We start from the raw sequence: 72089 nt of genomic DNA on the forward strand, positions 1-72089 counted from the left end.
GGACAAGGAAACATATTCTCCCTAGATCCTCCAGGAAACATGCAGCCTGCTGACATTAAAAAAAAAATTATTGGAGTATAGGTGACTTAAAATGTTATGCTTGTTTCAAGTGTACAGCAAAGTGAAGCAGTTGTATGTATATATACATATATTCTTTTCCAGATTTCTTCCCCATATAGGTTATTACAGAATATTGAGTAGATTTCCCTGTGCTATGAGTAGATCCTTGTACTTACCTATTTTATATTTAGGAGTGTGCATATGTTAGAACCAACCTCCTAATTTATCTCCCTTCCCGACATTTTCTCTTTGGTGACCATAATTTTGGTTTTAAAATCTTTGAGTCTGTTTCTGTTTTGTAAATAAGTTCTTTTGTATCAACTTTAGTAGATTCCGCATATAAGTGATATCATATGATGCTTGCCTTTCTCTGTGTTACTTCACATAGTATGATAATCTCCATGTCATGCATGTTGGTGTAAATGGCATTATTTCGTTCTTTGTGTGGTTGAGTAGTATTCCATTGTATTTATGTACCATATCTTCTTTATCCATTTCTCTGTTGGTGGACATTTAGGTTGCTTCCATGTATTGGCTGTTGTACATAATACTGCAAGAAACATCAGGGTGCACGTATCTTTTTAAATTGTGCTTTTCCTGACATCTTGATTTTAGCCCCTTTAAAACCAGTGTGTTTTCTGACCTACAGAACTGTAGAAAAATAAATTGTGTTGTTTTAGTTTGTGGTAATTTGTTACACAGCGACAGGAAACCAATATAAAATGTAACAGAGGAAAATGTTCTCTCACTGTGGGTGCCATTCAAATTTCTTGCAAATTTCAGAAAAGCAAGCTTGTCATGATGATAATCTTACTCAATTAGTAGACTATCAATACCTACTGTGCCTCATTTATTTTATTTTGTTTTCAGTTTAAGTCAGGAAGAGTATTTTTTTTCCATTTAATTATTCATAAAATTTACATGTTAGGAATGAATAATCATGAACATTCTATTTTGATTAAAATTTTCACGTAGTGATTTTTCCTAAATAAATACATCCACTCCATAATCTTCATTTTTTAATATTTTCAGTTGAACCACTAAAATCTCCTTAACCAATTGTTACCTTCCATTAAAAATCTTATCACATTTCATGAATAACCACATACAAGATGGCATATGGAGAATGCCATTTTTTTTTTAATGCTTCTTTAGAAGCTCAAGCAGCAAAAACTTGAATCCACATGGAAAATATCCTCTAGACTTAAATACGAAGGTCAGAATGATCTTTCTCACCCCATCACCACCAAATGCCCCCCACCTTTATCCCTCCTCACACCATCAAACATCCCATACCATTGTTTTTTAAGTAAATTTCTATTCATCCTTACTGATATTCTCAGTAATGGCTAATGATATTTCCTTTGTTACTTTGTAAAAATAATTTTGAGAAATGAGAGACAAATATTGATCATGATGAGAAAGATGAAGGAGGTGGACAAATTCATGTGGTTAGTTAGAACTGGATCTGGGATTCAAACCTAGATAGCCAGCTCCAGTGCCTATGTCTGACTGACCACTGCATGGTGCTACCTTGGGGCTGTGCACTCCAGAAGGTGAAACAAGTGCCTGTTCCAATGCCTTCCTGAGATCGGAGGTCATTGTTCTTAGTCAATGCATTTTTCAGCCAAGGATGCTGGGGCCCAAATGGGCAAAATCACTTACCTAAGGCCATGTGACTATAGCCTAAGGGCATAGAATCTAAATCTTCCTATTGCATTAAACTCAGCTGACAGGAATTTTGTTAAGAAAGCATCAAGTCAAACAACAGTTACTCCACAGTTGAATTCATCTTTTGATGCAAAACCAAGATGAGACCAGGAGATCCCAAGGAGCTTTCTCAACCCTATACCTAACTACTTCCTAATAGGGCATACTTTTATGGTTCTCCCCTTTAGCCGCAATCCTGGAAAGGTAAGCTTGAATGCTGCTTGGGAACATTGTAAATGCTTTAGAATCTTAGGGAAATCCATGGTTGATTGTTCATTTATTCATTCTTTAATGAAAATACATTTAAGCACCCAGACTCTGAGGCCATAATAGCAAATAAGGCAGAGTCCTCCCCAAAGCAGCCTGTAAATAAAATATTTTTTCAGTCCATCATAGAGGGCACAAGTGAAAATCTATAGACTTTCCTAGATTTGCATTCTGGATCTGTTGCCCATTAGCTATGTGAACTTACGCATGTTATTAAAAAAATCTCCCTGAGAACTCTCAAAACCTCTGACTCCTTTCAAAATGAGAATAAAGATATCTAATTGAATTGTTGTGAGATTTAAATGGAAAGTGACATCTAGAGAATGTAGATCCAAATTGGATTTCAATAAGTGGTAAACAGATGTACTGAAAGCTGGATATATACTCTGTACTAGGGAATGTGCAAAGTTCTGGAGAGACCAGGAGGCAGGGGATATTCTGCCTGGCCCAAGTGTTAGAGAAAAAAAAAACTTCACAATCAAAAAGCATTAACATTTTTCTATGACTCTTTCTTAAAGTATGGTTGATTTACAGTATTTCTTCAATCTCTGTTGTATAGCAAAGCGACCCAATCACATACAGTTTCCTGTGCTGTACAGTAGGAGCCCATTGCCCATCCATTCCAAATGTTACAGTTTGCATCCACCAACCTCAAACTCCCTGTCCATCCCACCCCTTCACCCTCCCTACCGGCAACCACAAGTCTGCTCTCCATGTCCATGATCTGTTTCTGTTTTGTGGATCGGATTATCTGTGCCATATTTTATGACTCTTTTAAATAAGATGATCCTAAACCCATTTTGCCAAATCTCAGAGATGTAGACCTTGTACTTGAGTTACATTTGGTGGTGACTATGGAGGGTGATATGAGAGGGAGTCTCAAAAATCCCAGCCTCTGTGTTTCTGTGTCCACAACCCAACCCCCTGGTGCTCTGCAGTAGAGAGGAAACGTCTTTATTTTCCAAGTACCAGCCTCTTATTTATACGTGGACTCCATTATTTCCATGTTTGTTTCATTTTTTTTTGGCACATCTCATTTAATCCTCACAACAGCCCTAAAGAGTAGAGATTATACTGACTTTTAGAAATGGTGAAGGATATATGACTCACTTGTTTGAACTCAGGGCTATGGGCTATCCATGAAAAAACAAAAGTAAATGCATCTCCATTTCTTCAGCTGAATTTTCCTGTCGTGGGGGCAGTTTGGGTTTGTATCTGACCTTGGACTTCAAGCCCTTTGACAAGACTCCCTCTTCTTGGCAAGAGCAGCAGGGATGGCTGAGACAGCACTTGGATCTATGTAGTGTCACTGATAGTGGTCTTTTATCTTTTCCTCTATGGTCCCTGCTTGATACAGCCCATACCTGAGTGCTGAGTTCCCTGAGGTTATGTGAGCCATGGTGTGTTCTTGAACTTGGGTATGAGGGTCTCTGAGGTCTGTGCAGGGACCATCACCCTCAGGCATCCCTCAATCTCTTCAACTGAGCATGAAATAGCCTACTGACAAAATATACTTTCATGTTCATGGGTCATCTTACAACTGACATACACAACTTTTTCTCCTGCCTATAGGACTTACCAAAAAAAAAAAAAAAGTCTGAAGGCCTGTGATGAGGGGGTACTATCATTAATTTGGGGTCCAATGAAAGGGATACATAATGCACAGTTACATTATGTATATTACATCATGTAGATTTTACAGTCCTTCTTTGAGTGCTCACAGTGAGGCAGGTTCTCAGAATGTGTAAATGTGAAGGAGGTATAATTGCTCCCTTGAAGGCTCAGTCTGTTTCTCAGTAGGCAGGAAAGAAATTACAATGCACCCTATAGAATTGACGATACTTACCTGTTTTTGATTTCCAGAAACAGATAGACATTTCATGTGATTCAGTGTGCTCAATGGAGGAAGCAAGGTAGGGAAGTAATTACAGCTCTGTGGCTCACGGGATCAACATGTGCAAAGCCCTTCCCATCCTCCAGGAACCTTATATGAATCATTGCTCATCATCTGTACAGTCACCAGCAGACATAGAAGTTAGAGTTATTCTCATTCTAAACTGAGCAAACTGAGATTTAGAAAGAGCAAGTATGCTAAAGTCGTCAGGGCCAGAGTTACACACAGTAAAACTTTTGATGTCTCTGTTTTATTTGAGTCTCAATCTAATTACCCATAAAATGAAAGGAAAGCTATGCTCCCTCCTTTGATCATTTTGCAGTCACATTGAACTGACCCTCATTTAAAGAGCACATCTCAATCCTCAAAAATCTGTAATTAAATCATAAGAAAGATAGGGCAGAGGAACAAATGAGGACCTTGGGATAAACAGATATATGCTACTATATGTAAAATAGATAATCAACAAAAACCTACTGTATACCACAGGGAAATGTGCTCAATATTTTGTAATAACCTCTAAAAGAAAAGAATCTGAAAAAATAATTGATGCATATATAATTGAATATATATATGTCTGTCTGAATGTATTTATGTGTGTGTGTATCTGAATCACTTTGCTCTATACCTGAAACTAACACAACATTGGAAATCAACTACACTTCAAAAAAAGAGCATAAAATCATAAGAAAAATATACTTTTAGGGAAAAATTAGTATTTCCCTTGTGGAAAGAATCCTACTTATATCTCTACAGATGCTAATTTTATTTTTGGTTAGAGGAGGAATGATTCACAGTACCAACCAAGGGGTAAAAAAAAATTCAGAGGCCTCCTGATATAGAGCAAGATTTCTAACAATAGCAAATGGACGGATCAATAGCAAATCCATTTCAGAGAGCTCACTCGTGGCGAATATTGATATCCAACTAGGTCATTCCTCCTGTGAAATAAACAGGCACCTCATCCTCCTGCAAGAAAACCACATGCACGAGCTGGGGTAATGTTTCTAAACAATTAATTGGATGATTATCAAAGCTTAATGGATTGGTCCAATGTATTCACACAAAATCAGGAGACCTGGGCTAGCAGTTTCCTCATAGCTGTCATCAGAATATATGACAAGATGAAAGAGTTCTAAATTATTATTACTTTTTACAGCATTCTGTGTGCATCATTTACATTATAAATAGGGCCTATTTGAAAGCCATTGACTGAGTCTTTGGCTTTGTTTCAAACAGCAGTTAGGGTAAACCTTGGGGTATGCTCATTTTCCTAAGGAAAATGATGTAGCTATTTATGTTGCACATGAAAACATTAAATGTGCTTGATTATTATATGCATACAAAATGTTGATAATGCAAAGGTTTATGCCAGAGGTGTGAGAAAGACCCTATAAAACAGGACTTAATTCAACTCAGCCACTGGGAAGATACAGATATTTTCTTCATGGGGAATGGATGAAGGAAGAGAAGTAGCATAATGTTTGACTTGCCCTCAGGAATAATCTGTCCTAGATATGGACCCAAAAAGAAGTTTCCAAGTGAAATATTTCTTTCTTTAGGAAGGTACAAGAAGCTGTAGAGCAAAGACTATGATTCAGCAAAAATTTGATTACTCAGTATGTATCGGTATTTCACGTACATTGCCTCATTAATCCTTAAGGTTACTCCTTAAACTGGGATTTCCCTTCTGAAGATAGAAGCAGTGGTGTTTCAAGTTCATGTGGCACACATGAGGTCATATGACGTCAGATGGTCAGTGGCGTCATCAGCACTGGAGCCTTTCTATTTCAATCTTTCATGCGGATTGTGTCTGTTAGTGCTAAGCTAACTCACTGTTTGCAAAGGTGATGCAAACTGATGGAAAGAAGATACCAGGCTGCTCATGTGAAAATAAGAAAATAGGAAACTCATTTTCTTGTAAGGTCAGAGTTTGGGCTGTAGGCACTTTACACTGTAGTCCCCAAATACAGGGTTCAACTATCTAAATGCTCAGGTTAGAAGCAAATTCTACATATCCCCTTCCAAAAGCTTTGTCATCCTTTACGTAGCTACCTGCTCTTACTAGTGCCTTGGGATTGTGCAGCACTGGCTCACCCTACTGGTCTGGCACTAGACATGGACTACTTGGCTAGTGCTAGGATTATGCACTGGTTCAAGGAAGTCCACAGCAGCAGCACTCTTGCATGTAGAACAAAACTCTGCTTTCAGGTAGGGCTTTGTCCAGAGAGAATCACACCCAAGATTTACATAAACTTCCAAGGGCATAGGCCTTTTAATCATCTTTCCTGGGTTTTCAGGTCTGTGATCCAAATGGGATAGCTTGTTTTCAAACAGGAGGCTAACATAGTTTCCAGCTTCCAGTGCAGTTCCCTACTTCTGTGGAGGGGTCTTTTGATAGAGATTGGTCGTACTTCTTTTATGTTACACAGTGATTTGAAGGTTACAGCTCACTTAAATCATACTCTAGGCATATTCCCAAGAAATTTAAGTCAGAACAGGTTGCCCTGTCTCATACATCATAGGACTGGAACAACAATATCCTGATTGATTTCGTGAAGGGTCCAGCCCAAAATCTTCTTGCTCTCATGATAGTAAGTAATTATGTGATCTTTTAGGGAATCAAGAGGTTTTCAAAACTGCATAACTCATTTTGGGAATTGAGCCTATGTGCTGGGACTCAAACACAGTCAAAACCGAGATTGGGACTTTAACCAACTGTCCTTTTTGAATAAATAAATTAATTAATTGATTTTGCTTTTTAGGTACACACCTGTGGCATATGGATGTTCCCAGGCTAGGGGTTGAATTGGAACTATAGCTGCCAGCCTACACCACAGCCATAAACACGAAGGAACTAAGCTGTGTACGTGACCTACACCACAGCTCAAGGAGATGCCAGATCCTTCACCCATGGAGCAAGGCCAGGAATTGAACCCACATTCTCATGGATACTAGTCAGGTTCATTACTGCTGAGCCACAGTGGGAATTCCTTAATTTTTATTTTTATTAAAATGTAGTTGATTTACAATGTTGTGTCTATTTCCACTGTACAGCACAGGGACCCACTCATACATATATATACATTCTTTTCCTCATTCTATCCTCCATAATATTCTATCCCAAGAGACTGGATATAGTTTCCTGTACTATACAGTAGGACCTCATTTATTATCCATTCTAAATGTAATAGTTTGCACCTACCAACCAAAGCTCTCCATCCATCCCACTTCTTCCCACTTCCCTCTTGGTCATCGCAAATCTGTTCTCTATATCTGTGATTCTCTTTCTGTTTTGTAGATAGGTTCACTTGTGTCTGTTTTAGATTCCACATATAAGTGATATCATATGGTATTTTTCTTTTTCTTTCCGACTTACTTTACTTAGTATGAGAATCTCTAGTTGCATCCATGTTGCTGCAAATGCCATTATTTCATTCTTTTTTATGGATGAATAGTATTCCATTGTGTATATGTACCACATCTTCTTAATCCATTCTTCTGTCAGTGGACATTTAGGTTGTTTCCATGCCTTGGCTATTGTATATAATGTTGCAATGAACATAGGGGCCCACTGTCATTTAATTAAATCACACACTTGGTCTTAGGACTTACTGAAATTCAGGTTCTTTATGTCTTAAATGAAGAAGGAATTCAGCAAGGGGCAAACAAAGTGATAGGTAAGAGGTAGATTTATTGAGAGAGGTAGAGTGTGGATTGTCTCAACAGGTGAGAGACCTTGAAATACGGGGTGGTGAGTTTTTATGGGCTGGATAATTTCATAGACTAATGAGTGGGCGGATTATTCCAACTAGTTGTAGGAAGGGGTAGGGATTTCCAGGAATTCAGCCACTATCCACTTTTTGTCATGACTTCTATGGGCATGTAATTTAGATGCTAATGTATTACAGTCAGCATATTTTAAGACTCAGAATCTGCTGAAGTCAAATCATCCACTATATTGGATCTAGTTGGTTCTAGACAGTTTTTGTCATATCCTCAATAGCTATATCATTCTTTTAAAGTTTGTGCCCTGCCCCATTTCCTCCTGTTTCATGTAGGCATAAGAGAAAAGATACAGCTAAAACATCAATGAAATTAAAATTGCAGGATATAAACTTTGAAATGTAACACATCATTTCTCCTGATTGTTTTGTCTTTATAATACCAATTTCTTACTCTGTCTAGTACTTTAACTAGCATTATAAAGTTCTAGAATCAATGACAGCAAAATAGTAATGAACAGCCATAAGGTGCAGATTATGTTGTCTAAGCGTCATTCATCCCTAAATGGAAACAGAATTCCCCAGACATGGTTGATTCCAAATTGGGAAAGAAAATACACAAAGTGAAGCTTAGCATTTGTTGTCATAGAAAGCTAGAAAGTATCAAAGACTAATGAAATTATGTAAAACAAGCCAAGTGCTACCCTCAAGGGAACTCCTACCTGTCTAAAAATGATGGAACAATCTGATCATTGGAATGAACAATGGTTGCAATGGACTGAAGCATATGAAATATATAAGAATCCATGAGTTTCCTTGAGGATAAAAGACTCTGTAGAGAGAGAGGGAAACGCAGCTGCTGGCCAGCACCAATCACATGGCATGGCGTGACTTGATGGGGTCACCATGGACCGTTAGTCTTCACTAAAGCCACCATATAACTACTGCCATATAAGGAGAAACTACAACTGAGCTCAGATCACATGATTAATTTGTAGAATGTAGAGGTAATAAACTTATTTTTTTAAGCGACTACATTTTATTGTGGAAGTTATGCAGTAACAGATCACTGAAGCAGAGTCATGGTAACCAAATGTGATGTATGGACACGTTCTTGAAAGTATTGTCTTAAGGCTAGTTTCCTTAAAAACAAAGATCTTCCAAGATTAAAGCTAGGTTAGAGGTCCAGTTCAAGTGTCATTTTCCTTTACACTGAAGACATTTGTTCACATGTTTCCTTCCTTCTTTCTTTCTTTCCTCTCTCCCTTCCTTCCTTCCTTTTTTCTTTCATTTACTAGCTTTTCCCAGTAAGCTCACAGTACTCACTCTGCAATTCTTCTTGGGTTTTGGTGTTTGTTATTTTTTTATGTCAGAACCCTTAAATCCATAGGTTAACAACAACAACAACAAATTCAGCTTACTTATACTTTTTACCAAAACAAGCCTTGTAAGCATTAGGAAAAAGCAAATAAACAAAAAGATCATTTATGACCAATACAGTAGGAAGATTTTTTTTTGCTATTTTTTTCTGCAGTGTGTCCCACATAGTCACTATCTAACAGATGGCATTGTGATTGTGTAATTGCTATAATGAATATTACTAATAATGCAACTGACTATAATCTTAGCCTTCTTTCCTTTACTAACATTGAAAGGGTTCTGAAATGTTTCCAATTGAGTTCACAGACTTCTTTTTAAATGAGTTTATTCACCACACGACTAAACACCCTGGGGATGAACAGCAGCCAAATCTCTGAGTGGTATAAAACCAGTAGCTGTCCTATATAAACAGAAGTCTTTATGTACTTTGCCAGTGTGCCCACAGTTCACAGGTCATCTAAAATAATTATTCTCTCTATAGCTCAAAGAAGTTCTGTCTAATAGAAATATAATGTGAACCATGTACATAATTAAGCTTTTTCTAGTAGCCATATTAAATGGTGAAAAGAAAAAGCCAAAATTAATTTTAATGGTATATTTTATTTAACCCAAAAAAAACAGATTTTCTCAATACATCTCTAGCCATCTATAACTACCCTAAGTTTCTTCATGAACAAAATGAAAATTGCATGCTGAATGGATTGAAGTCAGGCTCCATTGCAGTGAACAACATTTGATAGACAACTTCTCTAACTCTGAACACAAGATGGTCAAAATAAGATTTGGCCTATGCTAATTAAGGTAGTCAGATTCAGATAAATCTAACATCTGGAGTTTTTGTAGGAGGCAGAAGTCATGCTTGGACAAGGAAAGAGCTAGTTAATGATTATATTTAAAGGTCATTCATTTACTTTTCCAATAGCCAAGTGACATTTATCCTAAGTCGCTTAAGAAATATTATAAAATGTCACGTATTTATGTAGCATTGCCATATGGAGGTCTTAGATCCTAAGATTGGTTTGTACAGATCTGTGACTCTATATTGTTATTGATAATATAATTTGAGAAAAATACTTTGGCTATAACACCAAGTTGGTATCAACATTTTGACAGCTTAGCTTTATTCAATACTCTAATCTTTTGGAGAACCTATAGATCCCCACACTGATTCACCGGTAGTACTGGAAAATACTATTGTGACCCATTAATATAGGGGTATAGGATAGGACAGCACAGAATGACCCTCTAAGATCCTATACCAGTGAATGACACAGATACAAGGCAAGGGCTGAATTTAGGGAGACAAATTATTTGTGTATTCATACTTTTTTTTTTGTCTTTTTGCCTTTTCTAGGGCTGCTCCCATGGCATATGGTAGTTCTCAGGCTAGGGGTCTAATCGGAGCTGTAGCTGCCAGCCTGTGCCAGAGCCACAGCAATACAGGATCCGAGCTGCATCTGCGACCTACACCAGTGTTCACAGCAATGCCAGATTCTTAACCCACTGAGCGAGGCCAGGGATCAAACCTGCAACCTCATGGTTCCTAGTCGGACTCGTTATTCACTGAGCCATCACGGGAACTCTGTGTATTTTATACTTTTAATAATTGCCATCACTATAAAATAAAAAGGTGTCTTCCTGTGTAGTAAATTAGTTATATAATTTAATAGATATACTCCATTAAGTACTAGTAATTCTGGAAAATGCTAAGGAAATTCAAGATGGAAATCAAACTTGAGAAGGAAAAAATAATGACCATATGGCCAGTTGGAAAACACATTAAGGCAAAATCAAAAAAATGTGGAAGATGAACAAAATGGCAGTAAATGTGGTGGATATTTTTTGGTGGCCATTCATTATCTAATTCATCTTCTTTGGCAGTATCACTTGATTTCCATAGGGGAAATATTTCTTTACTCATTACATGTGAAGGGTTGTTGTACTGTACTCCTCTAGGTAGGAAGCAGGCCCATGACCCAAGCTATGTTGATTGGTCTCTTCATCCAGGCTCTCTGAATCCTGACTAGACAGACTCAATGGTAGCAAAATCATTTGGAACAGATTCGTTCTAGGGGCATGCTCTGAAAAGATGATCCATCAGTTTCTGCTTCCTAGAGCTTCAGGTCTTATACTTTTCAAATCCATTTTCTAGGTTACCCATTGATTGAGTTATCCAATGTATTTACAATTATTACTTTTGTGTAACTTAACTAGTGTTATTAGCTTATCACAAGAATAGGCTACTAAGGTCCATGCGCCAAATATGACCCGCTACTTTGTTTTTGTAAATAAACTTTTGTTAGAACACATTCATTTAAGTATTTCCATGAATGGTTTAATGCTACAACAGTAGAAGTGAGTAGTTGTGATAGAAACAAAATGAGTGTTAAGCCTAAAATATTTCTTTTCTGGCCTTTAAAGATAAAGTTTCTTGACTTCTGACTTATCAAATATCTTAGATTGAGTCCTTTTGGGAGCATCTCTAAGATAAGATTTTATTGCAAGTAGTTTATTTGTGAGGTGATTTTGAAAAGAGGAGCAAATAGTGAGATGGGAGAGGAAAGAAAGAAAGTAAGGCTATCCTGCTAAACCAGTTCCTCTTGTGATGAGCTCAACTCCAGTGGAGTATCTAGGAGACAGTGTAGAACATGCTTCAGTTTCTCCATCTGTAGGTTGAGGCAGCCAGAGTATTTACATACCTGACACCTGCTTGCAGGGTTGTTGACTCTCCTGTGCTTTTGGCCTACCTATGCCTAGCAGAATGGACTCCAACAGATAGGGAAAAATCTGTGTGGATTGTCTTTTAATTGTGTTGGTTGTCTTTTGCTAGTCAGGAGCATTTTGGTTTGATGTGATCCTGCTTATTAATTTTTGCTTTTGTTGCTTATACTTTGGATGTCATATCAAATAAATTGTTGCCATGACCAATGTTAAGGAGGTTTCCTCTGGGAATGTTTTCTTCTGGGAGCTTTATATTCTCAGGTCTTATGTCTAATTTTTTAATCCATTGTCAGTTAATTTGTGTGAGTGCTAAGAGATAGGGTTCCAGTTTCATTCTTGTGCATGTGGCTATCCTCTTTTCTGAGCACCATTTATTGGAGAGATTATTCTTTCTCCACTGAGTACCCTTGGCAGAGGTACTCAAATATTAATTGAACTGTGTACTTGAGGAGTTTATTTCTGGCTTTCTATTCTGTTCTATTGGTCTGTTCTATTAGTTGCTGTTCCATGTGTCTGTCTTATCTTTGTCTGTCCTTCCTTCCTTCTCTTTCTCTCTTTCTTTCTTTCTGTCTTTCTTTCTTTCTTTGCTTTTGAGGGTGGCACCCATGGCATATAGACATTCCCAGGCTAGGGTCAAATCAGAGCTAAAGTTGCTGACCTATGCCACAGCAACACAGGATCCAAGCTGAATCTGTGACATATACTACAGCTCATGGCACCTCTGGATCCCTGGCCCATTGAGTGAGGCCAAGAATTGAACCTGCATCCTCATGGATACTAGTCAGATTCGTTTCTGCTGCACCACCACAGGAACTCCTCATGTGTTTGTTTTCACGTTCATACCATACTGTTCTATTACTATAGCTGTGTAATATAGTTTGAAGTCAGCACTGTGATGCCTCCAAGTTTGTTCTTTCTCAGGAATACTTTGGTTATTTGAATCTTCACTTTGTACTATGTGACGACTATGGTATAGTTGGAGATAAGACTACTCTAAGCAGAAGACAAGTTCAGAAGTTCCTGAAATGTTCCAAGTAGGGCATGGATGACACAAGGGCTTTTTTGAAATGGGTGGAGAAGAGACGGATTCAATGGATGTCCCATAGGAAGAATTAACAGGATGTATGCATGTAGTGGGCAGAGCTGGGGAGGGACAGCCATCTCAGGACTCCTGGCTCAGAGGTTGTTCACCAGGAGGGAGTATAGGAATGCGCTCTATTTTGATCACCCTCAATGTGGCAAGGGATCCTATGTATTCCTCTTTCTTTCTCCATCTGCGTATGGCAAGACCACTTCTCCCTCTCTCCTGCATTGGGAAGGACCATAGTACTGAATTTGGGTCAGTGTAATTCCTAGCAGAGAAACATGCCACTTCCAGACCTCATTCCCCAGATACCATCTTTGATATACTTTCTCTTCTTCATCAGCTAGATGCAATGGGTTCAGCAGAAGAGCTTGAGCTCAAGGGATAGTAAAGCCACTCAATGGAAGGAATCTTTGTCTTAGGATGACTGTGTAGAGCTGAGACGCCCCACCCCACCAGCCCTGCCTTGGACTGTGACATGAGCGAGGGAAAAAAAAAATTCATGATCTTAAGATATTAAGATTTGGAGGTTATTCGCTTTACCAGTTAGCAGACCATGGGTAATAAACTTGGACAGAGGGGGTTCATGGGAGAACCAGGCAGCTGGAAAGTGTGGTTCTGGAGCTAAGACTTGAAGGTCATGCAATAAGAATGGTGATCGACAGCTGTCTTTCCACCCCCTACCTGCAGGTCACCTCTGCACCCCTGCTTGGACTACTTTTCTTGGTGAATTATATAACTTCCTTCTTTGTCATTCAAGTCAGAGGGCTGACTTTAGTTCAACTACAGTCATCCACATTCATGAAGATCAACTCTGCTAGTTTTGTCTCTCTCACACCTCATGGGATCTACTTGCCTATGTCTTTTTATTCTTATGTTCCTTTTCTCATCAGTTCTTGCTTTGGGGGGTGATGCTTGTTCTATGTGTTTAGCAACATCCCTTGCCTTGCTAGATGCCTGTCATACTTCCTCATGAGTTGCAATAACCAGAAATGTCTCCAGGAAATGCCAGATGTATTATGGGGGACAAGATTGCTCCTCTAGTTAAGACTTCAAGGACTTAGAACACTTAAGACTTAATTAGAGGCTAGGAATGGGAGATTTTTCATTTCTGGTGGCATTCAATAGAATTCTCAGGCTCTAGAAGCAAATAAATTTCAACAGCAGAATAAAAGAAAAAGTTAGCACATTTGACAATGCAAACATCAATGAATGGGTGTAATTTTTTTTTTACTAAACTCTCGTGGCAATAATTTTCTTGGCAATCACACTCATTAGGATCCATGGGTTCAGATATATGTGTCAAAAACAATTTGACATATTCACACTCTTCATATACACACTCTAAATACCCACCTGGATGTGCTGGCAGTCTCAGCTATAGGAAGCACAGACTGACTCCAATCCTAGAGTAATTTTCGTGTTTAGCCTAGGACAGTGGTGGCTGAGGCCTGAAATAGTCATTGTAGTCTCACAAAGTTTGCCCACATGCCTAATGCTAGATGTCCTATATATTTTATGCCTCTGAAAAAAATCTGATTTTCCATATTTGTGATGACTAGTGGGTAGGTGATTACATTTGGATGAAGAAAGAAGCTAAAACTCCATGGAGTTAATTAACTAACCCTGAATTCAAAGCCCAGTCTAGAGAAGTAATCCTACTTACCTTATTTCACCTGGGCTGCCCTCTAATTGCCTTGCCTGTGCTTATAATATCCTCATTCAATCGAAACTTGAGTCAATTCTTTGAGGTGCTTCAGTAAGGAAATATTGCCAGGTGGAGCAGAAGGGGATCATTGGTTGAACCAAACAAAATAACTTTGGGAATAAAATCCCAGCAAGTTCGGGGCCCTAACTTTCTCAAATTCAAAAAAATTCTGTATTATAGTTGATTTACAATGTTATGTCAATGTCTTCTATACAGAAAATTGACCCAGTTATGCGCGCACACACACACACACACACACACACACACACACGTTCTTTTTCTCATATTATCTTCCACTATGTTCCATCACAAGTGATTGGATATAGTTCCCTGGGGTATACAGCAGGACCTCATTGCTTATCCATGCCAAATGTAATAGTTTTCATCTACTAACCCCAAACTCCCAGTCCACCCCCCACTCCCTCCCCCTCCCCCTTGGCAACCACAAATCTGTTCTCCATGTCCGTGAGTTTGTTTCTTTTATATTGATGAGTTCATTCATGCTGTATTTTAGATTCCATGTGTAAGTGATATCATATGGTATTTGTCTTTCTCCTTCTAACTTACTTCACTTAGTGTGAGAGTCTCTAATTCCATCCATGCTGCTGCAAAAAAAGCTCCATGTGCTTTTTATGGCTGAGTAGTATTCCATTGTGTATATGCACTACATCTTCTTAATTCATTCATCTGTTGATGGACATTTACGTTGTTTTCCATGTCTTGGCTATCGTGAATAGTGCTGCAATAAACAAGTGCATGTATCCTTTTTTTTTTTTTTCTTTTTAGGGCTGCACCTATGGCATATGGAAATTCCCAGGCGAGGGGTTGAGTCGGAACTACACCTGCCAGCCTACACCACAGCCACAGCAATACAGGATCCGAGCTGCATCTGCAACCTACATCACAGCTCACAGCAATGCTGGGATCCTTAACCTACTGAGCAAGACCAGGGATCATACCCATATCCTCATGGATCCTAGTTGTATTTGTTTCTGCTGTGCCACAATGGGAACTCCCAGGGTGCATGTATCTTTAAATGAGTAACACAGGAACTGTTGGTTGTCGAACTCATGAATTGAGCACATGGGGGATGTCTTTAAGAATGCCCTTACTTGGTTTTAGGAGGTAGTGTCAGCCTAGTTCCTCAGCAGCATCTCCTGGCATTGCCCTATATCTTAGCCATGCCAGATTCCTTACATACCTTGGAATGCAATGAACCTTTTTTTCTATGCCTTTTTACCCCTTGTGATTGTCTTTTCCCAGAAAACCCTTCTGCCTTCTTTGCATGGACATTTTCACTCACCCTTAAGCAGACTTCCTGTGCTTCCTTCTCACTGAAGCACTACTGATGACCCTATGTAGTTACTTCCTTCTCTAGTTTCCTATATAACACAGTTTGGAAATTCCCTGTCTTGTAATTACTAATGATCTGTATTTTTTCCAACATGGATTGTAACCACTGAAGATGGGCACAGTGTTTTGTTTTCCTTTATACTTCTTTTTTTGGGGCGGGGGTGTGCCCACTGGATGCAGAAGTCCTTAGGCCAGGGATTGAATCCTTGCTGTAGCAGGGATAACACTGGACCCTTACCCATGGGATCCTCACCAGGGAACTCCATTTCCTTTTATACTTCTGCTTTGCATTGTATCCTCATGTGGTATACTCATCAGTGGTAAACTATATTTCTCCGCAGAGGTCAGGTTTAAGTGACCTAGCAGAAAAGAGCAGGCAAGAGGCTCTATACCTTTCTTAAATGATCTAGGGAAGGATGCTGTTGCCATATGCCTCTAACAACTCAACCTTCATGTGATGCAATTGTAAGCTGACTTAACTAGCAGCTTCCAGAAATGGAACATCAAAACCAAAAGAATTCTCTGCTATAAGTAAAATAGATAAGTAAAAGAACCTACTGTAGAGTACAGGGAAATATATTTAATACTGTGTAATAACCTATGTGTGAAAAGAAGCTGAAAAGGAATTGATACATTTATAACGGATTCACTTTGCTGTATACCTGAAATTAACACATTATAAGTCAATTATAGTCCAATAAAAATTTTAAAAGATATATTTTCGGAAGTAATTAAAAGAAAAAATAATAGCTCTACCACTGGGGCTTGGTTAGAAATTTCAACTGTGCATATTGCTAGGGAACACAGCAGCACATAGGAAAAACTAGACACAGGCACATACCTACTTGAGAATAATGTTTAGGAGATATTTTATTTTTTTACTATTTCCTTTGATAAGAGAATTTTATAAGATTCTGGCTGATGAAAACAGCATGCTGCACTTATGGCCGTGCTTACACATGCGTGAATATGACTTTGTACATACCTAAAGTTCCTTGACTCATTTTGGCAGCTGTTTTCCTTCCCTGGGTTCAGGAGTGCTTCTGGCAGCTATGAAAGAAAACTGCTGCTAATAAATGCTGCCCTGGGCCAGTGACCTTTACCAGGAATCATCTGTTACTAGGACGTGAACCAGCAGGTGTAGAAAAGCCTGCACAGAAATGTGTTGGGGAGGATGGAACAGAACAGAGAGAGGAGAGCCGACCAATCAGGAAGGCAGTTGCAGTGGGATGATTGCTCCAAGGATCTAGAGTGTTTTCAGGCACTGATTTCCTAGAGCAGGTGGATAGCAGAGAAAAGGATCAGAAGGACCGCATATCCCCTCCCCACTGCCTACTTCGTCATTGGCCAGCCCCAGTGTTCTCAGTGTACTCCTTGGCTGCTTGCTGTGAACAAGCTCTGAATCATCTGCTACTCACGGCACAAGGAAAAACAAAAACAAACAAACAAAAAAAAAAACAAAAAAAACAAAACTAAGAATTCAGCTTGTGCTGTTGATAAAAATCTCACCACTCTGGATGCTTATATAATTAGTTTGGGTATATATGTTTGAACATATATGTAGATCCCTCAAAACAAATAACATTTACAAATACAAAATTAAGTATAAAAATAAATGTTTGGGGTTTCTGTCGTTGCTCAGCGGTTAGTGAACCTGACTAGCAACGATGAGGATGGGGGTTCAATCCCTGGTCTCAGCCAGTGGGTTAAGGATCCATTGTTGCTGTGAGCTGTGGTGTAGGTCACAGATGCGGCTTGGATCTGGCATTGCTGTGGCTGTGGTATAGGCCGGCAGCTGTGGCTCCTAATAGACCCCTGGCCTGGGAACCTCCATATGCCACAGGTGCAGCCCCAAAACAACCAAAAACAATGTTTATTTTTAATGCAAAATTAATCATACAAATTATAACATTAAAGTGCTGAAAAATATCATAAAACACATAAATCCCAGAAAATATGTTATTGATTACTGCCAATTTTATTAGTTGATAATTTTAACTGCTATGCTGTATTTATGTATGCATATCTTTAAGATATACACATTTAAATATGCATGTAAATAATTCTATAAGATATACAAAATTAGTCTGAAATTAAGGCATAAGTAATTCCAAACATATATTAAAATTGTTGCCATATTGTATTGAGAACAATAATTATGTAATGAAATAACTCATGTCTGTTGATATATGGATAAACATGTGTAGGTGGTTTTTTGTTGGAACACTTGTTTCTTGAGGTGGATTTGTGAGGTCTTCTTGTGTGCCTTTTGGTCTGGGATCATCAGACGTTGTCCAGCGTATTGGATATGCTAAGATCCAATTTGATTCATCGAGACACATACAACCTGCAACTTGACACTGTACTGCTACAGATTTGTACTTAACAAACCCAGGGATTTGGTTTGATATATTCCATTTTGCATTGTTCCTGTCAATAAATAATGCATTTATAATTGTTTAAGTTGCATTATCAAGTGTATTCCTGACAGGTGAACATTGTCATTTTATTTTGACTTGGGAATGATTAGAACAAAATCTTCTGTTGATAAATTTACATGTTTGTTAATTGGAAGAAGTTTCCACAGACTAATTTCTGACTCTACACATTTTAAACACATTTTTTTCCCTCCATTGCCCATAGCTTGGGATGTGTTTACATTAAACACTCACTTTGAGTCCTGTGTCATGATGTCAGGTGGGTCAGCACAGTAAGAGTATTCCCACCTTTTTACACCTTTTTACGGCAGTAACTTAACTACATGGAAGGAGCTGTGAGCCACATAAACATGTCCCACTGAACCAAAATGAAATATATGCCCTTCCTTACCAGAATTAAAAATAAAGATGGCCACCCTAATCTCAATCCCCATGAGAGAGCAGATACAGAAATTTTAAGCAATGGTGATATTAGCTTTTTGCTTTTACAAATTTTTCAAAAGCTTAAGATTTTGAAATACATTATTTTAGCTCCTCCTAGGACCTTGGAAGAGCCCCGTGAAGGTTTCAAAAGTTTAAGTTTGATTACTTGTCATTATAGAACCTCCCTGTTTTGAGCCAGAAGTCTATGGATTATCTGACTTGCTGGTTATAACTTTGGGAGATTTTCATTCATTCATTCACTCATTCATTCATACATGCATGCATTAATTTTTCATCCCTTATTTCATTCATTTGAATATCCAGTGTTCATATACTGTTATAGTATACAACCAATTGTGTGATGGGACAGACAGACAAAACCAAAACTGAAGTACAGAGACTCAGACCCCTTCTAGATTTCTTATCCTGTGGTTACCTGTAAGAAAGGAAGGAAATTACTTGTTGTTTTTTCTGTGGTTGGCAGTTGCTTTCAAAGGGGCCACAAGGTGCAGGATCCCTTCCAACTGTCCTTGCTGTGGGGTTCAGAGAGACTTCAGTTTATCTTTTTCCCTGCTGGTAACTCCCCTTGGACCAGCCCATCTCACCCCTCCAACCACCAAGAGAATCAGAAGTTCTGCTATATTGGGAAGACACAGATATTTTGTCGAAAGAGCAGTGGAATCTCATGCTCATGTGGGGATCTCCCCATGCTCATGTGGGGATTTCTTAATCCCCAAATGGCACTCTATCTCACCATTTCACATCATGGGTGCCTGAATTTTCCCATGAGGGATTCCTGCTATTCTTGAAAACCTATCATCTCACAAATGGAAGTTTTTCCTTTTCTCCTTGGCCTGCTATTTATCTCAGTGAACCTCAGGCATCTATAAACCTCGGTATAATGAGGGGAAAATGATAGAGCATTTGTGGGATGCTTGAAGAACAGGAAGCTATGAACAAAGGTAATTTCCTTTCCATGAGGAACTGAGTGTTCAGGACAGGTGCATTTTGAAAGAAGATGCAGAATGAGCCTCCTCCTTATAGTGCTGTGTTCTCATGTGAGGGCATAGAACCTGCATGTAGAAAGCCCGTTCTGGTTGGTTACTGAGCATGTGACAAATCTTTCAGTGAATCTGTTTATTTAAAATGTATTTCTGCATTGTCCAAGGATGTGTTATACTATATATAAGTATTTTTTTCTGGAAATTACAAATTATTGAAGAAAATAAAAATTTAGACAAATTAATAAAATTATTATCATTTTTAAATTGTAATAAATAGTTATTTCCCCAATACATTTTTTCTACTGTACAGCATGGTGACCCAGTGACACATACATGTTTACATTCTTTTTTCTCCCATTATCATGCTCCATTGTAAGTGGCTAGACATAGTTCCCAGTGCTACACAGCAGGATCTCATTGCTAATCCATTCCAAAGGCAATAGATTACATCTACTAACCCCAAACTCCCAATCCATCCCACTCCCTCCCCTTAATTATTTAGTCAATGTTCTTGCTCTCATTACCAATCCAAGCACATGTGATTGACCATGTATTAGAGGTATAGAGAGGGCACACACTTGTGTCCCATTTTATGGTTTTTATTGCATAGCAACTCACATCATGTTGCTAGCAGAGCAGATAATATTTGGTCCATACTGCACCAAAGGGAAGGATATTAATTTTCATTTGGGTTGAATCTGAAAACTGCTATGCACACACTGAGTGACATCTCATTTTTCCTAATAATGATGTTGATATGTCTCTGGAATACCCATATGCTCAGCATTTGCTGCAGCAAACTTGTTCTTCATTAATTATGGCTATACAGAAGCTGCCAAAAATTAAGTTCTATGGAGGATTTAAATTTGAGCTCAGAAATGGGGGGACATTTTTATGTACATGGAGACACAGACTCAGAGAGGTGAGGTTTTCACAACCAAGAGCTAGGAAATTAACCCCATTGGTGTTGGTCTGAACCTCATATTTGTTTGTAGTTCCTATGACACCACAGGGCTTCTCATCCCAGAGGAAATGATGAGTAAAGACAGGTTTCCTGGGCTCTGCATGGAAAGAAACACAGATAAGAATTTTGCAAGTTGCTGCTTCACAAGCAAAAGTGTTGTTTCAGCTGTTCCAGAGTTTCATATGGGAGCATAGAAAGAATTTGTTTTTAGGTGTCATAAATACCCCATATCTGCATTTCTGTCTGGAATTATGCAATTTTACCTTAGCTTGCCTAACACATTGGGGAGTGGAAATAGGAAGGATTTAGATGAGGGCTATGCAACAAAGATCATACTACCTTTCCTTTTAAGGTCCTACACTTATAGGTATTTTTCTCATAAATGCCAATTTTTTTGTGGATGGCAACCATTTTTCACAAAGAGTTTCTAGTTAATATTTTGTAACAGTTATTTTTACAGTGCTCTGTTGTAGGTGAAAATCTCTTGAAATGTATTAAACCTTTGAAATGTGTCAGTTTGCCTCCTTATCCATCTCTTCCTCTTTTTCCCTATTTTTCTTTTCCTGTAGTGGTTAAGTGCATTAGCTTTAGGGTTCAAAGGATGAGCCCAGTTGGATGGCAATGGGTCAGTTACTTAATCTCTCTCAGTCTCAGTGTTTTTTATTTGAAAAATAAAAATTATCATCATAGCTTACTCAGAGGGTTATTATGAGAGTAAAATAAGTCAGTGAGGAAAAACGATTTACAGGCATGTTTGGTCCTTAGCAGATGCTCAACATATAGGTCCCTACTCCTCCTCTTTTCTTTCTTCCCTCCCCACTCTCCTTCTTTACGTATGTATGTATGTATGTCTTTTTTTTAGGGCACCACTAACAGCATATGGAAATTCCCAGCCTAGAGGTCAAATTGGTGCTGTAGCTGCTTGCCTACAGCACAGCCAGAACAACACAGGATCTGAGCCTTGTCTGCAACCTACACCACAGCTCATGGCAACACCATATCCTTAATCTGCTGAGCGAGGCAAGGGATTGAGCCTTCATCCTCATGGATACTAGTCAGTTTAATTATGGCTGGGAACTCCCTTCTTTTTAAAATTTCATGAACAGTTCTTCAGGTCCAGCTTCTAGTTTTATTTTCTCCTTAAACCACAGGCCTTTGAATCCCCAGGAGATTAGATTGTACCTCAGTAATTCTTTCCCAAGGGGTACATTTTCCTGATACCCTCTCTGACATAAGTGCTTATGGCCCACATGTGCATAATGTCATATGACTGAGCACCTATTCAAAGGTATAAACCCCTTAAGACCATATCTTTGAGGGCCATAAAATGATCTGGGACAGAGGACCTCTTGGATGTTGTCACCCAAACATCTTTTGACGCATGAACCAGTCCTTCTGATGATTTTCTGCTGGACTTAGAGCATGCCTCCTGTCACCCTGATTGAGTAAGGTTACACAAATAAACACACGTAAGATTACTCTATTCTTATAAGACTGGGGCCAGAATTCCTTAGTTTTGCTTTTCTCTTAGACAGCATTGGTGGTGGTGGGGTTAGTGATATGCAATGCATAAAATGACAACACGGACAACCTTGAGTTGAGGGGACTCCAGTTCTTGGTACTCAGGGCTGTTTTGTGAAAGCTTCACTCTGAGCTTCCAGGGGAAGACTTAAAGCTACTGGCCAACTGTGATACTCTCAGGACCCACCATGCCTCATCAGTAACACATGCAGACAGAAGGGCAAGCAGACGGGAATGTTCACACACAAATAAGGGCACTGGGGAAGCTGGCAAGCTCTTCCTTTCCCTCCTGCAGCTCCTGCTTCTGTCTTTACACATTGAGTGGATCAAGTGCAAGTCTTTCTTTGATTCTCCTGACACCCTGCTTATTATTGTTTAGCTTATGATTCTTTTGCCCCCAAGGCAAATCTTCATACTGCATGGATCAATAGGCTACAGGGGCCTTAATTAAAGCTGCAGGATAAAATTGATACTGGAAACTACATTCCTCCAGTGTCTGGAAGAAAAGGAGATGCTATTTCTCATAAAGACCTTTTCATTGTCTCACATTGTCACTTCTGAAATTTGTTGAAACATTGGGTATCCTGTGGTAGATTTCTGAGACACAGATTAGACACAAGGATAGACATGCAAAGAAAGAGGAAACTCTTTTAGAAAGAAGGCTTTAAATACATAACATTCTCTCCATAGAATCAATATCCAGTGTATTGGTGGGTATTAATAAAAAGTCAGTGCTTATTTGGACTGCAAAAGAAACCACACGTCTAAATTTTACGTCCTGTGTCAGGTACATAAAGAGAGAATTACAGAGACATTTGGAACATAGTATAAAAAGGTTTTGACTTTGCTAATTTAACTATCTCTAGTAGTTTTAAAATAAGTCCCTTGAATGAACACTTTATCCACATAATGGGAGCTGTCCTCAGCCATGGTACTGAAATAGCTACAAAGTAGCTACCATGAAAAGCATTGAGCCATCAAGCTCTGGAGGCTCCTAGGTATGATCAAAGTTATGAGGGCAGCTAGGAAAGCCATAAGAGTAACTTGCAGGAATTACAGTTAGCAGTTGTCATTATTGAGCATAGTGGACTTAAATTCTGATTCTACCATTCAATAGCTCTATAACTAGCAAATCATTCAGTTTTCATGAACCATTATTTGCCCATTGTTAAATTTGGTTATATGGGTATCAAATGAGATTCATTTGTGAGAATTTATAGCACAGTATTTGTAATGTTTTGCATTTTTATCAGATGCTGGTGTCCTCCCCAGAGCTTTGGCTATCTGAACCTGATATCCCCAGGAGCTGTTGATCTTGCTGATGCTGACTGGGTATCAGCCTGATAAGGGTGTCTTTTTCACTACAGGAGAATATCCAAATCATTATGCCATTTTCACACACCCATGGTATACTTCATCTTCTAGGTGGAAGATGCTATTGATAGATGACCTTGCAACATAATACTCAGATGAGGGAGTATTATTCCCATGAACCTGATCCAATTAGTAATCTAGTATCCAAAGGAAGGACGATAGGAATATCAGAAGAGAAACGATGAAAACAGGAGACCAACAAACAGGAGAATAGGCATTTATTTATCAAAGATTGAGGTTTTATGCACATTGAAATCTTTTTTTTTTTCTTAAGGTTTAGTTTAATATTTAAGCTTAGAGAAAAGAGATTATTGGGGAAAAGAGAATGTAAAAGTTAGATTAGATTATGGGAGAAAATAAAATGTAAAAATATGAAGTATATTTTAAATCCAGCTGTTCACCCAAGTCCTTGGGGGGGTCAAGTAAGCAATGCTTTGACCACTGTTATCTGCTGTATAAGATGGTTGATATTCCATTCTGAAAAGGTAAAAATAAAAACATTTGTGAAAGAATACATAGTCTCTTAGCATGAGTTTCAAATTTGGAAACAGAGAAGTGTCAAGTCCTGGTAAAAATGGGGTGTAAACATTTATTGTAGAGTTTAAAGGCACATATACAGATTTAAATCCAGCATAATTCTACTGTACTGTCTTGCCCTCTGAAGGTACAGGAGGATAAATTCTTCATAAAATAAGCCTCTCTACGGCTGAAATAAAGCTGCCGTTTGAGCTGACATCCAACTTGTAATTTCCACTTCACCTTTGGCAAAAATAGTACTTACTTTTTTTTTTTTGACATTCAAACATAATGAATGTGCAAAGGTTCATAATAATTTGATGTATATGTTATGGACATATGCTTCATGTTTCTCATGTGTGCGTGTTTGTGTGTGTGAAAGAGAGAGAGAAAATGTAACATCATGAAATGAGTATTAAACAAAAAAGCAGAATCCTGGGACTTTTAATTGTAGCTTTTACCTATTGGCTACATGACATTGGTTAAGTCCCTTAATCTTTTTGCCTTTTAGGTTTTTTACCTTTAAATTTGTTATTAACCCATATGTAAATTGATGTATAAACTCTGTTTATCTTGGATAGTTAATGTAAAGATGAAAAAAAAAAGAATGGGTACATAAGAAAGTTCTTTATAAGACTATTAAATACCATATAAAATTAAAGCATTTTAGGTAATGGATACATTTGTGCACATTAAAAATGTAAAACCACATTAATCTTTGAACACAGTACCTGACATATTCCTTAAACTTTGCAGCTCAGGGATAGAATTTCACTGACAGTTTCCAATCCCTGTAGTCTGGCCATGATTCTCAGATAAATGTATACCTCTAGCCATAGAAACTCAGCGTAAATTTGAGAATAACCAAGACTAATGTAATTCAGAACATACCCTTACATTCAGGTTGCTTTCATTCTCATGCATCTACACAACCTTCCCCTAAATGGGAGACCTGGCATCATCCCATTTTGTATTAGGGATATCCAATGATGAGTAAAACCCACAGATATACTCAGAGTCAAGACCACCAACCACACTGAAGAACAGATGAGTGGTCACACAGGCAATGACTGTATCTTACTCCCTCTTCTGTATTTGTTCATTTGTTTGGTCCATCTGGTCTTGGTCCATTGGGTTTGTTCCCAGGTAATGAAGCTTTAAATAAACATAAACTAGGGGGAAATGAATGAATCACGCACCAGAAGAAAGCATTGAGGTATGACCTTATTTACCAACTTCCAAATTAAAATGAGAAAATGGTGCTTCTTTCTGTGAAGGACAAATATGATTACCAGTTAATTAGAATAGAAGAGAATATAATAAACATAGATCAAATAGAAAAACTTAAACCTAACCCTGAGCCTTTTGGGCCATGAAAAAGTCATTTGTGTTTTATTTATATCCCTTACCTATAAACAGGGATATAAATTCTTGACACATAGTTGATATTTTTTGATGCTTAGGTAGTAGGCTTCTTGGCTAAGGACAAACCAGAACTATCTTTTGGCCCTTCTTTCATGTCCCTAAAAAGAGAGCATTAGGCATTGTAATTTCTAAGCTTCCTCAAAGCTTTAGCTTTATGTAAGTTTATGAGCAGTACAGAATTATACCACCCAGAGGTTGCCAGATCCAACATCTTCACTTGCCAGTTGAGAGACACGTTGGGAATGTATCCTCTAACGACTTTTTCCATTGTTGTCACTTTAATATGGTTTCTGCAGTAGGGAGGATAGTGTGGTCAATAAGAAGTAAAAGACTTTACTGGGATCCAAGGAATAGAGCCTTGCTCTTTGGGGAAACAATGATTAGAAGCTGCTCTTGGACCATGTGAATTGTTTGAATAGTCGGCATGTGCATTTTGTGCAAGAGGAAGCTCACAGGGTTCCAGCCCCAACGACTGAGAGGAACATAACCAGATTGGGAATTGATTTGAAAGTAATGAACTTTTTGTCTCATCAGGCATTATCATGAGTTTGTAGAGTCAATAGGTGTTGGGGACTTTAATTAAAAATAAAAGGAGAAATTGAAGCTTGACTATAGCATCCAAAAGATAAGATGACCTTAGGGATCAGAAGAAATATTGTCAGAATCCCAGGGCAGAAAGAGCTATTTCTATTTAATTCAAGTAATGTAAACATATAATGCACAACACCACCTGGGAGAAAAGCTCACATACTCCCATCCAACATTCTCTTTCTTCCACCTAGATGAGATGGCCTTGTATGTAAAGACACAGTGTGTGCAGATAAAGGTGAGGTTCCACAGACTTTTTTTTTTCCTTTTTAGGCCATCCCACAGCATATAGAGTTCCCAAGTCAGGGATCAGATCTAAGCCACTGTTTCGACCTATGCCAAAGCTGCAGCAACCCTGGATCCTTTAACCCACTGCGCCAGGCCTGGGATCGAATCTGTACTGCAGAGACACTGCTGATCCCATTGTACCACAGTGGGAACTCCTCCACAGACTCTTAACACTGATAGTTTGATAATGGTGTGGTGTGTGCCTGCTATTGTAGGTTCTGAGATTGCTGCTGCTTGAGATGACTTAATTCAAGTCTGGTGTGAGCCCTTCTAGTGAACCAGAGTAAACTTAGGATGAAATGCCCGGATCTGTTCTGAAGAATAAAGAGCATGACCTCTTCTCTGTTTACATTCTTTTCAGCTATTGATTCATTTTGTAAATATTAAGTTGGGGCCAGTAATGGCAAACTTCCTGCTCTGGAAATACTGGGGAGACATATACATGAACAAAGCAGGGTCTCTTCCCTCTAGGAGTTTACACTACAGTGGGAGAGAATGACAGTAAATGACTAATTATGATGCAAAGTGGAAGGAAAATGCAGAGACATACACATTATGCTCTGGAAAGAGAGGGAAGGGTTGTAGAGAAATAAATGATATCCTTTGAGCATTTTCTCTGTGCCTTGAACCATGTCAGATGCTTTATTTAAAGCTTTTACAATCATGAACAATTCTGAAAGGAAGATAAAATGGTTAATCAAGGCTCAAGAGTTTAAGGAAGTTGCTCAAGGTCACACAGTGAAATTTAAAGCTGGGGTTGTAAGCTTTAAAGCTTATATAGCCATGTATTCCCTACAGCAGCCATTCTCCAGGGACCAAGCTGAAGCAATAGTTGATCTGATAGTTGATTTCAGTGAAGGGTGTTATGAAAAGGGTTATTGATTTCAGTTACAGTAAGATAGTAGCCTTAAGTGCCTTGATCTCGAACCCAGACTCTTTGAGATCTTGACTCTATAGATCACCCAAACTTTTGCTATGATCCTAGAGTTGCTGTGAAGCAGCAAGGAGGTGTGGCTGGTGAAGGAGAATTTATTTTCTGGCTTTAGATTCCTGGTCCTTCAAAAGTAGCCTATCATTTCCTCTTGTCAGTCAGATTGTCTGAAAAGTCTGAGAGGACAGGTGCTGGAAACCAAGTAACACTCCCCCGCCCCCCAGGACAATCTGGACTCAGTGATCTAGACAGCGGTCCTCTTCTCAATCAGCTTCCAGGCTCTCCAGTTACATTCTTTCCTTATTCTCTGCTTGGTGCAAACACTGAATATGCATCAAGGAGAATCTTTCCCTTCTGTTTTCACAGCAATTTAGAAATACATTTCTTTGGCTGCTTCTTTGTTCATATTATATTCTTTCTTCCCAGCACCTCTCTCTGGTTAAAACACAGATTTATTTTCAACCTTGAGCTTTCATTTTTTTTCATTCTCTTGACAATAAGAATTAAATATAATTTCAAAATTGAAATGATCTGTTTAAGATATTCATGGAAAGTTTTATTTCCCAGAATGTGTTTTTAAAATAGTAAGGAGGGATGGAGAGTGAGGGTTAGAAAAGGGGATGATAATGACCTCTTTTTTCACTTTCTACAGTGGGATCTAGAGTTTGTTCCTGCCTGAAGCTGACAGATAGACATATTCAAGTCCTATGTTATATTTCTCTTATACTCAGAAGTTACTCATTCATCATCTATTACTAAATATTTACTAGGTGTATCTAGTTCTGACTTCTTCCATGCTCTGAACTCTGGACTTGTATATCTATTTCTTTAATGTCTCCACTTGGATGTCTAAGAACTCCCTGAAGTTAACACATAAGCCAGAACTCTGGATTCCCCTCTCTACTCCATCCTCAATATGAATTTCACTATGACCCTTCACTTCAGCAAAAGATGTCTTCTGTTACCTCCTTACTCAGGCAAAAAATAAATAAAACCAAAAACAAAAACCTAGGGGTCATCCTAGACCTCTTTTTTTCCTTGACACCCCACATTATCAATCAGAAAATTATTTCTATCTTCAAAATGTATCCCTGGTTCTACCCTTCTCACTGTGTTCCGCATATTCTATCTTATTTTTAAATGTTATTGAAGTGGAGTTGATTTACAATATTGGGCTAATTTCTGCTGTACAGCCAAGTGATTCAGTTACACATTCTTTTTCATATATTTTTGGTTGTGGTTTATCACAAGATACTGAAATAGTTCCCTGTGCTATAGAGTAGGACCTTATTGTTTATCTTTTCTACATATAATACTTTACCCCTGTTAATCCCATACTCCTAGTCCATCCCTCCTAACCCTTCCCTTCCCCTTGGCAACCACAAGTCTGTTCTTGTGAGTCTGTTTGTGTGAGTCTGTTTTGTTTTTCATATATATGTTGATTTGTGTTGTATTTTTAATTCCATGCATAAGTGATAATCATAGGGTATTTTTCTCTCTTTTTAAAAAATTTTATCAGAGTATTGTTGAATTAGAATGTAATATTAGCTTCAGATGTACAGCAAAGTGAATCAGTTATACATATAAATACATTCATTCTGTTTTCTCATGTAGGTTATTACAGAACATTGAGTACACCTCCCTGTGCTATGCAGTAGGTCCTTGTTATCTATTTTATATGTAGTAGCATGTTTCCCATCCTCACAGTTTATCTCTCCCCACCATGATTTCCCCTTTGGTAAGCATAAGTTTGATTTCAAAATCTGTGAGTTTGGTTCGGTTTTATAAATAATTTCTTTTGTATCATTGTATTAGATTCCACATATAAGTTATATCATATATTTGTCTTTGTCTGACTTACTTCACTTAATATGATAATCTCCAAGTCTGTCCATGATATTGCAAATGACAGTATTTCATTCTTTTTTATGGCTGAGTAATATTCCATTACAAATATGTATGTGTGTGTGTGTATCCACTCCTCTGTTGATAAACACTTAGGTTGCTTCCATGTCTTAGCTATTGTGAGTAGTGCTGCAGTGAACACTGGGGTGTATGTATCTTTTCAGATTAGTTTTTTTCCTAGATATATGCCCAGGAGTAGTATTGCTGGGTCATATGGTAGTAGTTACTTATTTAGTTTTTTAAGGAAACTCAATACTACTTTCCATAGTGATTGCACCAAGTTACATTCCCACTAACATTGTAGGAGGCTTCCCTTTTCTCCATACCCTCTCCAGCATTTATTGTTTGTAGATTTTTGGATGATGACCATTCTGACTGGTGTGAGGTGATGGTGATACCTCATTGTAGTTTTGATTTGCATTTCCATAACAGTTATGTTGAGCATCTTTTCATGTGCTTTTTGGCCATATGTCTTCTCTGGAGAAATGTCTAGATCTTCTGACCATTTTTTGACTGGGTTTTTTAATGTATATAAAGCTACATGAGATGTTTGTATATTTTGGAGATTAATACCTTGTAGGTTGCTTCGTTTGCAAATATTTTCTCCCATTCATTGGGTTGTCTTTTCATTTTTCAAAGTTTCCTTTGCTGTACAGAAGATTTTAACTCCAACTTGTTTACTTTTGCTTTTATTTTCTTATTCTAGGAGGTGGATCTGAGAAGATATTTCTGTAGTTTATATAAGAGGGTATTCTGGCTATGTTCTCCTCTAGGAGATTTATAGTATTCACTCTTACATTTAGGTCTTGAATACATTTTGAGTTTATTTTTGTGTGTGGTGTTAGAGAATATTCTAATTTAATTTCTTAAATGCAGCTATCAAGTTTTCCCAGTACCACTTATTGAAGAGACTGTCTTTTTTTCTCACTATATATTATTGACTGTTTTCATAGATAAATTGACCATAGGTGCATGGGTTTAACTCTGGCCTTTCTATACTGTTCCCTTGGTCTATATTTCTGTTTTCATGCCAGTAACATACTGTTTTGATGACTGTATTTTTTCAGTATAGTCTGAGGTTGGGGAGACTGATTCTTCCCCAGTTCTGTTTTTTTGTTTTTTTTTTTTCCAAGATTGCTTTGGCTCTTCATGTCTTTTGTGTTTCTATTACAATTTTTTAAAAAAATTATTGAAATATCATTGATTTACAATGTTGTGTTAGTTTTAGGTGGACAGCAAAGTGATTCAGTTTATATATATAATTAAAAATTATTTTCTTCTATTATGGGTTATTTCAAAATATTGAGTATCTTTCCTTGTGCTATGCAGTAGGTCTGTGCTGGTTATCAATTTTATATATAGTAGTGTGCATATTTTAATCCGAAACTCCTAATTTATCACTTCACTTGCTTGGATAATGGTAAGTTTGTTTTCATGTCTATGAGTCTGTTTCTCTTTTGTAAATAAGTTAATTTGTATCATTTTTAGATTCCACATATAAGCAATATCATTTAATATTTGTCTTTCTCTTTCTGACTTACTTCACTTAGTTTGAGAATCTCTAGGCCCATGCATTCTTCTTTTTATGGCTGAGTAGTATTCCATTGTATATATGGACCTACTTGATAATTTTAAGATCAATTGATTTGGGGACTTTAATTGCACCTGCATAATCCCTTCACTGCTGCATATACCTGAATGTTTGATAGAATAACCAAGGAATGGAAATCTTACATGGGGGTGTTCTTTAGATTTCTGTTTACCATAGAGTATTTCTCACAGCAGTCATGTCCATCAGAAGACAATGGACAACACATAGCAGCTCTGTTTATATGAACTACAAATTAGAAACAACTCAACAGGAGAAGAAACAAATATGATGTATCTATCACTATGATTTGTTTCAACAACTGAAATAATCTAAATATTGAGAGAGTCTAGATGACCAGAGGAGTAAGTGCAGAAGGAGGATGAAGAGTACGTTCATTGGGAGAAAGGAGGTCAAGGAACTGAGTTTATCTCTAAGGAATACATGGTTCACCAATAATCATGACATGAGCAGTAGTGGAGCTAAGAGCTAAAATGATCAAGGAATGAAGTTTTTGGCACTAGAGTCTGTAGGTGACTGTAACAAAGAAGAGTCAGTTATAGGATGGTGATATGAGCATCTTTTTTCACGGCTGAATGTAGACTTAAATCCTGTCTCTGGACTTCGTTGTCTCATAGACAACTCTGTTTGGAATGCTTTATGGTCTGGCAATTGACAATAAATTTTATGTTACTTTGTCTTCCTGGAGAAAAAGTAGTGGTTACCATAACATCTTGCATTTTGAAAAGGGGAGGATGCAGAACAAGATCAGTGGGAAGTGGTACTCAGCAAATATGTCATGCTGGCTGGAATAGCAAGGACTCATTGCCAAGGTTACAGAATGAGATCCCTGGTCTTCCTTTCTTTACTTCCACTTCGGTTCTCTTGGAGGAACTTCCTCATCTTTTGTTTTCTATCTGGGCCACATCTGGGAGGGGAATTAGAAGGATTCTCCTTCTGCAGATGGTCTGTCTTTAAAATTTAGGTGTCTAGGTATGCCTTCCCAATTCGAACAATACAAACTATAAATATTCTTGGAGATGAAAAATTCTTAAAATCTTGCTTGAATTTTCATTTAATTCTATTATCTTAGCCTTAATAGCTGACAACCAGAGGTGGCAATCCCATTGAACTACCATCTTCGAGGCCAGAATGGGTCTATGCTCTGCCTACTCTTCTCATCTTTAGCTCCACGTTCTGCATTTTGTCCACTGTTTTGGCAAAATTCCAAATAAAAAAGATGGGTTAGGAAGGTACTACTAAGCTTCTTCTGTTCCCAGACTGTAGTATTTACCTGTTTTGTACAGTGGGGACATAGTTTCCTTTTCTTGGACTATGTCTGTATACAGGATGTACATGGAGGGCTCTGGATGTCTGGCCTCTCTGAGGCTCCATGCTATTTTCTTGTTTTCATCTCCTGTAAGAAACCCTAGTCTTAGACAGATAATTCATCTTTTCCAATTTTACTAAACTTTGATTTGTTAGAATCATAACTATTTTGAATTGCAGTCACCTAGCCTAATAATTCTTTGTATAGAAGCTATATTTGGAGTTCCCATCGTGGCTCAGCAGTTAACGAATCCGACTAGGAACCATGAGGTTGTGGGTTCGATCCCTGGCCTTGCTCAGTGGGTTAAGGATCTGGCATTGCCGTGAGCTGTGGTGTAGGTTGCAGATGTGGCTTGGATCCCCCGTTGCTGTGACCCTGGTGTAGGCCGGTGGCTATAGCTCCAATTAGACCCCTAGCCTGGGAACCTCCATATGCCATGGGAGCGGCCCTAGAAATGGCAAAAAGACAAAAAAAAATCTATATTCATCCTACCCTCTTCCCCTGGCACCCCTTTGACCCTTATTCTTTCACATAGGTCAGTTTCAACTCAAAACGTCATCATGTAGAATCCTATAAGCCTTCTAGAAGTAAGCACTGAATTTCAACATTCCAGACTTTTCCTCCCCAGTCCCCTAAGGTCTTGGGAGGCACTGGGGTCTGAGCCCTGATATTTGCCAGCTGTTTATTAAGTTGTCTCAAGTGTGCCAACTTCTCAGGCTCAGTTGTGTCATCTACCTGCCCTCATCCCCTCTGAGATTTCACTTCTCATCCACTGTCCCTCTCATGTTAGTGAGTCTGAACCCCAATTTAAAAGCTCAAGACTGACCATCCCATAATAGGCTTCTCAGCAGCAGAAAGCCCACCAGGATCTCACCAGTTTTGAGGGTCTTTTTTGCTCTTTTCCTCTTCCCTGTCAACACCATCATTGGACAGAGACAAACTTTCATCCTCCACAGGCACAGGTCTTGACCTAATCTCCAGATGCTGTTTCTTCTTGCTACAGGTCACAGTCTGCCTCCAGTGGAGCTTTCCTTCTCCTCAAGTTATGTGCAATCCTGCCCCTTATCTTACTGTGACTCAGATCTGATTCCTGGCCCAAGCCTCTTGTCAGAGCATGACAGAGGTTTCTTCAAGTAACTCTCCCTCTGACCCTCCACTTTTGTCTATCCTGAACCTGCCCTCCAAAGTCATGCTCATTTTTTAAAGGCAAAGTTTATTTCCTGAATCCTCTCTGTTCAAGGGCTGACACTTGTTTCTCAGCATCCAATTTGGTCTGGCTCCACCTGTGTTTATAAATGAGGTACAGATAGGTTAGGTCCAATCTCATTCACTACAATTCCATTTTTCATAGGATATTTCCTCTTTCCCTCTGTAACCATGGAAGTTTCTGGGGTGTGTGTATGTTTTCCTATACTGCTCCATCCAATGACCCCATTCTCTGCCAGCCAAAATTTCACTTATCCAGAACTTCCCCAAATTTACTATCTTTCAGGATCTATTAAAACCCTTTCTCCTCTAGGGTTGTCCCTATATACACAAGTTCCTTTCTCCTTTCACTTTGGGTTACCTCCTCCTTTCACATCTGGGCTCAATAATAAAGCAGTTTGTTTCAAGTAGAATTGGATGAAAAAGTCTATATTTTTAAAAAAGTCTTCCTGGACCCATGACTTACAGTTCTATTTATACATGTCTTCTTGCCAGAAAAAAAGGAGTTTAATCTTTTTACCATTCCCTTAAATAGTATTCAGAACTAGTTACATCTGATCTTCAGTTTCTATGCATGTTATAAAATATGCATTAATCTTGTGCCCTGGTATCTAAGTGTTTCCTTCCCTAGGTAGCTCCCCAATAAGAAAATCCTAACCACACATTTAGCTGGAAAAATGAAATTATGGAATATGGTTAGACTAGGAAATTTGGCTGCAACATTACTTAAAATATCTTGTAAGATCAAGCTTACTCACAGATAGAACTGAGCCCTTTCTTTGCCTCAGATGCTGAGAATACACACTGACAGTGCTTCAATTACTCCCCCCCGCTTTCTGTTTTAGAAATTTCAGCAGAATTACAAAAGTTACACATGGGAAGCAACCTTCAGAGTGGATTTTTATTTTAGCAGACTCTCATGAAGACTTTAGTAGTTCCAAATCAATACAGTAGTAAAATACCAGCAGGAAGTATATTAGTGGTATATTTAGAAGCCTGATTCAGAGTTGGATAATGAGATCCTGAGCTTAACACCTGCCCCCTTAGTTTCACTAGGAAAACAACACCTCAGCCTGGCTTCTAATTAGGTGTAATTGTTTCCTTGTAAAAAAAAATAATCAGAGTAATTTAACCAGTGATCTGTTTTTGGTTTTGGTAATTCATTCAGCTGCCATGCTTATAGAGTAAGTCTGGCCAGGGTAGGAATGAAGTTAGAAGCTGGAGACTGCATTCTTTGTTGCTATCTTTGAGTTACATAAAAGACCTGCACTGCAATTACTGGCAATGCAAGCACAAAGATATAGCAAGGAAGTTTTCTTCTTCAGGAAAAAAAAAAACTATCTGGCTTGTGGCTTAGTGGTTCAGCAAAGATGAGTTAATCTAATGGAGTTCAACCAACCTTTACTTGACTGGGTGAACTCAACCTAGCAAGGCAGTAAAAGATGCTAATGATGAGGATGTGGCAGAACATTCTAGGAAGGGACTACATGAAAAACTAAGCTAATTAATACTTTTGAAATTGCCATATATTTACACAGAAATTAATCATGAACCCTGCAGCAGGTTATGGGCACATGGACACATGGGCACATAGGCACAAAAGGACTAGGAGCCAAGAGATCTTGGCTTCTATGTAAGCTCTTACCCTTTCTAGTTGTGTGATCCTAAATAAATCTCTTAACCTCTGTGAGCCTCAGATTTCTCACATTTGATAAAGGGGTATATAATTCTTAATGGAATTAAATAATTTGCTGATTGTGCAGTTAGATCTGCAAATACAAGGCAGCATTATTCATCAATGAACTCGTCAACCCAGTGGTCTTATACCAAGGCAGACAGCATGAAGGACAGATTTCTCTTGGGGTGACTCAGTTCATACTGTGTCAACTCAGGAATGTCTATCAAAGACTGCCTCCTAAAACCTAGGTCCAAAAGGACATTCCAAAAGTTTTATAAAATAGATCCCATAGAAGCTCTGTCATTAATCAAGACCTTGAGATATGCTGAAGAGGAATGCAAGTGTAAAAAGGAAAAATAAGCTCATATTTACTGATAAAAATTCTAGCCACTGGAATAGGTGTTTTACATATATTATCTTACATAATCCTTATAACTACCCAGAGAGTTATATTAAAAATCTTTTAATCTCTTTGTGGATCAGAGAGATAAATCACGCTGCCCAAAGCCACACAGCTAAAATAGGACAGAGGCCTAAATTTATCCAGTTCCCTTTGCCGTAAAACATTTTCTTTTCTTTCACTAAACTACACTGCAATTACCTTCAAGAAACTTAGTATCTTACAAGGGTTCCCATTGTGGTGCATCATGAGTCACACCATCTCTGCAGCACCAGGACAAAGGTTTGATCCCTGGCCTGGTACAGTGGATAAAAAGATTTGGTGTTGCTGCATTCATTTACAGCATAGGTCACAACTGTGGCTCAGATCTGATCCCTAGCCCAGGAACTCCATATGCCATAGGCAGCCAAACAAACAAACAAACAAACAAAAAACTTGGTACCTACACAATGGAATACTACTCAGCCATAAAAAAGAATGAAATAATGCCACTTGCAGCAAAGTGGATAGAACTAGAGACTCATACTGAGTGAAGTAAGTCAGAAAGAGAAAGACAAACACCATATTATATCACTCATATCTGGTATTTATATATTCAGCACAAATGAACCTTTCCACAGAAAGGAAAATCATGGACTTGGAGAATAGACTTGTGGTTTCCCAGGGGGAAGGGGAGAGAGTGGGATGGATTGGGAGCTTTGGGTTAATGGATGCAAACTATTGCTTTTGGAATAGATTAACAATGAGATCCTGCTGTGTAGCACTGAGAACTATGTCTAGATACTTACAACGGAGCATGAGAATGGGAGAAAAAATTATGTATACATGTATGTGTAACAGGGTACCTATGCTGTATAATGGGGAAAAGAAGTGTGTTGGGGAAATAAAAATAAATTAAAAAAAAACTTTGTATCTTACAAACAGTCAAGTACCTATCATAAATATTTAGTCAACAATAATGGGCAAGGATAATTAGATCTTAAATGACAAACTCTCTGTAATACATACTATCCATACCAGAGATAAGAGAAAAAGACAAAACCAAAGCTTGTATCAACAAGGTGAAGGGGAATTTGACTTAAAAATGGGATGATTATAGCTCTGACTGATTGTTCTAGAAACATGTAGGTGTAGAAATCATCTTTTTAAAGCAGGATGTTGGCAGACACGACCAAGTTACAAGACTACATCATGGAAGCCAAAAGTATTCAGTCTACATTTTACCTGTTTCCAATATGAAATTTTGATTTAACACATTAAATAACTCAGCAATTACACACACCAAATTGATTGCTTTGAAACAAAATATCAATCTAAGAACAAGTTGTATCTTGATTGCTGCCAAAGATGATAGTCCTCTACCAATGGCCAGGTATGTTTCTATTCTGCTAATGTGTCCTGGTGTGTGTTTGTTTTAACTAAACAATGGGAGAAATGATTGGGCTGTGAACTGACATAGTAATGCAACAGTGGCCTGTTGCTCATATTTCTATCACCATAGGACAGAGTCACAAGAAAGAGAAATATCATTCCCAACATCATACAGCAGCTGGATGAAAATTAAGGGGAGAGTGAGTATGTATGAATGATCTTCTGCCTCCTCTATGGCAAAACTAATTCAAATCAGTCAAGCACAGAGTTAAGTCTAAAAATAATGGTTTCAAACAGAGTATTCAATCTGTATGCCAGTGTCAAAAATAATAATACTTAGAAGAGATAATGCATAATGTAAATATAATTGCATAATAATAATCTATATTCCCAAATTAAATAATAAAACTCCAGAAGCTAGGAGAAGCAGTTAGGAAAGAAATTGTGTGTTAAATTCTTCTTTTGCATGAGTGAACTCAATAGATACCAGTTGAGTCTTCATACAATTATTAGAGGATTGTAGGTTCAATTACATTTTATAAACCTTTAAAGTAGTGAGGTATTGAAGCTTGCACTGGCTTTTGGGGGCCAATCGTGTGTCTCTTTGCACTCTGAATGACATGTTGGTAGCTTAAAATTGGCCACCATATTAATATTTTTACCATTAAATTGGCAAATGCTACAAATAAGAGAGCCTGTTTTAATTTGTGAGACCCTATTGTTAACATACTGCTACTTAAAGTTTACTGTTAGGAGACACATACCTTCTTAATCACTACAAAAAATAACTAAAATAGCCCAAGCCTATGGCAATAGGTACAAAACAAAGAAAAAGTGAGGACCCATGAGAATGGTGAATAACAGGATGATAGTAGCAAAACAAATTGTATTAATATAGTGTGAGTAGAAAAGAAGAGAGGGTCAAGTGTTCTAGGCAGAAGAGACAGCATCCCAAAAGATCTGGAAGCAGAGACTGAAAGCACTGCTGTTGAATGGACAAAAGTTTAGAGAAAGACTGATTGGGAAAGCAGCCAGATTAAAGAGGTCTTTTATGCACGTGATCACTGCACACAGCATCACCAAGGGTGGGCAGACCTCCTAAGCTACACTTGTGCTCAATGCACGTACCCACCCTCATTTTACCCCTTTTAAGGATCTAACGAGCTGCTCTTGGGAAGCAAGCAAGAGCTCCCATTTTCTTGTTTTTGCTCCCTTATGCTGCAGCACAAGCCCTAGTAAAGCCTTGCCTAACATTCTCATCTAGCCTCTTATCACTTTCTATTGATTGATGAATCTCAGAACCCAGGTCAGTCACCATGGTGGTCAACAGAATAGGATGGCACATTTTTCCTGAAAAACTAAAGATTAAGACTAGAAGCAAGTGTAGGACAGAATTCAGAAGAACACCGAAGTTTAAAGGCTGGGTAGAGGAGGGGACTTCTGCAAAAAGTTTCAGTATGCTCAATACCTAGCACAGCAGTCTTCTCAGAGTAGGTGCTCAATTATAAATGAATGGATAAAGAAGGAAGAATGAAGGAAAGAAATTCAAAGACAAAAAAATGGGATTCAGAATATACACACAAGTGTAGTTCCGTGGTAGCTCAATGTGTTAAGGATCCAGTATTGTCTCTACTGTGGCTCTGGTTACTCTTGTGGCACAGGTTTGATTCCTGGTACCTTCTGTGTCCTGCAGGTGTGGCCAAATTTTTTTTTAAATAATATACACATAAGCATAAGCTTAAGTTTCAGGGCCCCTCACTTCACAGGCCTCTTCCAAGATTCTGTAACTAAACTTGCATTCAAATTTGAGTAGTTTTACACTTTTTGTAAAAGCTTCAACTCCTTCCAGACCTGGTTCTAACTCTGAAGAATTCACGAAAAAGAAAAAGAAAACATATCAAATGAGGTAAGGGTAGTCATTTTCAGAGTATAACCTCATGAATCTTCATGCACTGAGTTACCGAGCTTTGAAAACCCAAAGTGAAACCTCTGGGAAACAGAGAAGGAACTAAGAGAAACAGTATGGTGGTAGGAGAAACCAAAGTAGGAAAGCTATAGAGGGTCTGAATCATGTAATTAATAAGGTTCACCTAACAAAGATCCAGTTAACTGACACCCAATATGTGCCAGAATTAGGAATAGTCTAAACTGTTTTACCACGAGGCAATAGAACTTGAAATTAAATATCAAAAATAAATGAAATGCTTACTTCAAAAAATTTTAAATTCCTTTAAAGAATTTTCATGCCAAAGGTAATAAAATGCATGTTTTAGCACTATTAACCATAATTTAAAAAATAACAATGGTTATAATAGTCATGATACTAAAAGACGTAAAACAGCTAGGTGCTTCCGTTAGGAAACAAGAATAAATGAAAATAAATGCATAAGCATCTATATCAAATTAGCAAAAAGAAGATCAGGTTACTATGAGAAAAGCAGGAGTAAGGAAATCATCAAATTAACTTAGAAATGGCTGTAAGGTGGGAAAATAAAAAAAAAAGAAATGGGTTTCTTAGAAAATGGGAAAACAACAGAATTAGTAAGTAAACCCTAGAGCTTATCTGGAAAACCAAGTGAAACAAGGTAGGTAACTCCGAGCTTGCTAATCAAGTAAATGAAGAAGTATACATACGCAGACTTAAAAATGAGAAACTACCATCAATATAGAGGTGATCAAGAGAACTCCATAAGAATATTTTATAAAACTCTCTTCAAATAAATTTGAGTAGCTAGATGAAATGAATAATTTTCTAGGAAAATATGAATTACTAAAATTAAACCTGGTAGATGCAGAAGACTTCTGCATGGGCAAACATGCAAGATATTGAGAAAGTTTTAAAGACTTCTCCTTCAGAACAGTGCCAGGCACAGATGGCTTCCTGGGTGAATTCTTTCAACCTTCAAGGAACAGAAACTTCAATACTATTTAAATTGTTCCCAAGCAGAGAGAAAAAAGGAAAGCTTCCAAATTATTTTTCTAAAGCCAACATAACATGGATTCCAAAACCTTAGAATGGGAGCACGGAAAATAAAACTTGAGACAAATTTCCGTTATGAACCGAAGAGCTGAAATTCCAGTCACAGAAGGGTCCTGAGTCATTTTAGTTGGATTTCTTAAAAAGGCTGGACAAATTGGGCATAGACAGTCACCATTTGCCTGAGAGATTACTGTCTATACTATATACTGTATAGTATATATATAGTGTTCTTTTATCCAATTGTAGGTATACATATTTATTTTAATTATTTTATGGCTAAATATAATTTATTTTTAAAAGAATTTCCATTATACAATAGCAACAATAATAAAATACTAAAGTTATTTTAGTATTCATTTGTTACTGGACCCTATGTTAAGCTCTTTTTCAGGAGTCATTTCATTTAAATAACGCTATTTGTGGGAACATGGATAGACCTAGAGATGATTATACTAAGTGAAGTAAGCCAAAGAAAGATAAATATAATTTAATATCGCTTATATGTGGAATCCAAAATAAGATACAAATGAACTTATTTACAAAAACAGGAATAGAACCACAGACATAGAAAACAAAATTATGGTTACCAAAGGGGAAAGGAGTGGGGGAGGAGAGTTCCTGCTGTAGTACAGTGGCTAAGAATCTGACTGCAGTGGCTCAGGTCACTGAGGAGGCATAGGTTGGATCCCTGGTCTGGCATGGTGGGTTAAAGGATCTGGCATTGCTGCAGTGTGGGTTGTAGCTGCAGCTTGGATCCAGTCCCTGGCCCAAGAACTTCCATATGCTGTGGGTGCAGCTATTTTTTATTTTATTTTTTTTTACAAAACAAAAAAAAAAAAAAAGAAAGAAAGAAAGAAAGGAAAAGAAAAGAGAGGGGAAGGGATAAATTAGGAATTGGAGATTAACAGATACACTCTACTTATATATAAAGTAGATCAAACAAGAACCTACTGTATAGCACAGGGAGGTATACTCAATATTTTTGTAAAAAAAAACTATAGGGGAAAAGAATCTAAAAAAGGATATATATGAATGTATAACTGAATCACTTTGCTGTACACCTGAAACTAATACATTATAAGTTACTATACTGCAGTTTTTTTTTTAAGAGTCATTTTATTTAATCATGAAAATGCTAGGAGAGAGCTATTATTTATATATATATATATTATTTATATATGCCATATAAATGTATATTTTATGTAATGTATATATTCCCCTTTAAATAGAAGGCAAGTATATTTCACAGTTAGAGAGAGGTACACCTAGATTTTAGACCAAGAGATGCTGTCTCTAGAGACTCTTCTCATTTTTGAAATGAATTTTAGTTTGTAAAAGTACCATTGTCTGGCACCCTGAAGAAAGTCTGTGCTGTGCAGCTCCCAAGTTCTAGAGGCAGTGTATTTCCATATGAATGGGTGGTGGTGGTGGGGAGGGACATTTATGCTCTCATCCAATATGTGAATTCGTTGTCATTGAATAGTGGATTACAACAGAGGGCAGAGCTGGGAACCAAAGCCAAGAGAGTAGAAACCTGAAGAGGATGCATTGAGATGTGTAGTCATTGAGGGAAGAAGGCAGTGTCATCATGCTATTCATAGAAAGACAATTGCGTGCTGATCTTGTCAGAGGATGCCTTTTGTGCTAATGATTCACAGGACATTTCAGAGTAGACAAACTTTTGGCTGCATGTACATATAGGAGTATCTTCAGATAATTCTGTGTCTTTCAAAACATTCTCAAACAAAGTCCTACATTCATAAGAAGTTGCACATCCCTGCTGCAAATGGGGGTGAGGTGGTGGAAGAGTACAAGGGGACAAGGAAGCAAAGGAAGTTGCCTGGACAGCTGTCTATTTCCAGGCTGTGCTCACCTGGAGTGGGAGTGCCCTTTCTTGTTTGCAAAGGACTTGAATTACATAAGTGTTCTTATAGTTTTCATTCTGATCTTGAGAACCAATCATATTGATTATAGAACTATCATATGACCCAGCAATCCCACTTCTGGTCATACACTTGGAGAAAACCAAAGTTTGAAATACACCTCTATATTCATAGCAGCACTATTTGCAATAGCCAAGACATGGAAGCCACCTAAATGTCCATCAACAGAGGAATGGATAAAGAAGATGTGGTACGCATACACAATCAAATATTAACCACAAAAAAGCATGATATTATGCGATTTGCAGCAATATAGATAGACCTAGATATGATTGTACTAAGTGAAATAAGTCAAAGACAAATATTGTATGATATGAATTATATGTGGAATCTAATTGAAAATGATGCAAAAGAACTTGTTTATAAAACAGAAACAAACTCACAGATTTCAAAATTACACTTAGCGTTAGCAAAGGGGAAACTGGGAGGGGGGTTAAATTGGGAGGATGGGCTTTAGACATACATACTACTATATACAAAGTAGATAAATAACAAGGACCTAAACATATAGCACAGGGAGAACTATACAATGGTCTGTAATAACCTACATGGGAAAAAAAGAATCTATCTATCTATCTATCTATCTATCTATCTATCTATCTATCTGTCGTCTATCTATCTGATTCACTTTGCTGTAAACCTGAAGCTAATTCAACATTGTAAATCACCTCTACCCCAATAAAATCTAAAAAAGGAACAAGTCACCAGAGCAGGAGACAGATGCAGGGATAGAGTTGGGATAAAAGTCTGGTATACATTTCTCCTTTCCACAGATTTAAAATCACTGAGCTTTTCGTACTGACCTGTGTTTTGCCAGGACTAATTATCCACTTAGTACTTCCATATGCCCTGACTCTGTGCTTTCATATGGAGCCAGCATCATTTGGGATTTAAAACAATTAAATTGGAAAACGCATATTTCTAATCCTAGTTCCAGAAAAAACAAAAGCCAAAAACAAAGAGTATGGTTGGGTGCTCACAGGAGTCACCATGTAGGATGGGTTATCAAGTAGAAAATTATCTCTTACTGAGGAAATTTTCTTTTCAAATGTCCTCAGTGTGAACTTTAATAGGCATAACCAGAAAAGGAGTGCCATGTTGCTAATACAGCTAGAATCAACAATTGGAGGTGGGGTGGGTGGTGACTTTATTTTAAACAATATCATTTTCTACTTGGAAATAATGGAGCTGAGAGCAGGAGAAAGGTGGTTCAAAGCAACAGAAGAAAAGCATCCAAGAAAAAACTAAATTGCCTAGAGCAAGAGAATAAATTAAAAAAACACAGGAATTACTTATTGGTAGAGTCTCAAAGATATCATAAAAAGTAACTCTTTGATTTACCTTCCCTCTTTCTTGTAGTGGCTGCCAGATAAAATTAAAAATGGGCCCATGAAAGTAGTGAGACTGAGACAGACATAAAGTATGCTTCAGAGGCTCAGCTAATAAGTGACTTTCCCCTTAATTGTCTTTGGCTGTCAGCGATGGAGTGGGTGGAGAGGGAGAGGAAGCAGGGATGGCTTGAAATGTTTGCAGATCTCAAGGCTCAGCATCCTGCTCTGTGCAGGCTGCCCTTCTGCGTGTTAGCTCTACCCCAGATGCTTCATCCTCTTTCTAGTTGCCAGCTCTCAGGTATCATGAATTGCTGAAGCAGAGGACATTTGGGGGAAGTCAGTGTAACTCTCCAGAAATACCACTCAGTATTTCCCAGCTTTTTTGATGAGGCCTTGTTTGCACATAGTTCTGGGAGTGGGAAGGAGAAATAAAAATCTCTCCTCTCTGCCTCAGTCCAGCTTGTCATGATGGCACAGCTCTGCCCCATTTGATGACATAACATACTGATTCACTTGCAATAAACATTTATTGTACACCTACTGTAAGTTAGCTCTTAATACTATAAATCACAGTAGCATACAGGAATAAGTGATTGTTGCATCTGGAATTAGCTGGAGGACAGTTAAGTGATTGCTGATCCTGGCTGGGTGAACACATGCGTTTGCAGAATAGCTGGCTGGCCCTTGGCTAATCTAGAATCGTCCTGGTTGGACAAATGGAATGACCTGGCTCTCCTCCATGTGTCTGTCATCCTCCATTGGACTAGCCTGGGTTTGTTTGTTCATTGTGATGATGGAGCTCAAGAGAGCAATCAGAAACATACAAAGCCGCTTGAGATGTAGCCTCTTCAGAACTGGGACACTGGCACGTCTGCCATATTTTCTTGGCCAGTACAAGACACAGGCTAGTCCAAATTCAAAGGATAGGATAGGAACGTATACTTTCTCCCTTTACTGAAAAGAACTGCAAAGTCACAGGAACACAAAAAAAGGACACAGGAAAGGAGTAAAAAATTAGGGTCATCATTGCAATCTACCACACATACTATTTACCAAGTCTGGCAACCTCAGACCTCTTTCCCTTTCTGCCATGGGATATACATGACGCTCATCCTTGCTAGGAAGAAAGGGCAATCAGTCCTGTATATGCCATTTTCAAGTGTTTCTAGGCCCTGTAGCTCTGTGTGGGGAGCATGTGTAAATGTATATAGGAAGTTTAAGTTCTTTCATTAAGGCTTTCATTTCTTGTAACCTGGCAAGTGGCCCCACCATGTGAGGATGCTGTTGGTATCCCTCTCAGATCCCAATCCCCATCCACTGTGATGGGGATTGGCTGGTAATGGCATGTAGTGGTCTTCTTCTCCAGAAGAGCTTAACCAAGCCAAGGCTGCTTGCTTCTGGAATTATGCACGTATCTGTACCTCCCACCTGAGCAGATTTTAGTGACTGATTGGGTGAAATGAGAATATAAAAGACCATCCCCTTGCCTGGAGGGGAAGCCAACTCTGTGGTATAACTTGAGCTCTAGAACTCCCCATGGGACCAGCCTAAAATTAGCCTTTAGCTGAAATTTCATCCTTGGTCCATGTCTTCTCCTGCTTCCTTCACTCCCATTCCCCTGAGAATAAATAAATCAATAAATCATATGCAGGCATTCCCTGTTAGCTTAACGGTTAAGGATCTACATTTTCACTGCTGTGGCATGGGTTCAGTCCCTGGCCTGGGAATTTCCATGTGCCATGGGTGTGGCCAAAAACATGTATGTGCAACCAACCTCCCATCTTAGGCTCTGCTTCTAGGAATCCAAACTAAGATTGCCAAGTAATATACATATATATGTGCATATACATATAGTCAAGAGGGGGAAGGCATTCTCCTGCTCTTCATCAAGACCAACTTAAAGTTCTGGCTCTAGGGTAGCTCCAATGGAGTAGAGGCATTTTCTAGCTAAGGGGAAGCAGTGTTCAGCAGGCAGTAGATGGCTGACTGGCTGAGTGGCTGTGATGCCAGAATCATCAATCTTCCCGGTGAGGTGCCCCAAAGGCTCTCAGACATAACAAGCTGGGACTTCTAGACAAGAAAGGGGAGGAAAGTCTTATATAAAAGTAGGATAGGAAAGAAACCAGTAACACTAGGATTATTAATGTTGATCTGAGTTCATGTATACTAATGATCCAATCCAGTGAGACCCAAGTAAACTCAGGTGTATTTGCATCCTAAGTAATTCCAGGGGATTTTTTTTTTTTTTTTGTACATTTGCTGGACTAGAGTATGTTTCTCTGTATGAAATCTAAGGATGAAGACATTGTAGTACCTGTTACTTCAAAAAAGCTACTGCCTATTACCATGTCTCCACTGGAGCCTCAGACATCCTGGTGAAACTAGGAGTATCAGTTCTGCTATTAACAAGCACTTATGCTTTCAAGTTCCCCATCAACCTCCTCACTAGCATCCTGCCTTGGTCTTCATCCTCTAATCCATTCTCCAAATGATGGTCAGGTTGATTCTGCAAAAATTAATTCTTATGTTGTTACTGTTCAGATTAAATTCTTCCCTCCTCTTAGATAACAGGTTAAAATTTAAACTACCTAGCATGATATGAAAGACATCTTTTGGCATGGTCTGCAATGCTTTTTCAGCCTTGTTTTTCCTTTGCTTTTTGCTGGGTCTAGACTAAGCTACAGGCTGTTTGCTGAGCAGGCCAAGAGTCTTGCCCTGATGGCCTTGCATGCATGATTTTCCTTGACTTGGGGTGTCCTATTTTATATTCTATGACCGGTAAACTTCTAATCATCTTTCATGATTTACCCACATCCTCATCTCTTTGTGGAATGTATCTTGACCATATTAATACCGTGTCTACCTCAGGTTATATTATGTACTCATTATATTCATTCTGAGCACCCAGGACACTTTGAACCTACATCTATCACAGAAATTATTTGATGGATGAATGAGTTAGAATGCATAACTCTTCTAGAAAACCTGCCTAAACTGTGAAAGCAGATACAGCACACAAGCAAAAAAAAAAAAAAAATGCATAGAAAGATCCAAATGTAGTGAGCAAAACAGAATTTCTATGAACTTTAGGTCACATTCAAGCCCACCTAGTAGGATTCCTTGAGGTAATTTATACTATAAAGTCCAAATTGCAGCATTTGGGTTTTTTTTTCTTCCTTGGTCTTTTGATAATATGAACACCATATGGGTAGACAATGTGTCATATCAAATCCAGCTCAAAGGAATAAACCAGGCCCCCTTTCTGTGTTAATTTATATATTTTGCTCTCTTCCAAATTTAGGTCAAACATATCTCTATAACAACTCACATTCATTAAAGAGAAAAGTTGAAAATTTAAGCAAGAGATAAATTCCAGGAAGTTTTAAAGGGTTTTCTTTAGGGTTCTAGAATGGTTTGTGGTAGAGGAAGGGAAAGAAAGAGGCTGTATCTCCTGAGATACATCCCATATCCATCAATGTTATATTTAGTCCAAAAATGGACCTGGAGCTTGGGCTTCTTAAAGCAAAGGGTACTGCTCATGTATGTCTTCCCTGATATTAACCATTAAATCAGCAAAGTTGGATCATCACCAGAGAAACATAAAACCTCACTGATAAGTAGAGGAAGGTGATGAAACATACTTATATCTCTCTCCGTGGCTCTCTTGATTTTTCGTGTGTACATAAAAATCATGCAGGGAGCTTGATACAAATGCCTAAGCTCAACCACTTAGAAAAATTTGATTAAATGAGATTGACTGTGGTCGAGAAATATGCTTTTTACATAAATGCCCCAGATGATTCTTCTACAGAAGGAATATTTACCACACTTTGAGTGCTCATAGCTCTAACTATTCCCTACCCACAAAAGCTATACAAACCCTGGGGAAAATGAAGAATATCAAATATCATTCTTACATAAGAGCCATTCAGTTGCCTGGTCAATAAATCTAGTCTCTTTCTTGCACGTATCTTATCTCATTTGCTCCTCTCTGACTTTATCATACTTAACTCACTGAGTAAAACAACAGCCTTGGAGTTTCCATTGTGACTCAGCAAGTTAAGGACCCATTGTTGTCTCTGTGAGGATGCAGGTTTGATCCCTGTTCTCACTGGGTGGGTTAAGGATCCAACATTGCCACAGGCTATGACATAGGTCACAGATGTGGACTGGATTTGGTGTTGCTGTGGCTGTGCTGTAGGCCTCAGCTGCACCTCTGATTAGACCCTGGCCTGGGAACTTCCACATGCCTCAGAAACAGCCATAAAAGGAAAAAAGTAAAAAATACAGCTTTGGTCAATTTCTGGTCACTAAACCACTTAACTCATGCAACAGAAAGTGATAGAGAAAAACTCAAACTCACAGCCATGCTGATTGACTTTCCTTCTGGCTCTGACAATGACTGTATCCAGCTAAGACTCTCATGGAAAACAAGTCTGGGAGTTCCTTGTGGCACAGCAGGTTAAGGATCTGACATTGTCATTGTAGCGGCTCGGGTTGCTGTTGTGGTGTGGGTTTTATCTTTGGCTTGGGAACCTACACATGTTGCAAGCATGGCCAAAATAAACAAAAACAAAAACATCTTGGTGAGTTTGTTTAGTTTATAGCCTTCAGGTACAGCACCTTAGGTATCTTTCTCTGCTTTTGAACCAAAGCTTTGCTCTTCCCATGCACACCCCAGGTGGTAACTTAGCACAATGGGCTACCACTAAGGCCTGGCCACTTCTCCACAAGGCAAGATTCCTGTATAGGCAGTTGTTTCACCAATGCTCCTTGATGGGCTGACAGTGACTTTCTAAGGGTTGCACTGTGGACTGAGGCTCTTACTACCCAATCCTTTCTTCCCTGATCTTTCATGGATCTCAGACCTGCATCACAGCCTGAAAGTTCTACTTCTATCTTAACACCTTTATATTTCATAGTTTTAATTTTTAATCCTGTCTTTTCATTATATCTTGTATCTTTACTGTTTTCGTTACATCTTGTATACTGTTTCCTATATAATAGATAACATTATATCTTGTATCTGTTTTACTTTATCAGCTACCAACTACCACCTCAATTCTTTGTTGCTTTTTACCAATACTTCACCAAATAGTTGTTAAACTCACTGCCTGTAATTCCTTTCTTCCCATTGGCTTTTCTTTCCCTTCCTCCCTCTCTCTCTCTCTCTCTCTCTCTTTCCCTCCCATGCCCACAGCCTATTGAAGTGCCTGGGCCAGGGATCAAACCCACCCCACAGTGGTGAATCAAGCTGCTGAGGTGACAATGGATCCGTAATCCACTGTGCCAAAGGGAAACTCCTCATTTTTTAAAGTTTTATTGAAGTTTACTATGTTTTGATAATTTCAGCTGTACAATAAAATCATTGGCTTTTAACTTACTTCAGCCACATCCTAACAACCCCCAACACCACCCCTTGTCACACACGTACCTATTCACTATACTCCTCAGAAGATGCTCTCGTTAATATCAGTAATGACCATTTTCACATCCCAAACCTCTGGCTCAAATCTCAGCCATCAGCTGATTTGCTAAAGTGAATTGCTACTTCTGCCTTGATTTTACATTTTCCCCTTGATTTCTGGGACACCATTCCCTCCCCACCCCCCGTCCACACCTCTCTCTCTTTCCTGCTCTTTTTATTTGCATATCTTAGTGATAGCTTTCTAAGTCTTCATCATGAGTCTTCCTCCTAAGTTCCAAGTGCCTCGGAGCTCAAGCCTTTGACATATTCTCCATCTGTTGACATTTCCTAGATGATCTCACCAAGTTAAATAACTTTCAGCATTAGTTAAATGCTGACCACCCCCAGACAATGTATAAACCAACCAGTTCTATCCTCATATTCCATCTCCACCTGCCTTCAATGAGTTATGTCTGTTCATTCCACTCCTCAGCTCTCCTCTTCTCATTTACAATTCCATCCTTCAATCTGCCGCATTTCCTTGAAGCCACTTTCTCTCACACTCTATATCCAATCCTATTAAAACTAGCATCAAAATATCCAGAATGTTCTAGAATTGGACCAGTCTTTACCTCCTCCACTAACGCTTTGCTGCCCCAAGACACTGTCATTTCTCCCCTGGATGATCACGGTAATAGAGTTCTAGGCTCCCCTCTTGCCCTGTCTGTAGTTTGTTCTCAACATGGCAGCCAGTAAGAACTTCCTAAGTATAAATTAAATCATGTTACTTCTCTACTCAAAATGTCCAGTAGTTCCCAGTTGCACTCAGAGTTAAAGTCCCTACAAAGGCTTCCTTCTTTCTCTCACCTCCTGATACTTCTCTGACTTCCTCTCTTGTAACTTTCTCAGTCACACTGGCTTCCTTGCCATTTTTCTAATGTGCCAGACACACCCCTGCCACAGGGTTTCCCTCTGACTTAATTACTTTCCTCTGAGGATAATTCTAGACACCCTCTTCAGTTGTTTATCATAGCACCAGTTCCTAATCCTCCTCCTTACTGTCCTACACAACGACTTTTTCCCATAACACTTACTGCTATTTAGCCCACCATAAAATTAACTTTCTCATTATGTTCACTGTTTATTATCATCTATCTATTGGGTATTGATTGATTCATGAATCAGAGTGAATAATTTTTCTAGATATTCTGCCTAAATGCTAAAAGCATGTACCCCACATGAACTCAGGCACAAAATGGTACTAGTGCCAGAAGGAGTGAGCTGCATAAAAGCAAGGATATTTGGCCCTTTTGTTCCATTATATAGTCAGTGTCTGGTATAGGCTGATGCTCAATGAATATTAAAAGCCAAAGGGCAGGGAGTTCCCATCATGACTCAACAGTAAAGGACCTGACTAGTATCCATGAGGACAGAGTTTCGATCCAATCCCTGGCCTTGCTTAGTGAGTTAAGGATCCCACATTGCTGTGGCTGTGGTGTAGGTCAGCAGCTGTAGCTTCAATTTGACCCCTAGCCCGGGGACTTCCAAATGCTGCAGGTGTGGCCCTAAAAAGCAAAAAATACACAAAATTTAAAAAAAGAGCCAAAGGGCAGATGGTCATCCAAGAGAACCTGACCAAAGGCTCTGTCCTGATGGGAAGGTCCTGATCTTGTTTAGTCCATTTAGCTTCCAGATATTCTATTGAACCCCCTCTGCAGGCTGCATCTGTTTTTTCCAAGGCTTTTTGAGATACGGTTTCTGGGCATATTCCCATCTGGCACCATACCTACCTGAAGCTTCTCAATTAAGTGATATGAGATTTTAGCTGTAAGTATTCAAGTAACAATAACTTGTTAATGTCCCCATTAATGCCAGATACATGAACTTTGTCAAGAGTAAAGATGTCATAAAAGACAGACCAGTAGATGCCTTTGTTCCATGGTGAAACTGTACATCTTTCAAGGGGACTGTAGTGCAGTTTTGAAGCGATGATGATGATGGTGGTGGTGGTGGTGGTGATATTTGATTATGTTTTTTTATTTATTTTTTTACATTTTATTATTATTTTTTTCAACTGTACAGCATGGTGACCCAGTTGCACATACATGTATACCTTCTTTTTTCTCACATTATCATGCTCCATCATAAGTGACCGGACATAGTTCCCAGTGCTACACAGCAGAATCTCGTTGCTAATCCATTCCAAAGGCAATAGTCTGCATCTATTAACCTTAAGCTCCCAGTCCATCCCACTCCTTCCCCTTTCCCCTTGGCAACCACAAGTCTATTCTCCAAGCCATGATTTTCTTTTCTGTGGAAAGGTTTTGTTGTTGATTTGTGTGATTTGTTTGTATATTTCGGAGATTAAGTCCTGCCAGTTGCATCATTGCAAAGATTTTCTCCCATTCTGTGGCTTGTGTTTTCATTTTGCTTATGGTTTCCTCTGCTGTGCAAAAGCTTTTGAGTTTAATTAGATCCAATTAGTTTATTTTTGTTTTTATTGTCATTATTCTAGGAGGTGGATCAAACAAGATGCTGTGATTTACATCTCAGAACGTTCTACCTATGTTTTCCTCTAGGAGTTTCATAGTATCTGGCCTTACATTTAGGTCTGTAGTTCATTTTGAGGTTATTTTTTTGTGTATGGGATTAGAGAATATTCTAATTTCATTCTTTTACATGTAGCTATCCAGTTTTCCCAAAACCACTTATTGAAGAGACTATCCTCCACTGTACATTCTTGCCTTCTTTGACAAGGCATGGGGTATGGGTTGACCATGCTGTATGGGTTAATTTCTGGGTTTTCTATCCTGTTCCTTTGATCTGTTTTTGTGCTGGTCCCATAGTGTTTGGAATACTATAGCTTTGTAGTATAGTCTGAAGTCAGGGAGGTAGATTCCTTTAGTTCCATTTTTCTTTTTCAAGGCTGCTTTGGGTATTCAGGGTCTTTTGCATTTCCATAAAAATTTTAAAATATTTTGTTCTAGTTCTGTAAAGAATGCTATTGATAATTTGATAGGGATTGCATTGAATCTGTATATTGCTTGGGTAATATAGTTATTTTGCAGTATTGATTCTTCCAATCTAGGAGTATGGTATAGCTTCCCATCTATTTGTGTAGTCTTTGATTTCTTTCATCAGTGTGCCAGACAGTCAAATTTTATAATGCCATAATATCTCAGAGAATTTAAAAACAAAACACCCATGAATTCCTGCTGTGGCACAGTGGGTTAATGATCCAGCTTGTCTCTGTGGAGGCACCTGTTTGATCTCCAGCCCTGTGCAGTGAGCTAAGGATCCAGTGTTGCCGCAGTTGTGGCTTAGGTCACAGCTCTGGCTCAGATTCGATCCCTGGCTTGGGATCTTCCATATTCTGAGAGTGGGGCAGAAAAAAGAAAAAAAGAAGAAAACTGAAAAACCCAATCCCTATTGTGTCTAGGTCAGTCATGGAGTATTCATAGAGAAAGCTTGATATGAACCACAACTTGAAGGGTAATTAGTAATTTGGCACATTGCTTAAGGATAGGAGTGTAAGAGAGGAGAGAGAAAAATGAAGGAAAATGTATGCAGGTATGAATGGCCTGGTAAATAAGGAAAACTGAAAGTAAGTCAAGGTGCAGTAATTTATGGGATATGCAGTGTGTCTGAGAAAGGTTATGAAGGCTCTGGAATGCCATCTGACATTTCGGCTTTTACCTCTTGGGCAGGCTGTCTTGATAATATCTATATGAAAATCTATATGTCTTTCAAAACATGTAATAAAAATATAAGCACCTCCTTGTGGTATATAATAAGGACAATGGCCAAAGGCTCATAAAGATGAGGAAAGAGGAATTCACTGGTGATGCATCTGGTTAAGGGTCTGGTGTTGTCACTGAAACGGCTTGGGTTGCTGCTGTGGCATGGGTTATCTCCCTTGGACTGGGAAGTTTCACATGTTGTGGGAATGCACCCCCCCCAAAAAAAAAGATGAAGGGGATGGGGAAGAAAGACATAAAGTAATAAACCTGTAGAAAGAAACACAAGCACAGGCTGCACTCTGGGGTTCCTGGAGGCACAGAGAAAGGGGGCAACTCACAACTTGATGGTCTACCTCTTTCTGACAAAGGACAATTAAATCTACTTTGTGGAAGATGCATGCTTTCTCAGGTCTGGACTTAGAAAGATCCCTCTCTTATGGGTCTTTGTATAGAGTCATATGCAAAGGCATTGTTTTTTGAATATGAAATGCAGAGGATTTTTTTGTTTTTGTTTTTGTTTTGTTTATTTGTTTTTTGCTTTTTAGGGCCCCACCCATGGCATTGGAAGAGCCCAGGAGGCTAGGGGTGGAACGGGAGCTGCAGATGCTGGCCTAGCCACAGCCACAGCAACACCAGATCTGAGCTTTATCTTCTACCTACACTGCAGCTCACAGCAATGCCGGATCCTTAACCCACTGAGCGAGGCCAGGGATCGAACCAAATCCTCATGGTTACTGTTGTGTTCTCTGCTGCTGAGCCACAACAGGAACTCCACTGCAGAGGTTTGTAATTATGACTGCTTGTTTTATTCTCTTGGTGAAAGATGACAGAACATTGGGCTGATATTTTACAATGAAGAAGCTTGGAGCTGTAGGATGTGTTCCAAAGACAGGGCTGTGTGTCATCTCCCTATTGTTTCTCACAGTACCCAGCACACAAGGACACAATAGACTCTAAGACAGGCATTGTCATATGATTTTACAGTGACAAAACCAACTCTGAGAAGTTCTCTTCTGGTGCAGCGAGTTAAGGATCTGGCATTTCATTGCTGTAGCCTAGGTCACTGCTGTGGTGCAGGTTCCATCCTTGGCCTGGGAACTTTCACATGCCATGGATGTGGTCAAAGAAAAAAAAGCAAAACCAAAAACAAACTAACTTTGAATTTGGCTTTTGTTTCCAGAGTGATTTTCATGGTAAAATGATCCATTTGTTCTGCTCTTGAAGCACTTTCTGAGCTGAGAATTATAAACTGAAAGAGAATTTAATGATGGCCAAATCATTGTCCAGGCATCTCCTGAGACTACTTAGTAACAGTGGAGTTGGCAGGTTTGTGAGTTGTCTGTCACTGGCAAATTCAGGATTCATATGTCAAACATGGAATAATGTTAGATGCTTACACCTTCATATGGCACACAGTCACAAAATCAGAGTAGGTCCAAGGCTAGAAAGCTTAGAAAGCAATCATTTCGAATGATTGAGGGAATTGATTCTTTGATTTCTGTGGATTTATATTGCAAAAAATGAAGTATGGTGGGATTAAAAATAGGAGTCCCCATCTTTAACTAGCATTGTCAAAGCACAGTTCACAAAGTGTAATTAATCTCCTTTGACATGTGGACCCCTCATACAGAAGCATTATTTCTCCTTCACAAATGGAGAAGTTGAGGCACAGAGGGCTGAAGTGAGTTTGCCCCACCTGTTTCATAGAACCCCAGACTTCTGAATCCCAGTTCTTTGTACATTTTATTAGGCCATATCTGTTAAGAGGCTTCCCTGCATGAAGATCTCTGATAGGTATCTTTTAAATAGGGATCATAGCTTTCTGAAGTGAGATTATGTGCAGGTCAGACGTCTGGAGATTGACCATGTGATTTCTTAATGTGTTTTTCTTCCCTGAAGTCACTTGGCTTTTCACTATGACTTATGGGTGGCAATGGGGTAACTTTGGCAGTTTGGGAGGTAGTGGATGGGTGGCTGGGGCGTGCAACTTTGTTGCACATGGTGGCTGTCTCCAGTAGCTCCTGGCTGCCTACCTTTTTCTTGCGTTTCCCAGGAGGTGGTAGATCTTTCATTTTAGAGAAACTGGACTCTAACCTGGAATGACCCTGAAGTCTGAGCTGCATATTAATCACTATCAATAAGAGAAAAGCACTTTGTTCTTAAAAATTCACTTGCTCCTTCTTCTTGCCCTTGAAGACTTCATATTTGAAGCAGCAGGGAACAAAGGAAAGCTAACAGTTTGTTCTTTGGATTTCTACCAGTCCAATTTTCTAACAGTTACTTTCCTAAAATAAGTGTTACCGTAAAGGACCACAAAAGGCCTCTGACTTTGTCACTCCATCAAAAGCCTTAAAATGCAGGAGGACATGTCTGTGAGGGCTGAACTATTTAAGGTGTCCTGGCCATGAGTCTCTCAATTTACTGTCATTTGAATGTCACCACAATGAGCAGCCACACATCTTCAGTAAAAGACATTCTGATTAGGAATTTTACTTAACAGTTTGGGGCTGTGAATCCTCTTTTTTTTTTTTCCCCCTTTCTAGTTTCCCTCTTGGGGACTGTTTCTTCCTTTGTGTTTGATCTCTCCCTTTTTTCTGACATACAGCTCAAATCTTTTCTCCATCTCTATATCTTAATCTTGTATTAGTCTTCCACAAGTGTTATTTGCTTGACTGGAAGGACAAAACAGATGTTGAATTCCATATTGCGAAACACACACGCAAAAAGCACAATTCATTTATATCTGTGACAAGTCAGCTCCAACAGTGACAGCTCTTGAAAATGTATACTTCATTGGAGACCCAAGCCATATTTTCTTTTCATGTAGCTGCTCAACAGAATTTAACTTTAAATTCTGATTCCCCAAATGAGAGTCTTTAATTGTTCTCAGAAATAAAACCAGTGAGTACTTCCATTTTAAATGTATGAAAGGCCTTTTATTTTTCAAATGTGTTCATATTTTTTACTTTCATTGAAAACAATTGACTTAACCCTTGTCTGTCATTCATTCTGCTTTATCAGAGGCAAAATGCAGTTCCAAATAGTTTTTGATTATAGTCATTAAAATTATTCCTAATCTGGAGAGTAGGCATATATATGCAGGAGACAAACATGCTTTAGGGTGTTCCTGCTGGATAAAGTTGCTTTTTAATAAGAAACAGATTTCATGATGTGGTTGCCCTTGGAGCTGTCTATATGTCTATAAACACACACACACACACACACACACACACACACACACACACACACGCACCCCTCACATGTCTGCTTCTCCTTTACATCTTTCTAGCTCAGCCAGTCCATGTCTTGAGCTTATCCTGATATAGCATAAGGGGTTGGCAGTCATCTAGTTGTCAGAACTGAATTACTCATCCAGCTATAGGTCTGGTACCTGGTAGATGCAAGGTTAGCATCTAGTACCCAGCCAGCAAACACATGGTGCATCCATTTTTGAGCATGCTTTTCAGGCTCATCTTACTCTCTGGCACTACAATTTCCCCACTAGGTCTAGAACCCCTCTATGAGCAATAAGTCTTTGTTTTCTTACTAGCTCATTCTAGAAACTTCTATTTTTGAACCAGAATCTATCCTGTGTTCTTTACTATGGTTTAGGCCTATCAGTCAAAAGTCTGCCTGGTCTTGCCTTCCTGTAGCCAGTGTTAACTAGATCTATCATGCCATCGTTGAACCTATCTCCATTTCTTATCTTCACTTCACATGGTCTTCACATCCATATTCATATCCTCAACTCTATCTACAAATACTCATTGTGGGTTCCTGCACCCTACCATTCCCAGTCAAAGAATGCTCAACATGCTAATCTTTCCTGAAATTCCAAACCAAATTGCTTAGCATCCACTCTTGTCTGTGATCTGTAGACCACAGTCAGAGTACAAAGTACAAAGTAACAGCTGAGCTAGTTGAGCAATAGATTGTCAGAAAAATTATCAGGTGCTGCTCTGGCTTCCTTAGCAACAATTTTGGTTTACATCCTAGGCTCTTTCCTATTTCCTCTGGTTCCTATCCCTTATGATTCTTTCTTAACTCTGTCTCTATTCACATATTTCAAACATAGTTTTCTATGCTTTTCATTCTCCTAAGACCTAAACCTTTTTCCCTGCCTTGTGTTTCCATTGTTATTTGCTCAAGCAGGAGGTTTCCCAGGAAACAACCTTCTACCCATGTCTCTTGTTCCAGGAATTTGACACATTGGGACTGAACAAGAGTTTGGAGACAATACTGAGATCTCTTTCTCTTAAACCATGGATTTGGGGATAATGGGAGGGTGAAAAACATCTTATATGTACTCATTAACAAGTGGGTACTTTACACATCTCTGCTAACCATGTGGTGGTATGTTAGTATTTACTATCAATAATAAAGTATATGAGAGCTGTTAGACAATCAAAAAAAGTAATAATAAATTTTTATGGAATGGAATCTGCTCAAGATAGAGCATTGAGATTAGCTGGCAGATGAAGAGACAAAGAGATCTGCTAAGAAAGTCATTTAGTAGATAATAAATCTAACCCAAACGAGGCCTCTGGGTCCCACATCAATGCATCAGATACCCTAATTTCAGAAATGCAAATGTTATAGGATTAAAGCAAAATGAAATATTGAGAGAAGATTAGGCATAACCTGATGCACTATTAATCTCAGCCTTCCTCTGAGAGTCATGTTTTAGAAAGAAGAGTCAAAGAACTCCCCAAAGGAAGCATTTATATCTGGGAGCCTATTCAACAGAAGCAAACAAACCTTGCTTAATGTGTAGATGGGAGACTTCTATCTCCTTTCTCTCTGGCTTTGTGGAAGAAACATTGACCTGTGCCATAGTCAGAATATATCAATGTTGTTTGTAATCACAGCTCTCACAACACTACCAACATTGCACCACCAGTAAATTTACCTTAGAAACACAAGACAAATTACACAATTTGTGGGTGCTCAGAAAGCAGCCATTGTGGAGGTTAGCATTAATGACAGCCTCATTAAAAGTTTAGCTTATTCTAAACTCTGCAGAATCTCTAATTTCTTACCTATGTATTCTATCTTCTCTTATGAAGATTATTTTAAATTATTAGAAAGATGAGCTTTTTCAGTAGCAGAAAGCACCAAATATGAAAGCAAAAAGAATGATCCTTTATAGAATCCCATGATTTGTACAAATGCTTCATATCAATAAAGAATCATCAATACTTGTCAAATTTGCACTGAAATTTCTAGCGACTGAAAATACAAATTCCAGCTGCCCAATTTCAAGTCAATACAGCTTGTCTGAATTCAACCCTTTGACATAAAAACAACTTGAAATTTATTGAATGCCTTTAAGCTGGCAGTTTAGACTTGTCAGATGCCCATAGAGCACAACTGGGCTGAGAAAATCCAACTTCCCTCATATACAAGGATTACAATCAACCAAATTTTCTTCTTTAGCTTTTCCAATTGGGTTCCTATTCAATGCACTGTTTGGTTCTTGACATTACTAAGATTCATAGGGCTCCATTTTCTTGCCACAGTGGGATCATTATTTTCTTTCTAGCACAACCTAGAATAGATTTTATTTGTAGAGCTTAATAAGGCCCCCTTAGAGTCAGAAAATAAGATTGTTTCAATCATTATTTGCTTCTTTGAGTATGAAAATCTTTTTGATAGGTTAAAATCTTCCAGGCAATGAATTTTTAAGAGAAATCTGAATTTTCATTTGTTGATCTGAAGTTCAAGACTTGCTAGGTGTCACAGTTGATCCGTCCTTATTCTCGTTGTTTTGATCTTATTGGTGCCTTGATTCCTCCTGACCTCTGTCTCATCCTCTGGAATAGTATCTTTGGAAGTGATTTTACATTTTGATCAGTTTTACAAACATATTCTAAGCATATAATCTGTATCAGACCTTGAGTTAGGCCTTTACATTACAGCACTGGAGCAATCCCTACCATTACAAACCTTGAAGTTTGCAAAAACAGCTAGAATAATAGGGTCTAGGAACACAAAGTTGCTAGAAGAGAGAAGAAGCTGACAGAGACGGGATTTGCTGTCTCCTGGCATTACATTGCATCAAACCCGTTACTTATTTAGGGCATGAAAACACCAATCTTTCTTGGGTGGGGGAGCTGGTGGGCGGGGGAGGGAGAAAGCTCCATCTACTCCAGGGGAGTAATTATTCCCAAATCCCATCCTGCTTAGTCAAGACCTCCTTTCTTTCCATCTGCTTTGTCAAGTCCCTGACATACACAAATATGGTATCATTTACCTGCTAGGTCTCCTTAGTGTTCTTCAATGGCTGCAACTATTCACTGGACCATGAGCTTTATGGTGTGTATTATGCATCAAATATAGGCTTTATGCTTGCTCTCATAAGGCCAGTCACATGGTGATGAAGACAGAAAGTGAACAAATATAGGAAGGACAAAAGAAATACAACATTTTTAGTGGTGCTGTGAAGAAAAGAATAAAAGTACAGTGATAGAAAATAAGTGTGTGAATTCTGTCTCTTAGGGTTAATGTACAGCCTCTCTTAGATGGTGACATTTGATGTGAGACCTGACAGATGAGGAACAAACCACACGACACTATGGAGAGGAGTGTTTCTGACAGTGGGATGGAAGCCAGAGTGTGTTTAGAAAGGAAATGTGTAAGAGACTTATTGATGGATTTTATAGGATATCACAAGGAGTTAAGATCTTGTTCAAGTCCAATGTGCAGATATGGAATGTTTTTAAGCTTAGCATATGTCCAACTATATGACTTGCATTCTTTTTTTTTTTTTTTTTGTCTTTTTAGGACTGCACCCATGGCATATAGAGGTTCCCAGGCCAGGGGTTGAATTGAAGCTACAGCTGCCAGCCTACACCACAGCCACAGCAATGTGGGATCTGAACTGTATCTGTGACCTACACCACAGCTCACCGCAATGCTGGATCCTTAACTCACTGAGCAAGGCCAGGGATCAAACCCACATTCTCATGGATGCTAGTCGGGTTCATTAACCACTGAACCATGACGGAAACTTCATGATTTGCATTCTTAAAAAGATTCTTAGGGCCTTTCCTTGGAGAATATGTCTGTGCCAGCGGGATGGCAAAAGTAGAAGCGGTTGTACCACCCTTGCCTGTTGCAGCAATCCAGACAAAAGATGTTGGTAAACTTGATCTAGGATAGGGGTCCTAAAAATGCCAACCCAAGGAAACTAAGATTTGAAAGTTTGGTGGAGATTATCTGTTTATTTCTCACATGTCGCACTGCATGCCAACTTTTCCAACAAAACTGATCTCCATGAATCCATGTATTCATTCAGCCACATGGCAATGTGCACTCAACACTTTAATGTATATGTAATAATCTCGGTTCTTGTCATGTGAAACCCAAAAAGTCTCAGTCTTTGTCCTATGAAAACTCATACTCAAATGGGGGAAGATACATACTTATAGGTGACAGTTCACTAATAATTACAGCCACGGAAGCTCATAAGCCAGTTACATGGCAGTCAGCCAGTTGCATGAAGAAGGGGGTGGTTTGCTGCCAGGAAGTCATACTCTATATAGTGTGTGCCATCTCAGCATTTACCACACACCTACTTATGAGGCTGTATCTACTTGGAAGCTATTTATTAGTGGAAATCCAAGGATCACTTAAGGTGGGTTTTCCATTAATGCGAGGATCTCAGAGATCTCAAAATGTTTACATTCCAAGAATGTTGGGAGCTATTGGTATATGGATGGCCTCAACCATCATTGCCTTTACTTCTTGTGCTTAGAATACAAGTTTACATAAGTGTTGATAAGAAGATTATAAGATCATGTCTTATTATAGTTATAGAAAATAAACAATGCATAAAAGTCATTTATGGTGGCGGCTCAATGAAAATGTTCAGAATTTAGGAGATTCTTGGTTGAATTATCCCATTAAAAGTTTGTTTTATGAACAAACAGAAGGCACAGCATTCAGTGATATAGCTTATGAAGTTGCTAACCTGTTGGAAAAGGAGAGAAAGATCTCAGGAAATTTTTGAGTAGCTGTTAGTAGAACAGCTTGTGCCTGGAACTTGTGCCTGGCATAAAGGCCATAACCTGACTCATTTCTAGGGTGATGAGAGAGAGAGCTGATTTTGGCAGCGCATTTTGACTTTCAAGATATCATGGACCATCTCAATCCATGGGCATCCAGGTGCTTGATAATGAATATTAGAACTCCAATGTGATTTGAGAACCTATTACTTTCCACATATAATCCAAAAGACAGAATCTAAAATATTTACTGAAGCACTGCTAGCCAGAATCAGCTCTCTCCCCATCTCCCTTCCTTTTATTATCTCTGTCTGTCCCTACCTCATAAATAATTATACTTAATTTATTCTCTTTCACTACTGAATCTAATGAAGAAAAGTTACTACTGATACTAAATCAACAAGAGGCAGTTAGCATGAAATTTGGAACTGGACATAGTTGGGGTGCATCCTACTTTGGTCTCTTAATGGCTATGTAAATTTGACTAAGTGATTCAAATTCTACCAGCTTTAATTTATTCTATCAGCAAAATAGGGATAATTCTTTTGGGAGGACATTGTGAAGATTGTGTTAAATAATGTATGTGGAGTGACTAGTTTGATACATGGTAGTACCTAACAGATAATCAACAGAATAATGCAATTGGATTTAATTTATATCTGGGTACAGGTTATGGCATTTATTTCTCTATGCACTCCATCTTTCTAGATTTCTCACCCTCTTTGGATATTTTCTTTCTGTGAACTTGGTTCCTCTGAAATTCATTCTTATTCTTCCACATTCCAAACCTTTACATTGAATATTTTCTAACATGGAGAAAAGTAAACAATGACCATCTGTATGCCATCTAGATTCAACCAATCACTAATAGCTTTCCATGTTTTCTCTAACTGTTTTTATTTATACCTTCTTATCTAAGCACTTAAAAGACGCAGACACTGTGAGACCTCTCCATAAATATTCCATTCAGTATGCATCATCTAAAATTAAGGACATTTTCCATCATCACCCTAATAACTATCACTTCTGAGAATGTTGACATTAATGTTACATCCTCACTTAATATCTAGTCCATAATCAACATTTCTCAATTGTTCCATAAAGTCCTTTTATAGCTATATTTAATCTTTGAAGAAACAACCAATCAAGGTATAAATATTACATTCATTTATGTCTTTTTTATTCCTTTAATCTAAAACAGTTGTCCCAATTTTCTCATGACATTGATTTTTTTTAGAGTACAAACCTCTTTTCTTGTAGAATGTTTCACTATCTGGATTTGTCTGATTAAAACCCAAACCTCTGATCCAACCTCACAGTCCTTATTATTGGTGTTTTGATTTCACTTTGACTGGGGCAAGAATGTCAGGAGGAGGAAAGTCAACCTTGGAAGTAGCACTGAGGAGCTCTGTACTCCTTATACCAAGTGTACTGAAATGCAGGAGAGCATCAGCTCTGCCAAGCACAATGGAAATGTTCACAGGGACTTCTGGGGGGCTCTTGAAGGTTAAAGATTCCATTGAAAGTGCCTTTGCAAATGGCTCCCTAGTCGTTTATTTGACAGCCCTGAGTCCTCCTTTGAGTTGTTTTGACTAAGGGATACAGAGTTTGTCACAAGTCAAGAGAATTTCGCCAAGAATTCTAACTGAGTCCTTTGTGGGCTTCTCTTTTCCAGACAACATAAGAACCCAGATCCTTGCAGAAGAAGTGGAGAAAATTTGTCTGACTAGATATATTTAATAGAGTTTCTTTTTGTCTCTTCCCTATAGGTCAGCAAAGTCCAATAGCATTTTATGCAATGATGAAAGTGTTATTTTCCTTTCGCTGTGCTCTCCAATGTGGTGGCCACCAGCTGCATGTAGTCACTGAATATTTGAAATGAGCTAGTACAATTGGGGAATGGGTTTTTTAATTTGATGTAACATTAACTAATTTAAATCAAATACAAATGGCCACATAGGCTGGTAGCTGCTTTGTTGAACAATACAACTGCAGACAGTGTTATCCTTGAATCTAATTTCCACATTTGGAGACCAGGGCCTACTTTCTAATTCCATTCTTTTCTCCTCCCCTTCTCTTCAACACGATGGAGGAACATAAATTATTTTCAGCCCTCCAGGTCCTGATTCTCCTTTATTAGACCAGTCACAAGATGTTTAAGATTCATCAGAGGCATCAGCCAGACTGCAGCTGATGCTGAGAAGGAAAGCCTGCTGCCCTGACTGGTACCCACTCTTTTTCTTCCATATGAGCCTTTCACCTTCCCATCTAACTACATGCTCTGTATTCTTTACCTCCTGGTAGGTGAGCTGACTCCTGGGAAGCACAGCTCATAGGAACTCTGTTTCAGAGTTGACAGAGATTTGATTTTCAGTGTCCAAGATTTTTTGGGTTTTTTTGTTTGTCTTTTGTCGTTTTAGGGCTGCACCCATGGCGTATGTTTTTGGTTTGTCTTTTGTCCTTTTAGGTTGCACCTAGGCTAGGGGTCTAATCAGAGCTACAGCTGCTGGCCTACACTACAGCCACAGCAATGCCAGATCCAAGCCTCATCTGCAACCTACAGCACAGCTCATGGCAATGCCAGATCCTTAATCCACTGAGCAAGGCCAAGGATTGAACCTGCAACCTCATGGTTCCTAGTCAGATTCATTTCCACTGTGCCACGACGGGAACTCCACAAGTTTTTCGAGAGGCTTTTAACAATACTTTGGCTTTGACTAAGAGGCATTTTGTGATATAGCTGCTGCAAAGGACAAGGAGAGAATGACAATAACAGTTACCACAAAATGGCAATGACAGCAGTGATTACATTTCATTGTGTATGAAGAGCTTGGCACTTATAATAAGTACTTTACATACATTTAATCTTCATAATAACCCATATAATATGTATTATGAGTTTTTATTTTACAGATGAGTAAACACAATGTTTAGAAAGGTGTAAAACTTACCCAAGAGCATACAGCTAGACAGGAAAGGGGCTAAGAGTGAAAATACAATCTGCCTAATCCCACTTTTTTTTAGGGCTTCTGATTATGACAGTAATTTTTTTGCCTTGGATCTATCCTGTCTTTTTCTCTGTGCACACACACACACACACACACACATACACACTCACACACATGAATTATACACCTTTAATTTTCAAACTCTTAAAAGAAAAATAATTAAACTTGACAGAATTGCTGGTGTATTGTACTTGTCTTGCACTTCTAAACAATCAACTCTTTCTGGATACAAAAACTATAGAACTGCACTGTAATATATTCAAGTTCTAGTGAAGCAGGTAGAGTAGTTTGCCTATATGAACTAGCCTCATGTCACTAAGATTTGTCATTTGTGATAAACAACACATAACACAATTTATCATTTTTAAGCACTTTTAAGTTTATAGTTTAGTGGCATTAAGTATATTTGCATTGTTGTGTGTTGGGATTTTTTTGGGGGGGTGTTTTTTTATTTAGGATGAGTCTTTTTCAGTTTTATTGAGGTATAATTGACAAATAAATTTGTAAGATATTTAAAGTATATTCACATGGTTGTACAACCATCACCACCACACATCTACAGAATTTTTTTCATCATCCCAAACTGAAATGCTGTACCCATTAAATAATACCTCCCCAAACTCCTCTTCCCCCTAACGCAGGTAAACACTATTCCACTCTCTGTCTCTATGGATGTGACTATTTCACGGATTAGAGCTTGGACCTTCTTGGTCATCATATTTGCTGACATCACTTTTCAAGTCATTGGGCTTTTCAGACCAATGCACTTCTAGTCCACAACTGATGGAGGTGGGAGATCAATGTGGTGGGTGTAAGGGTGGGAACAGGCATGGGAAGAACAAGATTCAGAACAGTGAAAAGTTAAAGATCCTTCATGCATTTAGTTCCCATTTTTCCAAAAACAAAGTAGGGAATTGTTGCCAGCTACATATTTTAATACCTCTCCTTCCCCATCCCTCCCTCACAAGAAGATACATTTATTCCTAAATTCTGGTAGCATTAAGGGGTAGAACTCAAATAATTCAGGAGCAAGATGAATTTTATTAATGGAGGAATCATGTTCATCAAATTCTTTTCTACATTAGTTCCAATGGGGAGCTAGGTTTTGGAGACATCTAGACACACTCAAAACCAACTAGGACAAATACCAAATGCTGGAGAGAGTGTGGAGAAAATGGGACTTTCCTACACCCTTGGCAGGAATGTAAGTAGGTACAACCACTATGGAAAACATGATGGAGGTTCCTCAGATTACTAAATGTAGAACTACCATATAATCTAACCATCCCACTCCTGGGCATATATCTGGACAATACTATAATTCAAAAAGATACATGCACCCCTATGTTCATAGCAGCACTATTCACAATAGCAAGACATGGAAACAACCTAAGTGTCCATTGGCAGATGAATGGATTAAAAAGATGTATGTATATACAGTGGAATATTGGCCATAAAAAACTTGCAGTAACATGGATGCAACTAGAGATGTTCATACTAAGTGAAGTAAGTCAAAAAGAGAAAGACAAACATCATATGATATCACTTATATGTGGAATTTCAAATACGACACAAATGAACCTATCTACACAATAGAAACACCCTTCATAGACATAGAGGACAGACATGTGGTTGCTAAGGGAGGAGTGGGGTGGACTGGGCATTTGGGGTTAGTAGATGCAAACCATTACATTTAGAATGGATGGGCAATGAGGTTCTACTGTACAGCACAGGGAACTACATTTGGTCTCTTGGGATAGAACATGATGGAAGATAATACAAAAAGGGAATACATATATATATATATATATATATATATTTATATATATTTATATATATATGTATGACTGGGTCACTTTTCTTTACAACAGAAATTGGCACAACATTTTAAATCAACTATAATTTAATACAAAACAAAATCAACTAGGAGAACCAGCTGCATAATTTTTCAACCAGAGATGCACCAATTCATTTCAACACTGTCTGAATTTTGTGTTCTACCTTTCTCCCAAGAGGTAAAGGAGGTTAAAAACAGGGTATCCTCCCTGAAGTAAGAAGCTGAATTCATATATTTTTGATTTGGTACATTATTGAATATTTTAGAATCTGATGTACTTTCGGTGAAAACAAGCCTTTCTTAAAGTAATTGAGAGATGGATGAAATTCTCATTATCACAAGAGAAATGTTGATCCCTTTGAATTATGCAGGGAAAAATAAATATCTAATTATTTTAGCCTAATCATCATCATTCCTTTTCATCTCCCAACACCCTAGTCATTTCTTATTGTTTTCTTTCCCTACCCCATCAACTCTTTTAAAAAGCAATCCTTTTGAGTTCAGCAAAGATAAAAGAGGCTTAAAGATAAGAAATAACAGAAGTCCCTGCACTTCATAGGGATTACAAGTGGAATTAACATGGCTATAGAAAATGAAGCCACAGCTTGGGGCTTGGAAATGACAAGGTTATTTATTCTCTGAAATCCTAGGCACTGGTTAGGCTGTTATTAGTCACAGTTACTGCAAGGCTGGGGTGGGGAAACTTCATTGGCAGAGGGAAAACTACAGGGTCGTGGGTCTCCATCACAGCACTCTTTTTAAAACAATGTCTGAATTTGGAAAAAAATCTAATTTTTGAAAACTCTTTTAAGTTTAAAAGAATCAATCCCTCCTTCCTCCCCTGCCCCCACCCCAAAGGGCCATAGTCTAATGGTAAACATTGTTTTAACCTTTTCATTTTAGGGCATTTGGTGGTTCTCACTAGAATTTTAAATATTTTTCCTGCTTCTGTTTGTTGAGGTATCAACTGTAGACAGCACCAGCCTGCTCTGGGGATGAGATCAAGAGTTGTGGAACATTTTTACTATTCTGTAACTCAACTTATTGAGCCACACAAGTTTTTTTAAACTTATATTGTTTTAGTTCCTCAAATATTTCCCTTTATAACTGTGTAGGATAAATGTTCACATTAGCATTTTTGATTAAATCAAATTTAGAAAATGCTTTTTAAAACATTTTTATTGCAAGAATTCCCATCGTGGCTCAGCAGAATTGAATCTGACTAGCATCCATGAGGATGCAGGTTCGATCCCTGGCCTTGCTCAGTGGATTAAGGATCTGGCATTGCCATGAGCTATGGTGTAGGTTTGGCTCTGGCATTGCTGTGGCTGTGATGTAGGCCAGCAGCTACAGCTCCAATTCCACCCCTAGCCTGGGAACTTCCACATGCTGCACGTGTGGCCCTAAAATAAAAAGACAAAAAAAAAAATCTTTTTTATTGCAGTATAATCAGCTTACAATTTTATGTTAGTTTCAGGTGTACAGCAGAGTGAATCATATATATGTATATTTATATATATGTATATCCATTCTTTCTCAGATTGCTTTCCCAATAGTTTATTACAGAATTTTGAGTAGATTTCCCTGTGTTATACACAGTAGATCCTTGTTACTTATGATTTTGTATACAGGAGTGTGTATGTGCCAATCCCAACCTCTTGATTTGTCCCTCCTCACAACATTTCCTTTTTGGTAATCATAAATTTGTTTTCTGTCTGTGAGTCTGTTTCTGTTTTGTAAATGAGTTCATTTGTATCATTTTTTCTTTAGATTTTACATATTAGTAATACTATTTGATATTGTTTTGTCTGACTTATTTCACTTAGTAGAATCATCTCTGGGTCCATTCATCTTGCTACAGATGATATTATTTCATTCTTTTTTATGGCTGAGTAATATTCCAGTGTATATAGGTACCACACCTTCTTTATTCACTCCTCTGTTGATGGACGTTTTGGATGCTTCCATGTCTTGTCTATTGTAAATAGTCCTTCAGTGAACAGTGGGGTGCATGTATCTTTTCAAATTATGGTTGCGTCTGGATATATGCCCAGGAGTGGGATTGCTAAAGCATATGGTAGTTCTATTTTCAGTTTTTTAAGGAGCCTCCATACTCTTCTGTATAGTGTCCTACCAACAGTGTAGGAGGGTTCCCTTTTCTTCTCACCTATAGAATACTTTTGAAGGGAGAATAAGGTAATATATTTATAATTCCTTTGATTGCCTCTCTTCCCTTCACCCACTAAATTTTGTTGTTGTTTTATTTAACTTTTATATTGTCAAGGTTTGTAGCACTTAATTTTTTTTTGTCTTTTGTCTTTTTGGGGCCACAGCCATGGCATTTGGAGGTTCCCAGGCTAGGGGCCGAATCAGAGCTACAGTTGCTGGCCTACTCCATAGCCAGAGCAATGCCAGATCCCAGCCACATCTGTGACCTACACCACAGCTCATCCTTAATCCACTGAGTGAGGCCAGAGATTGAACCCACATTCTCATGGATCCTAGTCGGGTTCCTTAATCACTGAGCCACAACCGGAACTCCTATAGCGCTTAGTATTGTTCTCCGGTACCCATAATAGTACTTTCTGCTTTTTGTCTATAGGTTTATTTTCAAGCAAACAATTTTGTAGAAAGAGAGATCCAATTTGTGGTTACCAGAGGTGAGGTGGTGTGGAGGAGGAGCAAGTGGATGAAGGCAGTCAAAAGGTACAAACTTCCTGCTAAAAGATAAGTAAGTGCTAGGGATGTAATAGGGCATGTTAAGTATAGTTTACACTGCCATATGTTATAAGCGAAAGTTACTGAGAGTAAATCCTAAGAATTCTCATTGCAAGGAAATTATTTCTTTAGTTTTGTATCTGATGACATGAAAGATGTCAGTAAAATTATTGTGATAATCATTTCCTGATGTATGTAAGTCAAATCATTGTGCTATACACCACAAAATCCCTGAAGTGTCAGAACCTAGTAGATTCTGCTTTTTTAAATTCTCTTTTGTGTTTCCTTCATGTTTTCTAGGTATTACTTAGTGCTGCTCTTTCTATATCTCACATTATTCTCTTCCTTTATACGTTTTTTTTTGTTTTGTTTTTTTTGTTTTTTTTTCCTGGAGAACCTCTTCAAGGTATTTTTTAAAAGACTAATTATCTGAATTTAGGTTGGTTTGTTTGGTTGTACCTGAGGCATGTGAAAATTTATGGGCCAGCGATTTAACCTATGTCACAGCATTGACTCAAGCCACTGTGGGGACAACATCAGATCCTTATTCAGCTGTGCCATAGGGGGATTATCTGAATTGTCTGATTTTTATGTTTTATGAGCTCTGGAAAGTCTAAAAGTGTTTTGTCCAATAATTGTTTAATAGTGGTTGGGTACATATTTAAGGGTTTAAAAATTAGAAATTCAAAAAAATGTTCATTGTTTTTAATCATCCATTGTTGCTGATGAGAAATTTGATGTTTATTTTTTTTTTCTCCAACTCTAGAAGCTTTTATAATTTCTCTTTGTTCTATGACATCTGAAATTCCCTGAGTTGTTTCAGTGTGCGTCTTTCCCTCCACTGATTTTGGTTGCCATTTGAATCACTTTGAAACTGCAATTTTTTTTCCACTTCAAGGGGAGTTTCTTCTAGCTTTGTCTTGGTATTTAGACCTATCTGTTATATTATTCAATCTAATTACTGAGCTTTTTCTTTTTTTTTTTTCAGAAACATGTTTACTTTTCTGAAACTTTTCTTTCTTTTTCCCAGATCAGATGCCTGTTTTTGTTCTGTCTAGAGATACTTATTAGAACAATTTCAAAGTTCTCTTCCTTGATCAGCTCTGATATCTCTGAGGTCCAATATTTTTTTTTATCTATTTTGGGCTGCTTCTTTTTTTTTTTTTTTTTTTTTTTTTTGTCTTTTTAGGGCCACACATGTGGCATGTGGAACTTCCCAGGCTAGGGGTCAAATCAGAGCTATAGCTACTGGCCTACACCACAGTCACAGGAATGTCAGATCTGAGCCGTGTCTGCGACTTACACCACAGCTCATGGCAATGCTGGATCCTTAACCCAGTGAATGAGGCTAGGGATTGAACCTGTGTCCTCATGAATGTTAGAGTTGTTTCTGCTGAGCCATAATGGGAACTACAAGGGCTTTTGTTTTTCTGTGCTGTAAATTTTCCCTAAATATCTCAGGATCCCTAGCTGTTGGTTCAAGTTTATGAATGAACAGATGCTTCTTTCTGCTCTATACCATGTCCTTTGGCCCCCTTTGAATTTTAGTTGCTGCCCTGATACACAGGTGCCTGCCACTGCCAATGGTCTGCCACTTTTCTCCGTGGTTCTGTCTTGGGAATTTTGAAACCTGCTGGACTAACCGAGTCCATGCCAGGACAGCAAGGTTGGGTATTGCCTCCAGGGGCATTCCTCCTTCACTATATCAATGGGAAGGTCAGTGGGTAAATGCTTCAGCTACCTGCTCTTCACGGGAACAGTTCTGTGACACATTCTACATGGTGCCTAGAAGGGTCCCAGCAGAATGGATTCCTAATTATCTACAATGGAAACACTCAAATTTTACCTTCTTTGTTAAATTTCTTCATTCTTGTCTTATACCTGCTTCCTGGAATCACCTCCCATAGATATACCTGCACTCATATTCTTGTGTCAAGTTCAGCTTTGTAGGCATCCACACAAAGACAAGGGGATTAGTATCCCCAGGAGGCTAGGCTTTTCTCTGGAGCTGTGTAACTCTCCCTCTCCTATTACCCCCTTTCTTGGATAGGAGGACTGAATTAGTTCTTTTATGCCATGGTGTGTTTTGGCAATCAGTTTCCTTGTAGGGTGCTTAGATGAAGAACAGACAATTTTCTGGGATGCCATAGTAGCCTAATAAATAGCTCTTTACCCCACAGTGGGGACATATTGGTGCTTTTGATCCTGAGAAGTGCTGTCTATTTATCTATTTATTTTTCTCTTCATTGTCTGAAGTGTAAATCCAGAGTTGTCTGTCTTCCTTCTCTCACAGGCTCCAGAAGCCATGAAAACTGCTTACTTTTTTTAGAGAGACATTCACCCTGACATTTAAATTACTACTTGCTACAAATGCTTTTTAAACACAGAGAGGGAGGGGAGCATGAAGACTATTGCGTTTCTGACTGAGCAGCTTATTCATTACTCTGATGATTAGCCCAGAGCATATGCCCCACTTGGCATAAGTTGATGTATTTAAAGCTTCTTTGAGGCTCCATTTTGAAAGATATCTCTTACTTATAATGCTTTAAGTTGTGTTTTTCTCTGTTTCATTTTTCCTGTCAATACCTCTTATTTATTTTCTGTCTTCTAGACCTTCCTCCAATCTTCTGGTCCATTGATGGCCCCTCTTCCTGTTACCAACCTGATGGTATGTGCATTTTTTCCCACTTAAATTATGTAATGAGTATGCAGGTACATTCTAGGTCCACCACCTTGAGTAATTTCTCTTCTTTTAGATGATGCCACAGACATAGAGCCACAGAGTCTAGACTTGGACTCACTTCTTGTTCTGACCTTGTGCCCTTCCATTTCATCATTTTACTCAGAGCTCTGAGTACATATAAGGCAAACTTTATATGGAAAGGTGACCATATTTTGAAAGAAACCACATGGAATCACAGGGAACTCAAGGGAAATCAAAACAAGATCTCTGATGTCAGTGGTCTCCTAGTAATGGGTAGGTTGCTCCCTATTCTTGCCATTTCTTTCAAATGAAGCCTTTATTTGCAGGAGACACACTCTATGTATCTGGCCTCACTGGCAGTTGAAATTCAAGAACTTTGGGTTGTGAGAGTTGACTAAGATAATATTGTGGTACTGGAGAAGAATTACGAAATCAGACATACTTCACTCTCTTTTAGTCTAATCGATTATGAAGATTTAGCAAATCTTTCTGTCTCTGTGCTGGCTTTAATTTCCTTACGTACAAAATTAGGATAGAACCACTGACATTAGCATTCCATGGTTCAAAATCTAAGTAAACAGGAGTTCCTCTTGTTCCTCAGCAGTTGACGAACCCTACTGGCATCCATGAGGACACGGGTTTGATCCCTGACCTTGTTCAGTGGGTGAAGGATTCAGCGTGGAGGTGGCAGATGCGGCTGTGGCCCTGGCATTGGCCAGCAGCTACAGCTGTGATTGGACCGCTAGCCTGGGAACCTCCATATGCCGCAGGTGTGGCCCTAAAAGACAGAAAACAAAAACAAAAACAAAACGAAGTAAACAGAGGGCAGCAACTGCAACTCAATTAACTGACAAGGTTACATATGAAGATGTGTACAGATATGATCCTTACATGTTATGACATTAAGATGTGTGTCTTGGTCTAGTTATTGTGGGTTATGCTGACTGCCAGGCTAGCTTCCAGTTCAGGTTTGGTCCTCAATGATGTTAACCTGGGAAGGGTGCCAGCACACAGAAGTAATTCCAAGGCAGAGACACCCAGTTGAAGGTCACCAGGCATTTTTCTTGAGTAGAGATCTGTGCATTCTAGCAGTAGCACACTCATTTCTCTTGCATTCATTTTCAATACTTCTGTATGTTTGTGCCTTTTAAGAGAATCTGTTGATATACCTAGCTATAACAACTTAAACTCCAAGGGTTCATCCTTTATTATCTACTGAAGACTTTGATCTAAGATTCTCTGGTCAGAGCCTGGTGTTCGGGGGGGAAACATCAAGTTATTAAATCCCATCCTGAGCTCCTGCTTCCTATTCACCTGGTTATTTTCCAGAAATGCTATTCTGTTAGCTGTGTGTTTAAAAGAGGGAGCTGTGGCATTGTGGCTTAGTGCAAACAAATTTGATTAGTATCCATGAGGATGCAGGTTCAATTGCTGGCCTTGCTCAGTGGGTTAAGGATCCTGTGTTGCCATGAACTGTGGTGTAGGTTGCAGACTTGGTTCAGATCTGGTGTTGCTGTGGCTCTGGCATAGGCTAGCAGCTACAGTTCCAATTCAACTCCTAGC

This window comes from Sus scrofa, chromosome 13 (assembly GCF_054392235.1).
Source record: "Sus scrofa isolate SSC_HxYL_T2T_F1_AM1 chromosome 13, Sscrofa_HxYL_maternal_Yorkshire_Landrace_v2.0, whole genome shotgun sequence".
In the NCBI taxonomy this organism is placed as follows: Eukaryota; Metazoa; Chordata; class Mammalia; order Artiodactyla; family Suidae; genus Sus; species Sus scrofa.